General features: G+C 35.8%; 2 long non-coding RNA genes across 2 annotated transcripts; one reads left to right on the top strand and one right to left on the bottom strand.

The window, feature by feature from the left end:
* The first annotated feature begins 17,535 nt into the window (after positions 1 to 17,535).
* LOC113117288 (uncharacterized) lies at positions 17,536 to 19,869 on the top strand. The gene is made up of 3 exons (XR_003294147.1): positions 17,536 to 18,178; positions 18,269 to 18,580; positions 19,763 to 19,869. It is a non-coding gene; the product is annotated as an uncharacterized LOC113117288 (long non-coding RNA).
* On the bottom strand, positions 19,554 to 22,374 carry LOC113117287 (uncharacterized). Its single transcript, XR_003294146.1, has 3 exons — positions 21,888 to 22,374; positions 21,635 to 21,754; positions 19,554 to 20,217 (listed from the first exon to the last, which is right to left on the bottom strand). It is a non-coding gene; the product is annotated as an uncharacterized LOC113117287 (long non-coding RNA).
* Between the last annotated feature and the right edge of the window lie 49,715 nt (positions 22,375 to 72,089).

The following is a 72,089-nucleotide window of genomic DNA, read 5'->3' on the forward strand; positions in this document are numbered from 1 at the left end:
CAGTAAAAGGTTTCTGTCAGTTAGAATAGAAACTGTTTGTTCATGAATAATACATGTACTGTATAAGAATACAGAGTCTAAGCATACAAAAGCATCCGTGTACTGTAGTTAGTCGATCTTTTCGGTTTAACATCAAAACTCGTAGGCCTACATCGGGATGAAGATACATATTGCCCTTTAAATTCTCTACGGACTCGAAAGAGCAGATAAATATCAACTGCAAAAAAAAAAAAAAACACATGCAGTGTCTTTTGCATTATATATATGTTTCCCAACTTGACCTGAAAAAACAAATGCAAAAAGGCTGTTCTTAGGGTGTACATTATAGAAATTTTAGCCCCACTGTCTGACAATGAGCATTGGCTCCCCAGCATTCAGGCACTGTAGTTATCGTCACCGTTTTTATCAGACACAGGCCAAACTGTGACAGCAACACAAAAATAATCTTTGAAAATGGCAGTGAAGCACTCCAGGGCCTGATGAATAAATAACCTGCGTTCCTGACGCCGGCAGCTGTTCTGTTGTATATGTTGAGGCAGCAAAAGTAGGGAAAATAAATACATTAAGGAAATGCTGAGAGACACGCACCCCATCGCTCCTCGCTTTTCCCCTGTGCTCCAAACACTAAAGGACAAAGCATGTAGTGTATAGAATGCATTTCTCAAGGCAACATTATATAGGTTATATATGTGCCGAATGTTTCAGCAGGACTTAGCTTCTCTATAGTTTATGTAGATCAAACGTAGCTGACATATTATCACCAGTTCAGTAGTTCAATCAAACGTTTGTTATGAGTGGAAGCATTAACAGAAATATTCTGAAAGGTCTGAAAAAAAGTCTAACAAAAAAAATTACAATGATATTAACAGAAGGTTTTTTTCTTGATATTACAGCAATATATGGTGGCGAGTGTCCCTGTTATTGCTACTTTTAATATGTTTTTTCTTCAGTGGCTGTGAACTGTATCGTCAGCTATTTTAAATCACCAGGTCTGTTTTCACAATTATAAGTGCAAGAAATAAGACAAAATAGCCGAATGGATATCTATGAAATGCAAGTTAAAAAAAAAAAAAAAAACAATCCTCCTCACATTTGAGATTAAAGCAGGCCAAATAATAATCAGTAATAATAATAATAAAAGTCAATTAATGTTTCATCTCTGAATGGATCACTGTTTAAGCAAACCAGTTTAGTTAATAATTTAGTGACTCACTAATATAAATATATAACTACTTGTTTTGTTCCTGAATGTTTTTTAATGAAATGGTTGAAATAATTCAATTACTCACTAAAGAGTGTCACTTGTTGCCATCTACTGGTCACTGAAAAATCCTTGCCTCTAATGCAGAGATTGACAGATTGTCTGGAACAAGCAAGCACAAAAAAGTGAACTGATAGAGTGAAAAACCTCAGTTATGTTGGACTAAATATTAGCACTTTGGAGGAAGGTAAAAACAAGTTCAACGCATGAGTAACTACTCTGTACCTCAGATGTCTGAAAATGGACCGTGGGCTCAGCCCAAGGCTCTTGCTTCAACAAAAAAGTCTTCTTTTTTATATTTTTCTGCATTTCACCTTTGCTCTTGATGTTTCCTAATCTTATGTTCCTCATTTGTAAGTCACTTTGGATAAAGGTGTCTGCTAAATGAACAAATGTTAATGCTAAGATCACATGATAAACCTTTTTTTTTTTTTTTTAACTGTATTATTCTTTGGGTTTTTGGAATACAAGCAATATTTGACAAAGTTCCATGTAGTGTAAAGTATATGATGCTGAAAACACCACTGAGTGAGTAATGATGTATAAACCTGGGATTTGATGCTAAACCCTATCAAATATTTGTTGGCTTTAATTGCAGTCGAGTATGGAGTGCAGGCTTCAGGCCGACAATTGATAGTAGCCATTAGCAAATGATTAGGTCGACAGTGATAAACTATATTTCATCGATTTGTCCCAACTACATTTCCGACTTCTGCTAAAGGGAAGGAATAAATTCACCCCGGCATCTGTAATGCATGACTTTATATTCATAATTTCCACGAGAGGAGCCTCAGGCTCTAGAGCTCTCTGTCATGTCTGGATGGAGCTGGCAGCTTGTCAATGTCTTACATTCTCATGCGCAATGGTTTGTGCCAAATCTTAAATGACTGTTTTTCATTCAAATAAGGGTCTAAGGATTTGCAATAAGGAGCGAGAAAGAGAGACAGTATGGTGAAGAAAGACTGGATCTTAGTTATAGGTGCCGAGTCTGGAATAATTTCTGCATTTCAAATAGCATAATAAAAAAGGTCACCTGAGACAACAGAACTATTTTGCACATTTATCTGACAACTCTGTTAGTTTCTGACTTTATGCATTCACCAGAACCCATAATTTGCACCAGCAATATTTTTCAGAAATATATATTTTTAATGTCTGATAAACAAACACCCAGGTACAAATGCAAATTTTTTATTTGTGCAAAACCCAGACGAAGGTCCATGCAAGTAAAAGTACTTTGCAGAAGAGAGAAGTTCATGGTTACTTGGGACTGCAAAAGCAACTAAATTGGGTTCTACACACAACATATGGAACCTGATCAACCAGACAAGACCTTTGAGGTCAGGATCTCAAGCCTAATTCTGAAGCTTGCAGTGTTGCACTCTGACCTTTGGCATTCCTGTCAAACTGGATGGGCTTATGTTCAAAGATTGGCTTTGCAGTTTGCCAACTGGACAAAAGGTGGTCTGTTGCTGTAGGAATGTCCAACAAAAACAGCACAAAATCCTTAAAATAATTTAGCATAATTCAGATCATTTTAAATAACATGAATACCAATGAAACACCTGATAAATGTCATTTTGTCCATTTATGTGATGTCTATTATAGAATTTCATCTCTACCAACCTGATAGCAATAAGAAAACGCAACTATTTAATGAAGTGTTGACCAAAATCGACCAACTCGGGCTCAAAACATACTACATTTCTGCAAGATATCACATTGCTTTTTGCACATTTTATGACGCTTTCAAAATTAAATGTCCAGTATGTGGTACTAAAAGCATGACCAGTTAAATCCAAAATTGTTGAACATGAATGGCAAAGTTTTATTACGCTGGTTGGTACTAAAATGTGAATGTTCTAGTGTGTCTGAAAGCAATGTACCACCTAAACCCTAACCAAAAACAAATGTAAGATGAAAATGCATTTGCTGATGCAACCATGCTATTGTAGCTTGCTTCTACAGTAGAAGTCATTGATCTCTTTTATAGTGATTTACGGGACTTGTACCTGAATGCTCTGCTTTTCAATTGCAGTGCTGTACCAGGTGCACTACTGAGCAAGTTTACCATGGCAAAAAAAAAAAAAAAAAAAAAAAAACATGCATATGGAGTTGACTATGTGATACAAACATCAAAATATACAGTATTAGTTTAAAAATCATGCACAATAGTTAAAAGTGTTTTGAGGTCAGAGCATGGAACTGTATCAAAAATGAAAGTACAGTATATGAACTGTACATTTTTGGAGCAGGTAGAGGGATATTTTCTTTTGAGTCTTTTGTGTGTGTGTGTGTGTGTGTGTGTGTGTGTGTGTGTGTGTGTGTGTGTGTGTGTGTGTGTGTGTGTGGTTGTGTGTGTGTGTGTGCGTGTGTGTGTGTGTGGCTATGATGCCTTAAAATGCCCCTTCTGTCGGAAGCTCACTAGGTTTTGGAGCAGACGATCTGTTGGCTTATGCAACAGCATAATCATAATTTCTTGTATATTTAACAAATACTGTATATACAAACTGACAGCCCTTCCGAGTCAAACATGCTTGCAAGACGAATACTTTGGTTGCATCATGTGCAAATGATTCAAAGTCTACATACGTATCATGGTTGCACAGATATGTAGGCCACATTTACATCAAGCATGAGGGTTTCATTGTGTTTTTTAGAGTCAAACAGTGAACAAAGAGCAAGATGTGCAGTGTGTAATTTGCTAAGTGATGTCAACTGACAGTCACATGGGCTCTGTTCCAAAATCCAGTGAGCGGCCTATGTACAGTAGACAACATTTTAAGGCAAGAAAAGTAGGTAATATACTTGTGTTACTAAAACAGTTCAGTGTCAGATTTATCAATGTTTGCTTGTTATTTTAATGTTGATAACTCATGCTTACGTCAAACTACTGAAATCAACACTACAAAAACAAAAGATTGTGGTCACCCAAACATCTCTGTGAATTTTGAATATTTTATTTCAAATTGCACTTTATTTTTGATCAGCTCTTCTGGGAATCATTTCATCTAGATGTTGGATTTGCTCCAATTCGTGCATAAAAGCATCAGTGAGGTCAGGTACTGATGTTGGGTGATGGGGTCTGGTTTTCACTCTGTGTTCCAAATCATCTCAAACGTGTTCAGTGGGGTTCTGCTATGGCTTTTGTGCAGGCCTGTCAAGTTATTCCATATCAGACTCGCCAAATCTTTCCTTTATGGACTGTGCTTGGTGCTCAGGGAGGAATCTTCATTCTGAAATAGAAAAGGCTCTGCGAAATGTTTCAAAAACACTGGAAGCGTTTCTCTAAAATGTCATTGTATACAGTAGATTTGTCTCCACTGGAAATATACAAATGGCAAAAACTGTTAATTACAGATTGTTCCCATAATGCAGACCTTGTAGTTTTGCTGACTACTGTAGGTTTTGTAACAGAATACAGACAAATATTATGACATTAAAAAGACATGAGACAAGACATCATGTCCATATGCTCCAAAATAAAATCTACAAGATAACATAATTATTCAAACATCACACAATAATGTATTTATTTAATAAAAAATGAGAAATAATACCAAAATTAAATGGATTTTTAACCCAGAAATTAAAAATAATTTACCCACCCTCAAATTGTTCCAAACCCAAAATACTTTTTCATCTTCAACATACAAATAAATATATTTTAATGAAACCTGAGAACGTTCTATGCTTCCTATGTTTTAAAAGTCTGATGTTGGAAAATGTTCATAAACACATTGTAAACAATCCATATGAACCAATTGATTTAAATCAAATATGATCTTCTTAAGCTCAACAATGATCCTCTGATTGCCATCTTTGATGTGCTCTATGTATGAGCGTTGCCGTTGATCAATCATTATATCGGAATAAATGTTCAGATAAAGTAATCATGTCTTTTCAGAAGACTTAAAAATGCTAAATTCTTGTGGATTGTCTTTTCATGCACTTTTGAAGTTTCAAAGAGGGTAAAGTAAATAACGAGAGAATTTTCATTTGGTAAACTTAAAACAAAAATTGCCTCACTGACAGAAATATTAGCTGGAGACCAGGACTTGTCGAGCTTAAAAAAAAAAAAAGCACAGCTAAAGCATGATAAAAGTGCACTGCATCACAATTCATCTGAAGCCATATGTTTGGTGTAAGAAACAGACCACTGTTATCCAGTGAACATAGTGCTTAACAGTTTTCAGTGTACGCTTTTTCTGCATGGAAAACAACAGTCTGGACAATCTGCTATAAATATTTCTTTTTGGGTGTTCAAAGAAAGAAAGCAAGCCATTCAAGATTCAAAAAGACATGAGGTTACATTGTTTTCTGGGGGGGGGGTTATTTTTTTGCATAGTAGAATTTCTTTAACCCATTCTGTATTTAACCTATTAGTTTGATATGACACCAAATCTTTTCATTTCGAAGTTTCCTTTATAGGTTTTCTTACCACATATCATTCCACTTGCCAGAGGCAGATAAACAGACAGCAGACCAGTTTAAAACTATTTCTCTACTGAAAACTTGCAAAAATGATGAAATCTACTTGCCCAATCCATCTAAATCTGGACACACCAGTTACAGAGTGTTCCATATCTACTTGAACTCTAAAACACAAACCTCACAGCTGAAATCAGTCTCAGGGGATGATATTTTACTGGAGTTTTGGGTTTCTGAAAATCTGTCATTTCAATTTTGTTCTTCCTCTGCCTGTAGCAGGCAGGTTCTGCTCTCCACATTAAACAATTGTTTATTTCCCATCAGGCCTCTGGATCTTCCTATAGAATATATAAAAAATGTATCAAGTATGTATCTCTCAGTCTTTTGAGCCATGTCAAATGCTAACATTACGATCCGAAAATCGCTCCCATGGAAAAGTTTCTCTTTCGTCTTGTAACCAATACAATTCTCATTTGCAGTCACTTCCTTCTAAAAACAGTCCGAAGTTTAAGAGGGATGCTTGGGAAAACAACAAAACACCAGTTGGCGGTCAGAACTTCTCAATTTGAGTCAAAGTACTGAATGATTTATGTAAGCTGACAAAGGAATATGTTACAATGGTAACAAAAGTGAATAAGCTCGGCTAACTGATATCAGATGTTGTTCTACAGACACCACCAAGTCTAGAAGATATAGAAGGTTCAATTATAAAACCCAATCCATTATAAAATAACCTTTAAAGGACTTCAACCTCATCCAATATACTCTTTCTCTGAAAAAAAAGAGTGCAGAGAGTTGCTGATGCAGAGAAACAGGAAGGTAAAGGAGGGGGAGAGGGACAGATCCGTCACCTCATTATTTTTCAGACTGGAAGAAGAAGGTTATAAAACAATAGTTTTACTATTCACCACACTGACAGGGAGGGGGCAAGTTAAACAAGTCAGAAGCGCAACTGCTGCTTAGAGCAAGGTTTAGGTTGATCGGTACGGAGGCTCCTGAGGGGGGAAGGTGTATGGAAGGGAAGGAGAAGCGGAGCCGCCAACAGGATGTTGTGAGCGGAGGAGCCCCACTGAGCTCAGAGACAGCAGCTGTCAATCAAAGGCTCATTAGACTCCGAGAAGGCGGCACAGGGGCACTCACATAACAAATAAGAGCAAGACAGGCCACTGCCAGAGCCAGCCTGAGTGATGTGTGTGTGAATCGACATGACACGCATTCACAATCTCAAGCACAGTTCATTTCACTCCCAGCCACAGACCACCAAAATTCATGTGATCCCCCCCGCTGCCCCCTCATTTAATTTGAAATAGAGATGAATAGATAATGAGAACACCAACTCTCTTGGCTGAAATTGCATGCATTTTCAATAATTTTTAGATGTCAGGCCTGAAAAATTAGATCCATTTACACTATACAGTATATATATACCTAAAAGTCTAAATAAAGGGTTAGTTCACCCAAAAATGAAAATTATCAACCTCATTTTGTTCCAAACCCATAAGACCTTCGCTTTTATTACACAAACTGAAATATTTTTAATGAAATCCAAAAGCTTTCTGACTCTGCACAACTGACACATTCAAGGCTCAGAAATGTTGTCATCATTAAATTAGTCCATGTGACGTCAAGCTCTCGGAATTCATCAGAAATTATGTTCCAAAGATGAATGAAGGTCTTATGGGTTTGGAACCACAGGGTGAGTGATTAATCAAAGAATTGTCTTTTTTTGGGTAAACTATCCCTACAATGCATATTCATAGTATTTCATCTAAATGTAATAATATACTAAAACAACTTTCCTTTTCAGCTAATGTCATTATTTTTTAACTCCTCAAATTAACTGTAATATAAAGATGATCATTTAAATAATGCTGTTTCACGTTAGTATAAAGTGCTTTTTAATGTCATATGACTATAAATAGTTCACACAAGAATATAAATAAACATGCAAAAAAAAAAAAAAAATGAAATCATTAATATTTATAAATTGCAAAAAACAGACAGAATACAGTATATTATAATGTTAAAGTACATTATAACATTGTAATAATAATATAATAACATTAAACCAGTATTATATTATATTGTATTGTATTTTATTACACTACATTACAAGGTTCCAAATTAATACTTAGCTGGCAAACTCTGTAGGTTATAAAAAAAATTAAAAAAAAAGCAGCATCTCGCTCATACTGTCTAGCTTTAATCAGGGGCAATTCATGCATGGAAAAATGTATTCCCACCTGTCTGTGAAGAGTAATGTGCATTTAAGCAGGGTCCTGCTCAGCCATCGCTCGGAACACACTAACCGTTGGCCAATCGTTTGCCACTTAACCTGCCCACTTGTTGTTTGTTTTCATTAAGAGATGACTGTTTATCATACATAATGTATTGCTTAATGAGAGGGGTTTCATTAATTCATCATGGGTGGAAGTGCATAATTCAATTTTGAATTATGCATCTTTAAGGGGGATATATAAATATATAGTCTCCAGTCTTGGTATGGCAAAAGGTATTTCTGTTGCACATGACTGGTTTCTTAATCACAGTGATGATGAGTGGCTAACCGTTGGAATCTGAGGCGTAAACAAATGCGAATGCTAACCTCAAGGCAGCACTTTCACATGCGGAGGTCTCTCACTTTCATTTAATTATTCACCTCCGCATTTATGCGTTCATTAATTTAAGGCCAATTCTGAATGGCTGCTTATTGCCGTCTTATGAGTGTGAGGCACAATTACGAAACTTGTAATTGAAGACAGTTGTTTTTGCATGTAATTATGTCAAGACATGCAACTCTTCGTACTTATGAGGATTGCGTTTTATTGTACACTTGTTAGGTTGTTAAAAATGCATAGTAGGATTAGTAGTAGAAAGGTTCATTACAGAATATTGTGTGGATTCCCATGTTTACATGTTATCTAAATAATGGCATACTGTAATGTTAAAGAAACCACAATACATACATGATTCATGCTCAAATTATTGAAATATATATATATATATATATATATATATATATATATATATATATATATATATATATATATATATATATTTAAAATAGAGGTGATTTCCGTTAGCATGGCTTAAACTTTTAAAATGCATTTTTTTTATGTGATAATAATATATTTTACATAATAATAAAATATAACTTTTATTCAAAAAACTTTTTATTAAACAATGAGCACTAACATACACAATACCACAATACCATTTTCACAAAATGAGTTTAGTTCACTTTAGTAGCACTTACACCAAACATCACATTTTTTTTTCTTATCTATATTCTAAAAGTTTGTTCATATCTTTTTCCTGACTTTACATTACCTTTTTTTTTTTTTTATAAAAACCTAGTGATATTTTTATGGCTGTTGAAAGTATTTTCAGATTTATGGGATGATAAAAAGCTAAATCCAAAATCCTGTGAGTAAAATGAAACAATATTGAACAAACATTCAGATTTTTGTTCTGGAAATGTATGCAAAAGTATTATTCAACAAAGACAAGCTATAAATCATTGTATAATATGACCAGCACAATATTAGATAGATTAAACATAAATGTTCTTTTTTCCAGGCCTATGTTTTAATGAAATTATGCATGAATTGATATGAATGACATTTATTTAAATACTAAAATCGCATTAGTATACTGACTGATTTGTTAAACTTCCAACCTTGTAAGCATGTAACAATTATGACAACATAAAGCACTGACAAATAAGCCTGGTGTAAACATTAAAATGAAAGTCAGTAACAAATCACAAAACTAAAGTAGGTAATTCAAAGTCACTGTGATAAACCTATGTAATTATGTGGAATGCACTTTTTAAACACTGTCTGTTAACTTTAGACAGAATAAATAAATAAGAATATCTATCTATCATATACATATGTGTTGAATATCTCTTAAGGTCAAAGTCTTCAGTAATGAAATGCACCGTGACACTATTACGGAGTAATTTCCATGTGCTGTTTTAAAGTACGCTCATATATGTTTTCAAACAGTTCCGTATGTAAAGTGCCAAAGTTGCCAGGTTATCACAACAAAACCCACCTAACTGATCCCCAAAACTAGCACAATTGTGTTTCAAGGGGGGTCCACCAGTAAAAATTGCATTCCAGGGGGTAAAATAATTTATTGGAGGGGTTCCCCAAACTGCAGACAAGGCAACACTGTAGCGTGCCAACTTGATGCTTCCTCTGAAGACTGCTTAGATATGTTTGACTTGAAGCAGCGCTGACTGGACCGACCACATGTCATTAAAGTGAGAGCTACTGCATGAGATCTCCTTACGCTTTCTCTCGCCATACTTTTGTGTCATACACCAATAGATCTACAAGTTGAACAGACCTCTTTACTTTTGCATGTCACATGACCAAGTGTTTTTTCATATCGCAATATTATCATAAATGCAATTAATCGTTCAGCCCTAGATATAAACCAAGAGGACACTGGTTTTCCTTTGCTGTAAACAGAACTTGTTATCGGCAAGACTAGCATATTCTCACCGGAGCTTATGCGATGCCTACATCCTATATCATGCACTGGATGCCAATCTCTCGTGAACAAGCATATGACAGTTAGCGGAGTCTAGTATTATGCATTGCTAAGAACTTCATTTGGAAAAGGCGATAGTTTAGGTGACTTTAAAGGCGATTTTTTAAAAATCTTGGCAAAATATTGTTCTATCCTAGCAAGCCATAAATCAATCGCAAGCTTATTTATTCAGATAATGTATAAATCTCAATTTAAAAAAATAAAATTGCCGCTTATGACTGGTTTTTGGGGCAAGAGTCACATATTTAATCAGAACTAATTTGCATATTAAAACAACATTTCCAAAAATAGATCTTCAAAAAAAATTGCAACCTCATCACCTGCAGTGTCTTGCCTTACAATTATAAGAACATTTCACTTATATAGTTGTTTGGATAAAATGATTAAATCCTCTAAAGGACGTAAGCCTCTATATCTGTTATTCCACACGGTTACGGTTTTGTTTTTTTCTGCCTGTGGGAAATGGAGGGAAAAAACTGAAAAATCACACTGTCTTGGAAATCTATTGCATTATTGAAGGGAGAACTTAAACCGAAATCTATGCTCTCTGTGCTGTCTTATTGTCTTGACAGTTGTGACAAATTACAGTGCTCTGGAGAGACAATGAGAAATTCTCCTAAAGTTGGAGTACATTAGAGAGACTCATAAACTGCAATATATTTTCCTCCCTCTTTGTGGCTCTGAGGAATTTGTCACGAGAAGAACAGAGAAGTTGAGGATGATGATGGCGACTACAAATGAGAGCTGAAATCATGTCTTTTTGAGCCGGTGATGTGTCACAAACGGTGATGTGGAGCAGAGGAATCTTTTCATCTCAAGTTCTTAAGTACCCAAACATGGGGTTTGCATCAAAGAGAAATCTCATAAATGTTGAAATGTGCTCTCTCAAATCTGTGGAAACACATCCATTAAGAGTGACCTTTGTGAAATCCGGCTTCGCCAAGTGCCAGACTTTTATCCTCCTTATAAAACTCAGTGATGGTCCGTAGACCATCGCCAAATCCTAGCCTCAGTGAAATAATTAAGTCAAGCCTTTTATCGCACCCTTTTGTGAAATACAGACGGAGAAGAACAGAGATGACTTAGTTTTGAAATGAAACATTTTGTACATAAAAAAATAAAGCTAAAGCTGTACATGACTAACATTTGTGATTTAAACTTTCCTTCTGGCTGGCGGATGTGCCTCTGAGACTTTGACAAGTCTCACTGCAAGACCTTAAAAGGATGTTTTTGGCTTTTTGTTATGATCTTGACCTGCACTTCTTAGAACATATAAAGGCTCTCTGTATTTCACGTGTTCTGGGCCTTCTCTTGTTCATGAAACAGTATAAAAACTTACAGTTTTGTGTCGTGACCTTAAATTTACATTGGACATCAAATGACAACCCAAATATTGTACCAAGTAAAAAAGTACACAATATCATCAAACACATTGCAATATGGAAGCATTATCAAGAAGCATTTTATAGATCAAAAAATATGAAAAATGATTAAAATATTAACTGGCTATATAGGAAAAGTCTTGTTTTTTTTAAATGCATGAACAAGCCTTAAGGTGCGGTCACATTTACGATGGTTCAAAAATGTTGGGAATTTCGTGTGAGAGAGCGAAAGATTTCCCACAAGTTTTAGCAATGGGTTCAAGTTGGTCATGTGAATTCACACTAACCAACAGAAAGCTGCATGATGAGAAATTTTGCTGATGTGACTGCACTTTTGAAGGGAACCATCACTGGACCAAAATTGAAGTTGCATCAACTCCATGTCCATGTTGCGCGACCAACAATAAAATCATCTCTTTTTTTGACACTGCAATTTGACAAAAGCAAACAGTGGCTGAGCTTCTGAAAAAGTAAGAAACAAATTACAAATAATAGGTCAAAAAAAAGAAAGAAACTACTACCACAGAACAAATAAATAAGAACTGCTATACATGCATTGTATAAAGTAATCAAATGTATAAAAACACTGCATATTCTTCATTGTCTAAATTAAAAATACATTACTTCTTATTAAAGTTACAAAAATGATTTAGTCAAGAGCAGTGAGAAATTTTCTCTCTTTTGTTGTTTGATTGACATGAATTAACAGACAGCAGGAATAAATACTGATCTTACTTTAAGAGCTGCCCCGATCCAATATACTGTTAAGCCACCTTTCCACCATCTCCAACGAACAGGCGAAAGACAGGAAGTAATTCAATTCGAATGTAGAGTAATGCGGGAGCTGCATGGAGTTCTGATCATGTGTGTATATGTGCACAATTCAGATGCGATTAGAGCAGCAAATGCGTTCAAATATTTGAACTTATGCACCTGACCATATGCTACTGCGCGACCAGATGTGATGTATTCCATTAAAAACTATAAGCATAAGGTTAGAATTACCAATATTTTCTCAGGGGTGAAATGCGACAGTCGTGTCCGAATGTCATGTGCAGTGGAAAAGTGGCTTTACACGTTTTCTTTCTCAGGTGTTCACTTTCAATAATTGTCCTAAATTACTGTGTTCACAATGAAACTTGAAAAGACGGGCATTTTGACATAGAAGTGTCTGTATATAACCATTCAGTGCCTATGAAGCGTCAAAAATTATAAATCACAGACAGTGCACGCACATAGCGAAATGAGTTCTCTTCCGCTGCTGTTTGGGCAACATGAAATCACTTGTATTTAACCCAGAATGTTTAAAAACACATGCAAATGATCATTTTTGGTGACCACGTACTACAGCAATGTCAAGTGAGTGGGCAACCGCGATAGAGATCAGTCAAAACTATCTACCAGTTGACAAATTTCTACCGCTTAATCGTGTCTACCGGTATCGCCCACCCCTATCAAATTATATTAATCAAAATATTGTATTATGTATTATGCTGCACAGAAGTTTCGTATGGACATTTTTATGATAATATCACCTAAATCCCCAACCATTCAAATAGATTAAAATCGTGAGCATTTCCCGACAGCGGTTGAGCCATAATGAGCAGATGATCTTTATTAGTCGACTGGTCATCAGCGCATTGGAATGTTCAGTAAACACGTCCGGTACAGGGCGACAACTTTAAACACAGGCTGATTTTCACGCCATCCTAGTTTAAGTCACAAAATAATTGCAGTGTGTTTAATTTCAAGCTCCTAGACACCAAAGCACTGCTCCTCGGTTTATTAAACCCAGACCATATCCGCGTAATCCTTTTATTGTTTTTTTTTTCCTTTTTGTTTTTCTTCATCTCTCTTTCTTGCACAACTGGACTTGCCACTGTTTATTGCGATAAGTCCTGCTAATGAACAAATGACCTGTCACCTGAAGCACTTAGAGCAGGGTGTTAAACTCTGGTTATAAAAACCTCTTCCAGCTCTATTGATTTACTGCCAGGGTTTGATTGTACCCTAGGGGTAGGAGGCCTGCACGGGCCAACACTGCTCTTACTGTTTTACAGTCCATACAGCAAACAAATAAATCTTCCACTCATTAATTCACTCCCGCTCCTCTCTGCCCACTGATAATGGTATAGGAAAAATTGGGAGCAGATTCATATTGGGTTCCTGTAGCTTGATGCATCGTGTCTTGCAATGCCCTCTCACATTAAATTATCCGGAACAGACAACTTCCACCTCTCTCTGAAGATTTCATTAGTGCTCCAGCGGATGCATAAGGAAGTGATTTGGAGTGGGCTTCTACTGTTTTCGCAAGCGACAGTCATTACTTTTGAAGGCCTGCTAGGCACTTTTACAAGGTCTCCGCACTACTAACTGGATGCGTCCTCGACATTTAGGGAGATATTACACCTCATTCTTAGCATTACCAAAACCAAAGGAACGGGCTGTCCAGCAATCAGCTGACTTTTACGAGGATGAAGATATGATAAACGTTCATAAAGCAGGACGAATCACCAAGAGCACCGCCTCAAGAGATACAAAGGCTAGCCCAATGTTATGACAGTGCAGAAGGAAATTGGACAAACTTCCATATATAATTGATTCGTCTGATAATGACTGACCTTAGACACAATTCCAGACTGCTTTGCTCTGTTGAGAATAGCATCAAGAATGGTGTGACAAACAGTAGGTTTTACAGTGGAACTTGTGCTGCAGAAGAGCAATTCATTCTACTTAATGTAACTAAGGGACGCAAAAACTTAGTTCTAAACTAACCACTTACTGCTTTAGGATAATCAGGTCTTGAGTTTCTCTGAAGTTCTTCCTCAATGCTTCTCAGAGGTTTGTGTAATACGAACAATCGTGATGCCAGTTGTGATTAAACAGTCCTTCTAGATAAGATGTGAATGTGTTTTCCACCATTCTCCTTAGCATCTCGTTATCCTTATATATATATATATATATATATATATATATATATATACACACACAATTTAGGAAAAGTTTAAATTTAATTACCGTACAGACCCTAATCTCTTTTGTTTCTTTTTTTTATTTTTTATTTACGATTATTATGAATTCAGTCGCACTGCATGAAATTTCACAACCAGAAAACAACCTTGTCTTGTCATGAAAAGGTCAAATTATCTGATATTAAAAGAGACTTGTTACTTTTCACACAATCATGAGGATGATGACGACCACTTGACTTTACAAGTCTTTCAAATATTAATAATTATTTTCTATCATTAGGGGGGGGGGGTCAAAATAATTAAGGGTTTCCTTTAAAGAATGTATTTCTTTCTCATTTCTGCCAGGTCAAAAAACAGATTCAGCTGACTGCACATGTCTAAGAACTGCTTTCTGCTTCCCTTATTAGCACGGAAGCTAAAACAGCAGTACATTAGGAACAAAATTAACCTAAAGCCCAAGCCACTCTTAGACTGAGGCTCTTCTTCACTGAATTATGTATATGCAACAGTAATTGTGTTTGAAAACAGTAAAAATTAAGTTTGCATAATGACCCCAAACCCCATAGAGGATTACAATAACATTAATTATTTCCAATGCATACTAGTGTAGGATAGGAACTTAAAGCCTCTGCTGTGGGATGTCTCCTTCTCTCACATTTATCTTCATCATCTAGTTAATGGCCTCTCAATTCTACACCCATTATCCATTCTTTTTATTCCTGCCATCCTAAAGGGTCACATAATGCTACATTAAGTACCATTCATTTAATCTAATTGCAGTATCAGAATTTTTTACCTTTCAGGAAATCCCTGGCGAGTACAAAAATGCAAAAAAAAAAAAAAAAATTGAATGAGGATTTGAAATTTCTTATGCACTGGCTCAATTAAAATGCAGTTCTTTCTATTGGTATTCACATTGCATTATGAGAAAATGCTTTCAAGTGTTGCTTCATTCACTTCAGCATTACATTAATAAAGCTTCTACATTGAACTGATCTAATTATAGCCTACAAGATTCAACACTGAATTAATCTAATCATGCAGCATTAAAGAACAAATCTTATTGGCTATGTATTTAAATAGAAATAAAACCCTTCTAATACTGTAAAATATTTTTCCTGTTTCGGACGTCAGGAGGAATAAAATGAAAGAATGGGGGGGGGGAACACAATGCAACTGTAAATATTAAAAAGAATACATAAAAAAAAAAACATATAATACCAAATAGCTTTGCCTACTGTTGGATCTATGTGAACTTAATGTAAGATGTTAATTTTTTACTTTTTTTTTTTCAGACAGCAGGAGGAAAAATGAAATAAGCTAAAATTTTATTAAATGAAATAATTAAATTAAATAATTAAAACAATGCAAATTATGTGATGTGATGTGCTGTGATGTTTATTGCATATGGTTGGGTCTAAGTGCAATTTTGGTAATATTAATTAATCTATATGGGTTTAAGAACATTTTAGTTTGCATTCTTTGTCCAAATCTAAAATGTTGGTGAACATCAGTGCACTACAACAACTGTGTATGAATATTAGCCCAAGTAAATGCATGCAACAAAACGGCAGAGCAGCTAGTCCTTTTTCCTTCAGATATGAAGCATATATTTGCCTTCACAAGAGCAGTAATGTATATTCTTTCCATGATGTTTAACCTAATACACCCTTTAGCTCTTGTGTAATACAGTACATGTTTAAAAGCAAAAAGCAATGTCAGACGAACAAAAGACCTCCTTGATATTCATAGCAAACATTTATCTTGTCGGTCTCTCCTTTCCAGAGGGACAGATGTGACAGAGAGCACATGCTACCCGTCACAGAATATGGTGAACTCCCGGAGTGTGGCCTGAGAGCCATGTGACATCTCACGGTGTCTCCCAGTCCCAGCACATCAGGCAGCAGAGATGTGAGGGTGACAGCGAACTTGACACACCGTGTACAGCTGCTAGGGGCAAATCACTACACTGTCGAGATCCTTCTTCCTCCAGCTTCCTGCAAGAGGTCTCTGACCTGTACTCGAAACACTAAACTCACTGTCCATTCTCCATCTGATAGTCTGAGGAGGCTCGAACCACAGTGAAGCAATTATAATTCTACAGGGAATGAAATACGAATGCACTGCTGTTGCTTTCTAGCTCTGCATAACTAGCACCATGTGTGTACATGCTGAGCAATTCCTTAAAACATCAGCCTGGGCTCTGTTTAGCTCTTTGAGTCAGCAGGGTGGTGGCCTCCCCTGGCTCGGGAATATGACCATAACAGCCTTTTGTAATCATTTAGTCATGAGGTAGTGTCAGTCAAACAGAATCACCTCCACAAGCCAAGATGCTTTTCATGTAGAAACCATACTAAAGCGTTTGAAGAGCTTGGACACTCATCAGAGCTGAAATTTCAAAGCTCAAACACACATCTGCTGGTGGAAAGAGGATCTAATAAAGCAGCTTGCAGTAACACGATCAAATCATGTCTTCTGCAAATGTATTTATCTCCACTCCTAGCATTGGGATGCATATTTAGGTGATTAATGACATGATGCTTATGATGATCCATGCAATGCATACTGTACATGCAATAGAGCATTTTGTAGCTCAAACGGTATAGCACAGCGTTAACAATGGCAACGTCATAGGTTCAGATCCCAAAAGTTCTGTTAATATCATAAAAGTAGCTTGACAATGGTTTATTGTTTTTCTTTATAAAAAAAAAAAAAATCATCAAATCAAAATCATTCCATCTAACAGGGAATGTTCTAAGAACTTTGGCTAATGCTCTGGCAAGGTTCTCTCAAAGTCATAAACAAGCATTTCTCAAGTAATGTTAACAGAATGTTTGTTCAAAGTCATCTGTTCTTTACGGTGGCCGATAAGTGCAAAACAACATTACAAAGTGTGAAACACTTGTACGAAGCTCGAGACAAATTTACATTTTGGAAAACATTTTTACTTACTATAAAACACAATTACATGGGGAAAACACATTTACCAAGGACGAAACAAATTTACATTTTAGAAAACAAATTGACAAGAGGCAAAACACTTTTACCAGTCCCGAAACAAATTTACAATGACAGATTTTTCACGGAAAGGGAAAGTACCACACACCGGAAGTGACGCGGTGAAAGGTGTTGTTGTTGTTGTTGTTGTTGGTGGTGAGCGCGGTAAATTCGTGTGGTTGTGGAGTAAATGGCATTAATGAAGTTGCGGCCGAGGGAGGTTTTGTGGCAAACACATGAACAGCTTAACGCGGTTTTTCTTCACTTGTCATCGATGTTTGGAGTTTCTAAACGACGCGGACCAGACGGAAACACAAGACATACTCTGCATCAATGTGTTCAATATTTTAACGAGGTCCACTCGTACCCTGTAATCATCGACATGATGTCAAGTCTACACGGTGTAAACATCAGCTTGAGGGCTCTTAAAAGTAAACTGAACGAAGCGTTGTACCGCAGAAGAAAGGATACTTGGATGAGTGTGTGAGACTGTGGAACAGTCACAGCATTCGCCCTTCCAGAACAGCAGCATGTTCGGGAGTGCCCAATGAACTCTACTACTTACCACACAGGTGATACATTGGTAATGAACAGATGAAAGTATCATTCTAGTGTTTTAGCTTAAATGAAAAGAAAAGCTTATGTTTTCTATTTAACGATAGGTTTGCCTCCAGAGACTGCAGATTTCAAATTGGATAGGCTGAACTGGATGCCCTTACTGAGGCAGCCTGTCATTGACTCCTTGTGGGGACCCAAACAAGCAGGAGTACTTGGACTTTGCCATGGAACACAATCAGTTACAGAAACCAGAGAACTGGGACTCTGCACCAGAACTGTACATGAAACTAATCTAATATGTCTCAACTATGAAATTATAAAAAAAAGGGAGTTTTTTGTAGTGGTGGAATACTGCTGTCTGTCTGAACACAATGTTTATGAATCTGTCCCCCACAGCTTAATTGTTTTTGTGTAAGGTAAATTAATCAAAAATACTAATAATTATTTAATAAATTTTTGTAGTATAGAAAACAAAACTTCTTGAACTACTTGTTTCTTTATCTAAAACAGTGATTCACAAAGGGATCCCAGTTTGAGAGTCACAAATCTAAAACATTTTCAAAATGTTAACGGTGAGGGGAAAAAACATGCTCACATACTGTTACATTATAAAAACAATTTTGGCAACTGCACTTTAAAGTGAACCTTTAATGACAATGTTTTCAGAGTCTTAACTCATCCATCATTTAGCATAAAAACAGCCAAATCCAGGACTATTTTGAATTCCAAAGTCCATTTGTGACTTAAAGTGTATAAGTCTAGGAGTGCTAATTTTAAGGAGTTTGAAATAGTGATGCACTGATCATGATTTTGCCGATTCAGATACAGATTTCAGTTTTTTTTTTCTTTAAGCAACAAACAAGAAAGAAGGAAAGTATGCATAAATAAGATGTTTATTTGGTATTAAATGGGCCAAACTGGCTTTTGGCTATTGAAAAAAATAACCGTAACCATCTGAAATTAACAGCAGTAACTGCGCAGTAAGTAGACTACATTCAATACAAACATAGATGGTACAGACATCAGCATTTAGCTTCTGTTTCTGAATTTGGTTAAAACTACATAGAACTGGCCTTAAATGAAAAGATTAACTGTAACCATGTGAAATTAAATGCAATAACTGCATAGTTCTAGATTCCAAACAACACAATCAACACACATTCAATAAGATGTTTCTTAATCAGCATTCAGTATTTTAGTTTTTAAATTTGGTTTAAAATTAAAAAAAGGTATTTACCAGTGAAACTAAATAAAAGTATGTTGGTGGGAATAAAACAAAGATGCAAAGTGTTTCATTCATCCAATTAAAAAATAAAAAATTAGGGTAATGATTCACATCTATATTTTTTTTACTTGAGCCAATGAAAAATAAATAAGTTTTGTCTCAAGTTAAAAAAAAAATACAGATGTGAATCTGAATTTTTTAATTGGATGAATGAAACACTTTTTTCAGTGTGCTACAGCAGGTGATTTTTAAATCAAATTAAGTCGATGTAATTTTAAGGTAAAATAAAATCATCCTATACGAACTGACATTTACTTCTGTCTTTTCAAATGTGTATGTCACTGTTTAGTCTGTTTCGTTTCTCATCCAACAGGCGAGAAGTTGAGCTGAAGATCTCTTCACTGTCTCCGCTTGTGCGCTCGCGCAGCTTCAGTGTGCAGGAAAGGCTTTTATTTGTGAACCAGTACACCAACAGCTGCTTGCTTCCTGTGCCTCAGACATGTATCGATGCCCTTCCAGAGCTGAACAGCTGCCCTTGTCCTGCGCAGAGATTTCGAAAATACTTCCACACAAATGACATGATAGCAAATGATTACAATGTATGCGGGCACACTTCCAGAAAAAACAGACGAAAAAAGACTGATCGCGTATTTTAAGCAAAAACCGTCCGGTTCCGATTTATGGCCGGTCAAACTGTATTTGCTATTGGGAACGTAGAGTCATCCAGGAACTCTATTTGTGGCAGTGGTTCCAATCCAGATGGCAGAAGTGAAGACAGCCCAGTAGCAAACATCAAAACATCTTCCACAGACAAAGCAGCCTGGCCTTCTGCAAAGAGAAACAATTCAGATACATAATTAGGGGTTCAAGCTTGAAAAGCTGAAAGCCTATTGTAATTGTACTGATTTTTATTATTAAGGTTTTTTTTTTTTTTTATAAGTTTTACGGCTCTGTAATCATGTGATGCACGTGATCATTTAATAGATATCCTCATAATGAACAACTTCTCCTCAAGAACTACAGCTGTCAATCAAATTGTTCATCAAAAATGCGCTATCATCTTAAAAACGTACTTGCGGGAACTGGTCCTAGATTTTTCACCCAATTGCAACCAAACAAGTGCAGTACAATTCTCTGGACTCTAGACCAATAATTATCTAAAAAAGGTTTAATGTTACCATTTGGGTAGCCATAACAGGGTCATTTAGAACATGGGAGTGGCAAAACACTCAAAAGCCTATAAATCCTAAACGAAAACTCAGAACTTCACAAAAATTGGTGAGCATATGAGACATAACATTCTAAAGATGCTTGCAAAATTTCATGGAGATCGGACCATAGATGGCACAGTCTATTACTTTCAAAATGCTTTGAAAACTATATAATTCCTATGGTAAATTGACTGTAATGGTCTTTTCCTTCTGTAATTTAGGTGGTTACATTATTGCTAAATTAAAAAAAAATATTTTGATGCTATTGTGCTTAAAGGCCGGAAATGCTTGAACCCTGATAAATGCTGCTTACAGCTTTAATTGCCATGTGATTTCTCAACTAACTAACAAACCTTCACAAATCAAAAAGATTGTCTGCCCAGTAGCCCATGGCTTGACTTTCTTTAAGCCTTTGATTACTCCCCGAAGGACTGAGGTCAGGTTTGGAGAGTCTCTCAAGGTCAAAAGCAGTGAGTTGCTTTTCATAGTGGCACAGGGCAGGGGCCAGCAATTTAATGTGTTGCTGTAGTGCAGTCTACTGCAGGGTTAAAAGACCCTCCCTGAATCTACAGAGTGAACACAAACATTGTTTCACTGCTGTGTAATGGCAATTGAATTAAATGAAGGAAAACTATTAAATAAATATTTTCTCTGCAATTACTATCCACCTTAACAAACGTACATGGGGGGGGGGGGGGTGTTTAAATTTGATTTAAAGAACTCTATTTTCACATTGCACATTAAAAGTTAATTGTTACAAATTAAGTATTACACACAGAAACTGGAATGACACAGATGGCTGAGTGGCTTGAGCACTTACACGCCCCATGCACTTTCTCAAAACTTTGTTGTGTTATAGATTAAATTTAAAATAGTATTATTAATATTTTTCCTTATCAGTATACGCACAATACGTAAATGACAAATAACAAAAGATATATAATTAATGTATAAATAGGTAAAATAAATATACACATACACACAAATACATATAAAGCATCACAACATTGTATAGGACCATCAGTACAACTTACCTGGACGTGTTTTCTTTCTTTAGGCGTAAATCTTCCTTTTGGCCCATAGTTAAAAGACTTCTTTTGTCTTTGAGCTTCTTTACTCCATGAACTGTTTGTATGATGGGCATGGTTGTTCTGCTGAAATGGACAGAGATCCGTTTCAAAACAGAAAGTTATGAGCCGTTTCATCAGTAATTATTACCATTACTGATTTGTATTCACATGGCCTCAGATAGCTAGCGTTTTGCTACACTAAAAAATAACAACTTACTTTGATTAGCACTGTCCGGCTGTCGAGACATCTCCTGTGTTTCCGTCTGGTCCGCGTCGTTTAGAAACTCCAGACAACGATCGCACGTGAAGCAAAACCGCGTTAAGCTGTTCATGTGTTTGCCGCAAAACCTCCCTTGGCCGCAGTCCATGTTCTGACACCATAAACTTCATTTATGCCATTTACTCCACAACCACACGAATTTACCGCGCTCACCAACAACAACAACACCTTTCACCGCGTCACTTCCGGTGTGTGGTACATTCCCTTTCCGTGAAAAATCTGTCATTGTAAATTTGTTTCGGGCTGGTAAAAGTTTTTTGCCTCTTGTTAATTTGTTTTCTAAAATGTAAATTTGTTTCGTTCTTGGTAAAAGTGTTTTCCCCATGTAATTGTGTTTTATGATAAGTAAAAATGTTTTCCAAAATGTAAATTTGTCTCGAGCTTCGTAAAAGGTGTTTATACTTTGTAATATTGTTTTGCACTTCCCGGCCACCGTAGTTCTTCAATAATATTCTTAGAACATTAGCACAAAAAAAATTGTTTTTATTAGATACATAAAGGAACAGTTTTTCCTGAAACGTCTTAGTTGGAGATTCGACAAATGCTACTACTTGTTTCAAAGTGTTTACAAAAATGATGTTCCAATAATGCTTGCGATACGGTAAAATGGAATGTTCGTTTAACATTCACACGACCAAAAGAAAAATTCTCAAAACATAAAAAAAAAGATGGACAGTTTGAAAGATGATGAATATTGTTATCATAACTTAACGGGAGTGTTTCCAAAATATTTGTAACACTTTAGAATACCGTTCTGTCATTAATGAATAACTAAGCAGGAACAAATGAGTAATGCACTATTCCAGTAAATTAATTATTAACTAACAAGAAACTCTAATTAAATAACTAGCAAGTGCTTAGTCCAATGCAGTAGTTCACTATCAGCTAATCAATAAGCACTATTATTCATACCTCCCAGAGAACTACTAAGAATAAAAAAAGAAAGACAGAAATGAAAGAACTATGTTGTAAAATGTGGTGAGACTCCTGTATATATATATATTTCTTTATATCTGTTTTTTTTTTTTTTTAGATCACACAATAATTAGGAATTTATAATTTATGATATTGGTAAAAAGAAAACTTTAAAATATACATTTTAAATATATTACTCAAATATTCATAATCATGCTAACATGCTAAAAGTGTAACAAACTATAATTTTTTCAATAGATTAATTTGGAGGGCGTTTTTGCATTTGGTTGCACCACATGTCTTTTTTTCAGTAAATTTGTCTTTGAATATTTCCAAAGTACATAAATGAAACCAACATGAATGCATAGCTTAAATGCAACAAACTCATATACATTGCATGTGCAGACTCTGGCAAAATAATATGAACATGCCTGGTAGATGCATATTTACAGGCACAGGATGAATATCCATGCAGGGCTCATGGTGTAGAAACCCCCTGGCCTAAAGCTTATTGGGGGGGCCTATAGCCAAAATCATGTTTTAGGCTGTCTATAATCTGTAGGGCAAACGATAAGGTTTTCAGGCTTGGCTTTGCATAGCCTAGTTTGCATTTAAAGGCCCTTAAGTAATCTGCAGGCTTATTCAAACCTCAATAAGACACAAGGCGAGAAAAAAAAAACAGATCCACTTCCAGAGTTTTCCCATGGTAGCACAAATCCCTCCCTCTGATCAGCTGGTGCACGCTGTGCCCTGGCACACGCAGCGCTTCTGTATTATCAATGTCTTTTAATTGACTGAGAATTATTTTTCCACAGCATTCAAACAAAACCTCAGCACTGGGATGAGAAGCTGCAGCCCAATAACTTTCCAAGCATAAACATACACAAGTTATGCATTTTAAAGACAAAGGCCAAACGAGACACTGCGCTGATTTAATAAATCAAAGGCTTAGAAGACGGATTTTAACACTGGCATCACTGATGTTTGGTTGCAGTGCTGCTTTTCACACATACAAATGCATCTGGTGACAACAGCACAACAGAATATGTTATCAGGTCATTGAAAAGCATTTTCTCTGGTGACTATGATCCACACAATAGAATAAATCATTTCATAAAGCTTTTCAAAAGAGCCCCATGCATCTTCACACTTGCCATTTTAAACATTTCATTTTTTTTTTTTCACTCTCACACAATGTAACTAATCAATGAACACCATTCTACTGCAACACATGCATACAGATGATATCGTCTCGGTTTGTCTGCTCAGCTAGTTCTGCTTCCCATCGTGAAGATATTTTCAGACAGCTCCTGTATGTTGCTTCCTATGTGTCCAGGAGGTATCTGCAATCCCACCGTTCCGTCTGAATGTATGTAATTTCGTCTGACAAACACCAGCCCTTCAGGGACATTCCCTTCATTAATACTTGACAATGTTCCTGACGTTCCAGAGACCTAGAAGAGCATTGTGCAAGTGGTGGAAAGTGACCCAGATTCAATCTTTACTGATGCTTTTAACACAGGGCAACACCTGTGATGCAATATTAAAGCCTGAGCATTACAAGGACAGCATGTCCAGACGTAACAATTGGATGCACAGAATCCAAATGGCGAATTTTATCAAAAAGCATCACAGGGAATGTTTTAAAAGGACAGTGTTCTGGGGGAAGTTCTTTACATGTTTCTTCAAACGTAAACTGCTCTGTGGTGGAATCAAATGGAATTTCACATCCATTCTCTTGAGTAATACGTCTGATACGTGCACCGCATATCAATCCGTCGCAGGCACATCACATACTAGCTTACTGTGGCTGTGTACTTTTACAGTGCCCCACCTATTCCAGTATATTCTGAGGCAGGGATTTTCAAACTAGTGAGCCCATTTAAATAAAATAAAAAATGTAAAAAAAAAAAAAAAAAAAAAAAAAAGACATGTTTTTGTAGATTTGCCAAACTTAATGTGAAAATGCTTTCTGCTCTCTAAGCACTCTGATATTTTTTATAATCATTATTGTATTTCTTATAGGAAGAAAAAAGCCTTTTCACTTTTGTCAAATCAAAGTCATTTGGTGCAACCAAAATAAAATAAGAAATTATATCACAGACAGGACACCTGCAGACCCAAATGACTCTGTATTGAAGAAAAATCTCTTGAAATACCAAGGGAATTATTGCATAAGGCCTTTTCTAAAACACTTTAGCATGAAAAATATATTAAATATTTTATTGATATTATTTAGATAATATAATATAATGTTATGATGGCTAATAGGCTAATAATATTACCATTTACATTTTATTATGCTTTCTAAAAGATGAGATTGGTTGTTCTATTGAGAGATTATTCGTTTTACATATTTATTTTATTCATAGCACTAGTTGTAAACATGTGTATTCATTTTGATAAAAATATACACATGATTATTGTACAGTAAGTGTTAATAACAGTTGAAAAATAAGTATTTTCCTGACAATATTTTAATCATTTGCTTTAACAATGACAACATAAAATCCCATTATTTAGTTTTTGAAACAGCATGTAATATTTGGGGTTGTTTGCTATGAAATAGTTTGAAAACCTCGGGGTAATGTGAGATGAAAGGTCACTGCAGGGCCATAAAAGAGGATGTATCTGGTTTAAATTCAATCTATACAATTTGTTGAATCAATACAAGATTTGAAAATGAAACTGAAATGGATAATTATAAGCAGTGACTGTCAGGCAAAATTAAAAGAAAAACTAAATCAATCTGACCTACTTTGAATTACAATTGCAAGACTGTCGTATTAGTTGTGGTAGCTCAGCCAAGCATCACTACATTGCTCACAGCTTTTATGGGTTAGGGATTTCAACAACCTAATCCTCTTAAACTTTTCAAAGTAATCAGACTTACAATTTTCACCTGGCAGACAGTAAAGAGTGTGAAAAATACTGCAAATTACACTGAAGGTGGGATCTTAGCCATATCAGAGAGATCAAAATGTCAGAGACTGTTTTCTTGTGAATGTGTCCAGTAAGTAACCACTTAGCGACCATTTAGAAATGCACCAGCAACCACTTAAAACAAGAAAATCAAATGTTTTCATTTAACAAATACATCTTAACACACACACACAGCATTTCTGGTTCTCCGTCTTGGTTAATACCTACTTTGTTTGGGCAGAATTACTAGACTGCCAATCTGAATTAAAAAAAAAAAAAAAAAAAAAAAAAAATTCTCAAGCGCACACACACACACACACACACACACACACAGAGAGAGAATCTGGCAGAGCTTCTAGTTGCACTTAAGTATTTTCTTGCTCACTCTTCCATGCTATAAGCTCTGTACGCACTAAACAACCATTTGGAGCATCTAAATGGCTGACTGCTCCACAGAACTCTGCCCACAGGGGTACAGACAGGTGACACTTGACGAGAACGTAATTGCTGCAGTTGTGTTGCTGGCTGACAAGGTGGACTACTTCACAGAGGCAATAAAATATGCTTGAGATACCAAAGGCAATACTTTAGTGACACTGTGTGGCTCTCTTTTTTTGTGGGACATTTAGTTCCCTATTGAAAGACAGATTGATAAATGCACACACTGCTATGTAGCTACAGTTCTGGAATCCTTTTGTTTGTTTGTTTGTTGCAAGGTTTGCACTTGTGCTTTATTAGCCATATGGTGGGTGAGAAAAACAGGGAAGAGTTTTGTTGCATGCAGGACTCAAACCTGCATTACCTTAATGAGCACCAAGGCTCAACTTATTAATAAAATGTGCATCTAGCATCACACAGCTTATGGAATACTTTCAGAAATGGGTTTTGAGGCAATTCAATTATTTCAATATATATATATATATATATATATATATATATATATATATATATATATATACAAAAATATTAGCCAGCACAAATGTTTTCAACACTGAAAATAATAAATGTTTCTTAAAAAAAAAAAATGAGTCTAAGTGTTTTACAGTTTCAAATTTCATCATGTTATTTTAAATGTATTATGCATCAAATAAATGCTTCTTAACAACACACTTTTGAACAGTAGTGTATACAATCATAAATAAAAAATGTACTTTAGAAAAAAAAATCTTAACATTTTTATGTTTTCTGCAAAGATACAAATTCTAATGAATAAGAAAAAAAATCTAATATCTTAGAAAACTACATGTAAGGCTTTCAAACTCTTCAAGGTATTTTGGTTTGGGATTTGTACCGTTGCGCGCCAAAAGAATTCGAGATTTCCCTTTGAGGTCACACCAGGTGAACAAGCTCAGTGTATTCTGTGCTCTGCACCATGTGCAAAGCACAACTCTGCGTTTTCATCTCATCAGGTGTGCGATTTGGGATTCAGGTCATGGCGCGCCGTCCCAGATGTGTGCTCTGAGTGACAGATCAGAACAGCGACATTCAGTGAAACATGCGTTTAAACATACACGCCACGCTCTCTAACTCTGCTGATTAAAGAAAAACTGATTGTGTCGGAAGGCTGTCGGAATAACACAACAGAAATATTTTGGGAAGAGGTTCTCCTCCCCTACCAAAACTAGTAACGCAAGGTTGATCTTGCCTGCAATTGCTTTGGCAAACAATATCGCTCGGGAATACAGTGGAATTTGGTGCGAGAATGCAAAAGCACAGGATGATTTTCATCTCTGCATTTTAAATTGCCACGTTATGGTGATATCAGTGATAACGTAGCAATATAGCTGCCTCCCGAGAAGCTAAAAAAACAGCTTTTACAATGGGTGGGAAGGGGGGTATTTTCACTTGTAATTGGGGTAGCTTTCATCTTGGCTGACAAGGGGAGCAGCAAGAAAGGGAGAGAACCAAGTGGGAGCTATCACTTCCCCTATTTCCTGGCCCCAGACAAAGCCAGCCAACCCACTGAAGATGATGTATTTCTGATCAAAGAGCTAGAGAGTTGTCAGCAGCCCCGGCTAGCTCAGCAACCTGATTGCTCCTGGATAGATTTGTCCCTTTGATCAGAGAATATTCTGACTGCAGGCACTGTTTATGCACTGAGATGAGAGGAGGAGGCAAGAGAAGAATCCAACATTACGTGGCGAGAGGAACAGATAGTATGTGAGAGAGTGAATGCACACTTAAGGGTACTTTGCCTAGGGACTGTGTCTGGCTTATATTTGTTATAATTAGTTGCAGCTAATTAGATAATGCTATCTAACACATCCTCACTCCTGAGCACAGCGCTCTGTTATTTCTTGTCCTTCAGCACTTTCGAGCCTGGTCAGCATTTTGCTGGTGTAAAACACAGAGTACTGCAAGTCATACAAGTTTGAACCATGTGATCAGAACATAAGCTGTGGAGATTCATTTAAGTAATGACAGATAAGAGGAAATAAACTACTTAAAACAACTATGAACAGATAATTATTGGCCAATGTTGGAAATAAGGATGTAAATAAAGTGCTTAACTAGTTACATAGACGAGAAACAAGATAATAACAGAGTTGCCGATAACAGCTCTTCTTAGGCCTTGCCAATAGATTATGCACAAATATTGAATGGATTCGAGTATATTAAGTGATGAAATGTGTTAAAAGAAATTCCATGCAAGGCTGCAGAGAAACAATAATACTATAAAATATTATTTCAATTTAAAATATTTACTTTTGTTTAAATAGATTTTAAAATGTAATTTATTGCTTTGATGTCAAAGCTGGATTTTCAGCAGCCATTACTCCAGTGTTGAATGTCAGATAATCTTTCAGAAATCAATATAATATGCTGATCTGGTGCTAAAGAAACATTTCTTATTATCAATAATGAAAACGCTTGTGCTGCTTACAGCACTGAATGCATCTTTGCTGAAAAAAAAAAAAAAAAACTAAACTTATAATGTTATAGTGTGGTTATATTTCCTATCACATTTCCTATGTATTACATTAAAATCACATTAAAATCAAGTGTATTTTGGTCATACTTAACTTTAAGGTCCAGTTCTCGTTATTAACAAACCTTTAACTATGACTATATAGTACAGTATGCTAGTTGTTAAATTTAGGTATTGGGCAGGATTATTGATGTAGAATATTGTTATGCAGAATATGTGCTTATAAATACTAATAAACAGCCAATATGTTTATAATAGGCATGCAAATAAGGAACTAGTTTGTAGTGAGAATTGGTCCCTATACTAACATATTTTTATTTATTTATATTGTCCCTTTCTTACATACTGTATATAGCCACTCTTCTCACAGTTATTGGTATCATCATTACTGGTCAACTGCTACAACAGCTAGATTTGGTTCTTGCATGTGAAATTACCTGGCAAATTGGGCGAAGGGTTAACCAGTTTTGCATTTTGAAAACATGACACTTTGTCTTCACTGATCAGGTAAGCCGTTGTAGCAGCAACATTCATCTCTTCTCAGAGCCCATGAAGGAAGAGATTACTGATTATGCACATTAATTAGCCAAGAGTCTTGTTAACACTTTCTCAGTGTTCATGTTATTCTAAACTGACATGGGCAGAATGGCTAACCAGTGTAACCACAGTAAGACAGCTTTACATGGACACTCAATCCTTGTGGTTGCATCGGTCTGCATGGGCCAAACATACACAGTCGCTTTAGCATAACAATTTGCATAGACAATATTAATCCAACTTTGGCATAATCACTGTCCCCAGAGGCAGCACTGCTGCAACAGCTACTTTTAAAGGAAAAAAGGCAACAAAAAAGTTAGCATTTGCTAAAGAGAATACGAGTACTTTATTTTTTCGCAAAGTTTTTTTGTAAAAATCATACTTTGAAGATAATTTAATTATACTTTATACACACACATGCATACATAAGCATTTTTATAGTACTCGTATTCCCTTCAGGAAATGCTAACTTTTTTTGTCTAGCATGTAAAATAACAAAACGTAGATATGCTGCCGCCTATACAGTCTCAAGAAACAATGTCAAGATAATAATATAATAATATTTTTTATTTGTCTACCTTCATAACTGGTAGCTTTACACTATTTTTAGCATTATGCCATGCTAACAATAAGGACAATGATTATGTAAGTCCTGCTTAGCATATGTGACGGCTGGATTTGGGTCAAACAGAGATGCAGAATCCAGGTCATTTCTGACAGCTGATGAAACCCGAACTCATAGGTGCTCTTGTAATGATGTATTTATGAGTAGGAAGGGATCTCTGGGTAGAGGGGGCCGTGCAGAACGCTCTCAGTAATGACAGATTGCTTCCTCTAGCGTGTGTTAGCATGTTTTCCAATCCTCTCGGCCTCTGTTGGTTCTTTTCTGCTTTACCTGCCAGCCAAACCTTACATATCCCTGTGCAGGAAGGGTTAAATGATGCATTATTAATATATGAATCACTCCTTAGAAAAAAAAAACATGTATGATTTACCCACAGGGCAGTTCTCAGACAGCTGGTCTGTGTATCAAAAGACTACACGGTCTTCGATCCAGGGCCATTTTGTACTGAGATTTATAGACTTTTTTTGTGATTGATATGTTGAGACTTTCATAAATATACCATCTGATGAGAGCCTGTTTCCCACAATACACAGGGTTAAAGCTGACATATGACTTATATATAGGGGTCAATAAAAAAAAAAATTAAAAAAAAGAGTGCCCATGATTAAAACTAAAATAATAATGCATGAGGTGAAAGACAAATAAGCATGGTTGCAAGCGCAAGGTTGGGGTTCGTATCCCAGGGAACAAATGTTAGGAAAAATTGTTAGCCTGAATGCAATGTAAGTCGCTTTGGATAAAAGCATCTGCTAAATGCATACATTTAATTTAATTTAATTTTAAAAATAAAAGCAACAATAGTAATAACAATAAAAAATTTTAAAAGACTAAATATACCGTTTGTACTCACATTAGTTGTATATGGTTTGGAACGACCGTTTTCAAGAAATGTTTAAATTTAATGACTCTGAAAAAGTTTGGTGCACACAGCTTGTGGCCATTATGGACCTTAATACAACTTAGTATGGAAAGTTTTGAAAAATGATTTGAATTTCTAATGAACTTTGAGTGCTGTTTACTCAAAATAGAGAAATGCCTATTTCCCTACATTAGTAGGCAAAAAAACTGTGTGTGAAACTAAAAATAAATAAATAACGACACTCATACTACATAAATTCAGACTATAGAACATGCTTTTTTGTACCGTTATTTTGGACACACCTTGAAAGGTTTGGAATAGTTTGCATATATCCAAATGTAAATGTGTTAATCCAGTTCATATTTATAATATTTATAATGTTTTTAAAAAGTGCATGATGAAGGTTTTTCGAGGCAAACATTAGTATATTTCAGCCAAAAACACATTCGTTTGGACATGGTCTGAGTGAAAGTTTTAAAATGGACCATTCCTTTAATAGTAAATCGGTTCATATTGGTAACATTTGCCCAGACAGAAGCCTTTGGAAGTATTTCATGCCTTGGGAAACTCTATATCGCTGCTGTGGCTTCACCCTTCAGTGCATTCGTTTTGCCCATAAACGAACATCTTTGGTGAGGATTGACTTGGCTGGAGGGGGTGGGTGGGGGGGCATCTTTTCCATCTTCCAGCTTATATTGGAAGCGACGTGGTGACACAATCGACCATAATGTGGAGCCTTTAACTTTTCTCCTCCCCCCTCAGGCTTTTAATTTCACCAGTCCATCAATGCGCCTCCTGTCCTTTCTCAAGACACATGCGGCATGTATTCTTTAAAGTGGGGTAATGTATACATTATTCATGTCCTGCCACAAAAGGTGCTCATTAAACTTTACACGGCACACACAGAAGACAGGGCGGTATTAAATGTGCTTCTTCACCAAGAAATGTCAGGTTTCACAGACAGATCTGGTGCCGTACAACTTTTGAGTGGCTTTGATTAGCTGGAGCGGAGTGGGATGCCTTCGGTAACATTTCCCTTGTTTGGTTGACACTTGCGAACAAAAGCCATATGTGACATGATGGGTCTTGGCCATTCTGTTGCGGATATTGCATGTAAATTATAACGCTAAAATGAACTGCCTCGGTGTAAATGCCAAAGAGGAAATCATTTGTCAGAAAGGACACATGGATTTGAGGCCTAGGTGCATGATAAAAATAAAAGTGTTGACACTGCAAGCTTGTGTTAAATAATGCACGGTGATGTTTGCTGAGAATGACAGCAGCTATAGCTAATATTTGAGGGGATGGGGAAGCTAACATTATAACGCTCTAAAATACAACAGCTCTAATATTGTTATGAAAACATTCATATGAAAATGATTAATAAACCATTGACGTTATGACATGATGCTGTCAATGTCAACAATATTTTGAGCTTCAACATCTATTTATATTATTAATATTTGGAAAAAATAACTACATATACAAAAATAAAGTCAGGTGTTGTGACTAAAAGTAAGTCACTTACTTTAACAACTACAAACAAAAACAAAAAATACAAAATAAATTTACGATGTTTATACACTCACAAAATATTTCTGCTTGAAGGTTTGTTTACAACAGTAGAAGCCATAATACCAGCCATTTCAGACAAAACAAGAAGGTAAGTAACTTTATTAAGATTGGAGTTTGAGACAGATAGACAGATGATAGACAGAATGAAGTGACGATTATTTAACTCTGCAAGAAGATGCTGTTCTGTATCCAGAAATATTATATAAAATAAGTCACTTTAGAGAAGAGAAAATACACTGGGAAATTGCTTATGTAATACATGTGACCTAATGACAATATGTGACCTAGATTTTCTAAAAGCCACGGTATATATATTTCCTGTAAGGTAATATGCTGATGTTTTCTTTTATGACCTTCAAAAAAGCAAAGATAAATAACAACGATAACTTCACAACACAGTCATCTCTCTCCTTCCATTTTTATCCAGCAAACCTGCGCCATATGCGACAACCCCTCACGCCTTTGATCATGTATAAGTGCAGCACTTCCCCCTTCCAATACATCCCTCCCTCGCACACATGGCTCACCTAAGCCGTCTGTCATCCAGCCCTGTAACCGCCTGCTCTGCTCACTAAATTAGATATCTCCTGAGCAGGTCTGCTGCTCGACTGAGCCTCATTGAGGAGATTGGTGGGCCTCTATCTTCTGAAAGATCTTCCACTGTTGAATAAGCAATGCAGCGTCCTTCTGGCCTGCCCAGGGCAACCCTCATCCACACTCTCCTGCGCTCCCCACCCCCAAAAGATTGTCTTCCCAGCTACTCTCAGTCAACGCGGTCACGCTGATGCACAAAGAGTAGATGGGCTTAGCCGCTGGGTGATGGATGCATTTTCACGGCCATCTCCGTTATCTCTCACAAACAGGTCCCTGGCTTGATTCTCTTCCTTTTTCTGCCCCTTCTACCCTCTCCGCCCCCAAGCCTTTTCTTTCGCCCCATTTCTGAAGGTCAATCATTAATACAACTGTGCATTAGTGCCGACCTCACGACCCCTCAACCTGAAAGCCTCAAACTTATTATATTGAGCGCTCGGACCCCTGTTTCAGACTAGGCTATATGCAGGGGGCAAGTTTTCAAGGTCAAGGACCCCAAATAATGTGGAAGGCCCCTACTATTCAACGTCTCCATGGACACAGTTCAGCGAGGCCTTCTGTGCTGATTGGCTATACAGAGCATCTTCAAGTTAATCAATGAGCTTCACATGGAAAAAAACATGGAAATCTATTAGTAACCAAAACCTTGGGTCCCACTGCTATTGCATCTAGGCAAAAATGAATAAAACTAAAATGTGCATATTTTCTATGAAAATATAAAATTTAAAAAATACATTTCAGTATTGACAGGTTATAAAAAGAAACAGAACAATGTCTCTATGTATAAAACAATGTTACTGAATGTTCACAGTAAAGAAAAGGAAACCGTGTTTTAAGTAAGTTTAAAACACATTTTACAACCTGAACTAACCTTACCTTGACAAATGCATCTGAAATATCATAAATCTAAAATTAAGGTATTTATTGATGTTGTTGGTCACATCACATGACTTTGCACATGTGAGGTTTTGAGCAAACCTAACAAGCAGTTTTGTTAAATATATTTTGCCTAAGAAACCAAAAATTATGCCAAACTATTTAATAAGGTGTACTTTTTAACCATGATTTTTCTTTAATGTTATACCAGAACAGTTGTATAGCCCTGACATTACGCCCCACAAAAATATCGAAATCGATTTTAATTGGGTTTACCCAAGTCATTGTATGCATGTACTGCATAGGGATGTTCTTTTTAACCAGTTAAACAGTTCACTGACCGCTAAGAAATTTGACCGATTAATACAATCGGTTAAACGGTTTAAAAAGTAATTTATTTATTTATTTTCAATAATTGATAAAAAATATTTTAAAAGGTTTGCTGCATGGTTAAAATGCACTGTGTGTATATAAAATACATTTGTTTTTTAGAGAAAAAACATACGTCACGTAGCCTTATTATTTCATTCAGAAATAGGCCTAATGCCGGCTCAAAATGTTTACAAACATTATAATAAACACTGTAAACATGGCTATGCTATTTTAGTTCCCCTCGCTGAAATTGTAAACAGAGTGCCTTTATTTGTGTACATTCTCAATAAAAACAAATCTTTGTGCGTAAAATAAACCTAAAGAAAAATAGGATGCCGCTTTCTGCCATCTGGTTTCTTTTCACGCAGCACAAAAGTTAACCAAAACTCTGCGTTTTTCATTCATTTTCATAATTCATTATTCAAGTTAAAATATATGTCTCCGCTCACAGAAGCGCTACAGGGCCGTGATGTGATATGAAAACCATGTGAATCCTCATGTTCTATTGTTTGCTGCTTTTTGCACATTTAAATGTAATCCCCGGAAAACAAATGTTTGTATTTTTAACGGGTCACAGACACTTATCCTTTCTAATTTAAATTCTAATTTAAAATAATCTTGTCGTTATCTGTTAATAATTGGTTAACGAGTGTCGGTTGTAGATTAAGAAAAATAACTAAAACGAACATCCCTAGTACTGCATTTTCCATGCATTTTTGAATGAATTCATTAAGCCACAGAACAGCTGAATGAAGGGACCTCACAGCTGAATCTTGGCAACATACTAAACAGAATAAATAAGGTGGGAAAAAAAACACTACAAAAGATGTAACCAAGGTTGAATGTAGGTTCAAATAAAAATTCTCAATGATCTTACAGTTTAGAATACATTAGGCCAGACATAACTCTTTTCACAGCATTGGCAACATTTTGTTTTATGCGTCCTCATTCATTATTAATAAAAAAATAAACTGGTTTCCTAATTAGTCAAACAAAAGAGACCCCACAGTGTTATATTGTGTCCTGAAACAAAGAAATATAGACCTGGGGTCTTTCATTGTTTCAGCATTTTCAAAATGAAGAGCGCATTGAGAAGTGCCATCACAACGAAGACTCAGAAACATACCAGAGCACATTCATTCTGAACAAGCTTCTTCATCACATCAATGGTGTTTAGCCCCAAACAAAATCCTCCTTCATTCCTGCAAACTCGGCATTTCGGGCCTCCCTCTCACAGCTCTGGAGTTTCACCAGAGCCTTGATATATCACATATCTCTGTGTTTTTCCTGCATGGCCGTGTCTGGGAGCCAAGGGTCAAAGGGTGAAATAAAGCAGAAGCTATTTAGAGTCTGACAGGACCTTGAAAGTCAGAACTCATGGACTGTTGTCCCTGCAGCCATATTTCTACTGAGGCCCTGCTCCAACAAAGGTGTGGTTTGTTACCAAAAAAAAAAAGATATATGAGAGAGGATTATTGGGGGTTCTCTTGACCCTTTAAGCCCCTGGAGAAGAAAATGTTTTCAGTTTTTAGCAGATGGACAGGTCTTGTACACACATAAGGGAGTAAGTGTGAGTGGTGGTCATGCTCTAAAAATACAGGAATAACACACGAGTATTACTGCAGTGTGGCCATCGACATGCTTTATAACATACAGAACATAAATCACTTATTTGGATTACACGCCATTTATGAGCCAATATCAGCAGAACACAGAATCCCCCGACACCATGCATGCATGCATACAGACACTGACCTTAACCAGATTAAATCTATATGCCATGTTAAATCATTTACAATTGAGTCCAAAGCAAGATTCTCGATATTGCTTGAAACAGCATTTTTTTTTTCCTATTGAAAGATAGGCTATTTTTCATTTACAGCAGGAGATCGAGAAATGTGGGCTGTGCACTGTTTGCTAAACATATCATCAAATCTTGTAAAGCCTGCTTAATATTTAAAGTCCTGGCTATCCGGGCTAATGGCACACGGCAAGAATAAGCTATTATAAAGTCAATAGTTTTATTAAGACGAATGATGGCATGGAGAAGAGGTTATTCTGATTAGTCTGGTTCATGCTTTTTAAAGGGGCAGATGTATAATAAGCTAAGAAGAACATCAGAAGTGTGCATTTCATCAGATTTCTAACTTTTAGTGATGTTCAGTTGACAAACAAATATCTTTAAAATCAGATCTTCTAAACATTGGAATGTCAAGTCAGATGCAATGCATTGCAGGATAATGTTTTGATTGGTCTTCTGGGAATTATATACTGTAACTATGAAAAAAATAGTTTGAACTGATTCAAAAAGCATTTATAAACCAATTGATGTTTGGGATGAATTAAAATAATACTATAGCAATAAACATTACTGATCTTTCATAATCATTCAGATCTATATCTTTTGGCGAAATATAGTTTAAAATACTTTATGGTTAAATTTGCTCAAATCTGAATGCTGATTGACAGCCCAAATAAATCAGTGAATCATTTTAAAATAGTTCAATAAAAAACAAACGGTCTGAACAAAAGGCTATGTTTGCAATGGAATACTAGCTTACTATATTCTGGATACTGCAACAGTACTGCATATACTGTATACTGCATACTATTTATACTTTTTGACAAAAAAAAGTAAAAACTCAAAGAATAATGCAATGTTTAATTTGTCTCAATGGAAATGGATTGTCAAATCAGATGCATTGCATTATGGAACACAAAACTTCCACTGTCATCTGGAAATTCCAAGCACAAGTATACAAGTCATGCATTGTAGAAGCAGTAAGACTGATATGACAGTACACTATTTCGAATACTGCTGGTTTTCCCAAACTTTAAAACACTTATGCTGCTGGCAAAGTTGTATGCAAAAAAAGTGCAGACAGAGTCGCGCAGACACTTTGGCAGCAATAAAACTGCATTCAGATGTTCAATGTGGTTTTTAAATACAGTAAATTAGTATTTTGACTATGTTTCATGAGTCCAACCAAACTACTGAGACTAAAAGAGCATGAATCACCCAGCTGTCTCCTACAGTGAGCAAGCTCGATACAGCATGTAGCCAAAGCTGTAGACCAAACAGCACATTAGCATCTCCAAAAGCTTATGATGATGTAGGTGTTAATTGCTTTGACGCCCTAAATCTGGCAATAATCCTTATTAACTCAACTTGCATGTGATTTAAAGAGCACACAAGCACATCTGGCTCCCATCAGAGGTCATCATCTGCTAGAAACGCAACGGGCTGCTAAAACATGGAGCGTTGCTTGAGAATTTCAACACGGCAATCTACAACAAGATCAATATGCATTTTTCCAAAATGTATTATTATTTTTCAGTACATTTTAATCAGTGGTTAACTGATTGATTTAATCCAGAAGTATGATTTTTGGAAGTTATCTATAAAGAGAAAGATGTCACATGACAACACTATCCAGAGAGACGACCTCCACTGGACCATCTACTCGTCTTTCTTCACTTTATTTTTGCTGCTTTCCACTACTATCTTTATGCAGAGAGAGTCTCGGAGGCCCATTGCAAATCTTCAAAACAAAACAGCCCTTTTTATGTCTTCCTACTTTGGTCTTTTTCCTCTAAAACACGCTCGCATGCACTCTGACACATTGACGGGCGGCAGGAGTCAATGCTGTGGTTGACCTCATGGCCGGTGGTTTGGTTCACTGAGCGTGAAGCTCCACAACAAAGAGTGGTGAACTCGGCAGCCCTGACCTTCCATACCTCTCCTCCTAACATCTGGCCAGCCAAGCAGTCAACACCAAAACACTGCAAATAGACAATGCACTTCAAAATACTTTAAAGACAGAGGTTTTCAAACTGACGGAACCAGAGTCTATGGAGCAGTGAAGATACTATGAAATGTAATTATTTAAGAATGAACAGAAATCAATTCAAAAAGAATGTCAAAAAAAATGCTTCAAGGTTCAAAGATACAAAAAAAAAAACTGATTAAAGCTGCAGTAGGTAACTTTTGTTAAAATATATTTTTTACATATTTGTTAAACCTGTCCTGACAGTAGAATATGAGACAAATGATCTGCGAAAAAATCAAGCTCCTCTGGCTCCTCCCAGTGTCCTATTGCCATTTGCAGAAAGCCATCCGCTCCCGGTAAGAAACAACCAATCAGAGCTGCGGTCCGTAACTTTGTTTGTGTTCAAAATGTAGAAAAATGTATATAATAAGCGAGTACACCATGAATCCATTTTCCAAACCATGTTTTTAGCTTGTCCTGAATCACTAGGGTACACCTATAATAAGTGTTTATATTCGGACTATTTTAGATTGCTTCAGGGGTACCGCGGCGGAGTAACCCAGTACCTTTGTGATTCTTCATAGACATAAACAGAGAGAAGTAGTTCCGGCTACGATGTTCTTCCGCAAGACGCAAGCAGTTCTGTTTATTAACCGCTAGAGCGTCAAAAGTTACCGCAGCTTTAAGGATGAGCATTTTATTAATTGGTCTTCTCAGGTACTCGACTGATAAGTCAAAAACATAATCAAATCCGAATTACATTAGCTTTCTTATGCCATCACCAATCCTCAAAGTAGGCATGGTAATAATATAGAATCATCAACTAGTATAGCTAATGCTAACATCCTTGAAGTGGAAAGCAATGTTTGAAATGACCTATAGGCTCTAGCGAAAAAACTATTTTGACAGTTTTTAAGCATGTGTTGACACTATAGAAGCGTCGACAGAAGTGTGCAGGAATTCCTTCTCGACCTTAAAGTGGATCTTTTCTGACCAGCAAAGAAGTACGAGGCACTCAAGGAAGGCCCATAGGGTAAAACTTGAAAACGTTTGAAAAAGAGCCATCAAAGAAATGGTCAAATGAATCGAGAGGATACGTTCTGTGGAATTTAAATACAGAGAAACCTTGGTGCCTTTAACTCTACTCTGCATGTCTTACTGTTGTTTTATGTATAAATAAAATATATATCTGCCATAGTGCACTAAAGTAGACATTGTAACTTTGCCAAATGTAAAATAACAATACGGCTAAGTGGGTCTGTGATGGATTTGCACCCATCAGAAAATGAAACAATCCCCCTATAGGCACCGGGCCTAATTTAAAAAATTTTAAATGACACACTTCACATTATATATTCAACAAGTATATTCAGGGCCCATATTTTCAAATAATTACTTACAGTGATGAAAAACAGCATCATTAAGCCTTAAAAAATACATTAAGATAATGCTTATGCTACAACAAAATGATACAACAAATAATAATAATAATGATGATGATGACTGCATTATTCATAAGTGTTTTTAAATGCATCTTAGGCCATGTTCTGTATTTCTGGATGCATTGATGGCCCACATCTGCATGGCCCGTCAGTTCTCTGACGGTCTGTGTGAGGTGGATGAAAGCCATGACCAAATAAACTGACGGAGCCAAACCTTTACCTCCATTCACCTGCTCTCCTCTCAGCCTGAACCTACAGACTCTCTCCGGTGTGCCTCTGTTTCGGTGCAAGAGCATTTGTATCAAATCACCCAATACACGCATTGAGAAAGACTAGACACCGCAGACAAAATCTCTTGTACTGTCATTTGCTTGGATTCAGACCAGTGCCCGTATGACTGGGTAGAATGTGGGAAGAAAATGAAATCAGCACCCATATCCCATACATTTATATAACTTCTGCATTGTTTCTGGCCAACTGGGAACATAACTTCTAGGTACACTTGCACAATTTTTTTTTCCAAAAGCTGTCACTCATGCAGTAGCTTTTCAAAATGTATTCTTATACCCCTAAAAAGTAAGAACTGGTACTTCATAGGTGCCTATTAGTAGCCTTTGAAAAGATACCACTTCATTGACAGCTTTTGTAACTTGTTTTTCTGAGTTAAGTTACAGTTAAATATAATAAAACCATAATTACGCTATGGCTTAGTGCAATTACCCGATCGCAAAGGCTGTGATTAAAGATAAAGTTTAAATTAGTGGTTATTTTTGTGAAGCACAGCATTGGCACCCCACGATTTTCAGACCAAATCAAGGCTTGATGCAAGCTACTCTATCCATATTATTTTTGCATCCTTTTTTTCCTAGGAATTTTACATACAATAAACAAAAACATTACATCAGAACATAAGCAAGAACTCAGCGCTCTGTAAAGATCTCCTACAAGCTATGAAAGAGCCTCTTCTAAACAATACAATTTCAAGGTTGTCATATCCTCTGTAAAGCAAGGAAAGACAGAATGAGATTATCGATGTTTGCATTCTTAAGTTTAAAGCAGCTCTTCAATTATACCAACTTAATGTGTGTAGCATATGCGGCGACATGCCTTGATACCTCTCTGCGACGTAAAAAGTCGCCTAGTGCCATTACAGGGGATTCAACTGCATGCGACCCAGTTTACTGCTCAGCCTGCTGTTTTGTAGCATTACAATCATTCAATTATGCTAATGCAAAGGTGTTAGTGCACAATGCTGAGAACATATCATTATTTAAGCCAACTTGGGTAAAGAGCACTACTCCTGGATCAGAGATGTGAATGTCATTTCTCTGACGTAATGAAGAAAAAAAATGCTCAGGAACACAGGGTACTTAGTTTGAAGTAGTTTGAAAGCCTCTTGTACACCAAGTGCACGCATTCACTGTGGGGTTTTATAATGAGTTCCTCTCCTTTTTTGCTCATTCTGAAGGCACTGATAGGCACTGAATGCGGGCGAAATTGCTCTGGCAGGAGCCGATCCAGCTCTTGCCTTTCGTTCGTTATTTGTTTCAGATCAGAGAGAGATGTGGAGAGTCTATAGATCACAGTGTAAGCTCTACATATGCGTCCCTCTATCTCCAAGGCACACAGACACAGAGAGATCGCAATTTACTAAGGCTGCTCTGAAGGATCAACATGACTTCAAAGAGGCCCTGGTTGAGTGCGGTGCCGCGTACGCCAGTGTGGGGCTTGTAAGTGTGGGTAAACACGAGGAGATCACAAGCCCTCTAATAGCAGCCTGAATCTGAAGAGGTCCCCACCTTCTGCCTGCCTTTTAAATGTCTTACGAGCTCGAGACACAGAAAGCCTCCGCTCTCAAGTACTTATGGGCGCCATTACTGAGAGTGTGGGCAAAATGCACGTGCAAACACATAAGAATCATTGATGATACATTTTGCTTAACATACAGTGTGACTTAGATGAGTAGAGCTCCATTTTCACATACAGATAAATATGTACAGAAATACACAATTCAAAATGGGGTCAGATTTTTCTTCTTTTTTTAAGGCATCAATATTTTTATTCAGCAATGATGAATTAAACTGATTAATGGTAACAGTGTGAGACTTTTAGAATTTGAAAATAATGAAATACAACTATTATCAAAACTGACAATAACAAATATTTTGTAAAAAAAAAAAAAAAAAAAAAATCTTATTAATTATTTCAAAAACATTAAAACATACCAAACTTTTGAACAGTAGTGTCCAGCATTTCATGTGGTGAACATCCCAGACATCCCAGTTTCTACAGTATAATAATCTACAGACTAAATAAATGTACTATCATAGTACAGTACACTTTTCACTTGTTTTTAGTGCCAGTTCACTTGTTTTTTTTATGTTTTACTTTTCTGCATGTCTACAGAGGCTAACCCCTGGTCTACAGGCCTTCTTAAAATGTCTATTTACAACAAAATTAGTATAACTGTAATGTTTTCAAATCTGTTTAGGCAAGTCTACCTATCACAAGTGATTTCCTCACAAACAGTGGCTTAGATGCATATGTTGTGAGAAACACAACCCTTGCTTGGATTGATGGCTGTGGATGTGATGTTTTTGCATGGCATGCCACCTGATACACTTAAAACATCCCTGAGAGGAAGTGCAGTAAATGAACCTCCAATGTACAGCCAAATACTCTGTATACAACCCTGAAGTTGAGAGATTGAAGTACATCCAGAAAAACAACGATCTCATAACACTTGCCTTTTGTTTCTTGTGTTATCCTAAGGAGCATTTGGGAATCCTGACAGGTTGATGCTCTCAGTTGCACTATAACCTTGTAAGAATCCAAAATGAGATGAACAGGCCTCAGAATGTGTTGCAAAACAATCCTCCATTACACACATCAAGCTTCTCAACACCTAAAGACTCAAGAACACTGACATCTATTGGTTTAGAGGTTTAACAGCATGTGCTTAGGAAAAACACAATAATCACATTAGGGGACTTAAAAAAAAGAATAATAATAAAATAATAATAATTTTAAAAAAACACAGACACTTCTTTAGATCTTATTGTTTGTAGGAGCTATTATTATTATCCACCACCCATATGAATAACAACATATAAACTAAAATCTAAAATGCATATACTGTGCATTAGTGTTCAGAATGTTTTGTTTGTGTGTGTGTGTGTGTGTTCTTATGTTGAGTATATTTTGCTTATTGAGTAGGAATGCATTCAACTGATCACATTTGACAGTTAGGCACCTATAATGTTATTTTAAAGTTATTTATAAAGTTATTTTATATTACTATAATACAACAGTACAGCTGTTTAACTGTGTTTTTGACTAAATAAATGCAGCGTTCATAACCATAACAGACTTTTGTTTAAAACATGGAATAATCTTACATCCCCAGACTTTGGAACGGTGTAACTATATATCATATTATAATGTTTTTTGTTACATTTTTGTTTTCTGTTTTTTAGTTAAAATGGAGCCTCAATAATCTGCCATACAATTTTACATTCAAAGAAAAATGCTAGGACTTGATTTTATTTAAAAATCTAGATTGTAAAAAATAAAAAATAAAAAAAAATAAAGGAGCCAGCTGGTGGGACAATAAGTGTGAATTTTCAGGTCAGAAAAAGAATGCTAGAAGTAGAGGCTAACGAGAAATACACCAAGGACAACTGATATGCATATTCAGATGCATCCTCAGGTAAAATAAACCAATAAAAACACTGCAGATTGGAAATTCGGGCCCATTCAGAGTGAGAAAAAGGAGAACTGACAGTAAAGGGTTTGTCAGAAGTTTGCTTCCTTGACATTGATCTCCATCTGTGGGCTTTTTACTCCAGTGGCTAGAAGTGAAGCACTAAAGCCATGGTCGTTCTTGAACATGACACCATCTATCCCTCCCTCCCAGCTGTGAGTGCCCCTCAGTGAGGGTACTGTGGCTCTGGCAAAAGCCCCACCAGATGTTCCAGCTCTCCAGGGACTGATGGCAGGGCCTCCGATGAGGATAAGCAAATTGTCATTAGAGTCATTATGGCAAACAGGGCTTCATTTCCAAAGGCAGGTCACAAAGTTTGTGCTAAGCTTTGTCTCACATGCCCAGAGTGGGCGTTGATGGATCTGTTGCCCGTGAAAACAGAAGGCCAAAATGTCCTCCACTGCTGTGCTTGACTCACCGTGATACTGTATAGGGCTCTGAACATAAAGCATTGACGGCCTAGCATAGGAAAATCTGTCAATGCATGTAGCACTTTCCCTTTCTCTTTCACTTACAGTACCTTGCTGGTCTTTTTCTAGTTATAGATTAGTCCTTTGCATATTAGCCTACCTTACACAGTCAATAACTTATACTCTAGCATTTGTGAAGTTAGCATGAAATAAAAAATGCACCTCGTCTATTTTTATTTATATTCTTTGTTGTGAATAATTTGTCCCTGGTTCTTTTAAAATGTATATACTGTATATATATATATATATATATATATATATATATATATATATATATATATATATATATATATATATATATATATATATATATATATATATATATATAATGATTTTAAATGTATATACGTAATTCAGAATTTGGTTATTATAGGACGTTATTATAGGACCTACCTTAGGGTTAGGGTTAGTTAAGGTCGCCCTGTTCCTACTCAAATTTCTGAGTAAAGGTGTCATGCAGAATGAAGTCAGACCTAATTATGCCTGCTCTGACCCCCCTTAGTCCCTAGTATTAAAGTATACAGTAGTAATTTTTGTGTAAATGCATAAATGCCACCTCTGAGCAGCATTAAACAGTCTGTCTAAAGACACCTAAATGCCACTTCAGGAGCACCTTCCTTGCAGTGTAAATTTGTCTATATGCTGCAGTCTAGAATCTGGAGCCAGATTTGACCACAAAGATGCCACAGAAGGGGTTTTGAAGTGGCATTTAGTTGCATTTATGCAGACTGTTTAATGCTGCAAGAATGAATTTACACAGCAGTTGTAAATGTCAACTTTGATACCAGATATGAAGTGAGTCAGAGCAGGCATAATTACATCATCTTCATAATGCAGCATTGCATCCTTACACTGAACTTTGAGTAGACTCTTTAACTTGACTGTGTAAAGATGCCTTATGATGTCTTACAGGAGAACTGACTCACCTCTGAACCCTGCTCAACACCTAAACCACACACTTTCTTTCTCAGACTACTTTAATCTCTTTTTAAGCAGTTTGTTGTTGGTTGACAATAGGTTTTTGTTTGTATGTGTGTGTGTTGGGGGGTGGGAAGCATAAATCTCAACTTTGTTAGGTGTTATCAGCACAACTCCTCTTTTGTACTCCCCTGCTCCATCACTCTGCAATCTCTGCATTTATTATCAAGGCACAGCAGATAAGAACAAACACAGAGCAGTTTGTCGCCACCTGACATGGTTTCCATTGGAGGAGATGAGAGGAATACTTATCTTGTGGGCTAGATGAGATAAAAAGAGAATATTCCTAGAAAAGATCAATAATGGTTATTCAGTCCAGAGTTCTACCATTGAAAGCAATGACACTGTCCCAAGCCACTGCTGGGATATTGATTTCAATTTATTTTTAACTTAGTGATGGATATGGGACAAGCTGATAGAAAGGTATTGGTTGGATAATTACTAACATCTATTAATTGGAGGATGAGATGGAGCACTCCGTTTTGATTTAGCATAACAGCAAATCCAGATGGCCCAGTCAATATGATCCAATTTAGTTGCTCTCATAGATGTTTGTTGGATTAAAGAAAAATGTGCTTAAGAAATTTACATTTTAAAGGAGATCAGAAGTAAAAAAATAAATAAATAAATAAATAAAATATTATGACATACTATTGTTTAAGCGTTCATCTTTTAATGGTTGTGAAATTTCTAATGCTCACCAAAGCTGTAATTATTTGACCAAAAATACAGCAAAAAAGTAATATTGTGAAACATTATTTCAATTTAAAGAAATTTTATTTCTGTTTTATTTATTTCAAATTTAAGTTATAGAAAAAATTATAAGTTATAGCAAAGCTGAATTTTTCAGCAACCGATATTCCAATTTTCAGTGTCACATGATCCTTCAGAAATCAAATTTGGTGTTCAAGAAACATTTCTTATTATTATTATCATTGATGATTTTTTTTTTTCCTTTTTTTTTTTATTATTATTATTTAAGGATTTGATGTGCCCATCCTAAATAAATAAAAAATAATAATTATAATTATAAATTAAAATAAAACCCGTGTAAATTACCATCTAATTACCATCCGTGTAAATTTAAAGATTCATGATATTCTTGTTTACAGATTTATTTTAGGATAAATCATATCCCATGCACCTACACCAAAATTCACAATTGCGTGCTCGGTGGATTAACTATTTGTTTGTTCTTTTTGTGATGTATTTGGGCAGGTGAGTAGAGGAGCAGCAACAGATGGTGTTTATGAAGATAATCACCGACAGCCTCATCTAAATGCGAGTCAGAACAACACTTGCTTTTTGTGGAGAGAGAAACAGGTAACCATGACTGCTTTGACTGCAGTACATCAGGGACTTGGATAATCACTCCACCCCCAGCATCATTTTGCATCAGTCAGATAGACGGAGTGAAGCAATTGAGGAGCGATTGGTTCTTGAATGCGAGCATACAGCCGCACCTTTAAAATAGAAGGTAAAGATCTGCCCTTCAGGAGTGCAACTATCAAACACCTGCCTGTCAAGCAGCTAATCTCCTCGCCTCATTGGCTTTGCTCAGCTGTTAATAATTCAGTAACTGAAAGATTAATTGTTGCTCATTCAATTAACTTAGCTTCTTTTTAGTAGTTTTATCATTCTAGTGAATGCAAATGCACTCCATGACTGAGGAGCAAAATGTGCTGCATGCTGAGTTCAATGCAGTCTGTCACAAACACACGAAAAGTTCCTTGGAGTACTGGTGACAGAACAATGAGTTCATGAATTTGTTTTGTCTGGAATTTGAAGAATTCGTTATATCTTAAATGCATTTGTTAGCATTGTTTTTACTCATTCATTCTAAAAAGTGTCTCTCAACATATCATAATTTTTTAACTATAGGCGACAGCATGAAGATCTAACATACAATATTTGGGTTGATATTCAGTCAAGTTTATATGTTAAATTTTGGGGTTTATTCATAACCTGTTGTTGGAAACTGTTCAATTTTCTAAAGATTCTCATATACATAGAATCTGTTACTCTATGATAAATCTATACATCCTTCAGAACACAATTAAATTCTGACATGAATGTCTCGTGAAAACATGCCACGGTCACATTTAACTCCAAAATCAAAAAAATATAAATGCATAATTATAATTGCAGAAGCAGAGACTAACAGAGATTTTATTTTTCATTGTGAAATTATTTGCATGACAATTAGCATGATTTCTCCCCTCAAATTCCCAATACTGTAATGTTAGCAGACATTTTATTTCTGCATTTTTTTTATTAATGAATGTCTTTATTATAATTATCATTATTTTTTAAATGTGATTCATATTAGATAGAATTTACTGTAAATTTTTGTATTATATTTGGCACGATTGAATCTGCATAAATGTTCAAGCCAACAAATAATAACATTAAATAATTAAATAATATGTATATAATTTTTTTTTTTTTTTTTTTTTTTTTTTTTTTTTGACGTCAAGATATATTCTGGACATATTAATGTCCTCAATAATTCTAAAGATTTTGTGATGGTATAATTGCAGTAACTCTGAATACATCTAGATTAATAAAGGCTGATTGTAATGCATGTTTTTTATTTATATATATAATTCCATGAGGTGATTTTCATTAGATTTAATTTACTCCAATACAATTATTTTTATATTACATTTGATTGATTGAGTCAGCATAAATTGTCAGTACAGCAAAAAGCATGGTATTTAAATATTTACATCATTTCTTATTTTGTGCTTGGGGTGGAATACAGCATGTTCCTTACATATTAATGTTCCCATTAATTCTTCTTATTGTACATATTCCTAAGAATGTTAAGGGTTTAATTGCAATAAAACTCTCAAAACACATAATTTAAAAAAAAAGAAAGAAAGAAAGAAAAGAAGCTTTACAAAAAAGCTAATTGTTGTGCATGTTTTTATTTATTTGTATGATTCCCATCATTCTTAATGGTTATTCTCATTAGATTCAATTTACTATAATACAATTATGTTCATATTATATTTGATTTGATTAAAAGTGCATAAATTGGCATTACAGAAAATACTACAATGATGTTTATATGCATTGAAAAAGACACATTGAAAATTATGGGAACATTGTAATATGAAAACTCACGCTGTGTGCAGTATGTTTTAGCATGCCTTGCTCGTCTTCAGTGCTGTAGGAATAAAGTATGCATGTTTACGATGACCTGTCAACAACACATCAGTGGCCTTTTCTGCTACCAGACAACACCCTGGGATTTTCAAGAGCAAACTTCATTTTCTTACACAGTTTGACAGCGTAATCACTTGATTGAAGAAAATCTCACTTCACTGTGGGAGATGCATAAAATAAGGCACCACGTCTCTCTTTCCTCCCCCTCACCCATATTCAGCAGACCCAGTGCAGCCTGAGCACCGAGGTTTTTTAGGTTTTGGCTTATTCGCTTTGGGTATTAAGTTCCAAATTCTATCCAGCTGGAGAAGGGAAACCAACTCATCTACCTCCCTTGGTTCCCCCTAAATAACATTAAAAATATCCCACACCACTCCCTGCCTCCACTCCACACACTATTCAGGGCTTAAGAAATCGTCCATCCTGGAAGGTAGAAAAGATTTGGAGGTCATACGGCTTGTACGGCTCTCATACAGACTGAAAGCGCCAATGAAAGAATGAAAGAAAGAGATGAGGGGGAACGAGAAAGCATGGAAAAACAAGGGGATAGATTGCAGGCAGGCAGGTGCAATCCACACGCATACAAGGTGGCGATTAGGGAGCGTGGGGCCCTGTGTGGGGCGAGGGGAACATCTGTGCCTATACAGCCCACACAAAAGAGGCGGAGGGCCTCTCCACTCACTCCGTTCCCAAAGACCAGCCAGGCCTTCTCCAAATAGGCCAGTCTCAATCACACAGACTAATTTAGAGCACTCAGCCCCACAGCTCATTAGCATCTGAAAAACTGCAAGACAGAGTGCATCATGGGTAGCTCAACAAGACGCTACATTTGACTATATATGCTGTGTCAAGTCCTCTTTTCTCAGTCTGTGGTTTATTTCATTATGAAGAAAGAACTACTTTGCAGAAACTGGTCATTACACGGACGTACGTTACAGCACGCTTCCACAATTATTACAATATATATATATATATATATATATATATATATATATATATATATATATATATATATATATATATATACGTACCTTTTTTATGAAATAAACATTTACTACACTTTACTTTGAGTAATATTACCTTGGCATTCAATTACAGAAAACTGGTTAACACTCATCCTTGAGTGTTTCAAATACAAAAGTTGAGGGCGTGATGGCATATTTGACATCTTCCTCTCTTTTGACCAATGCAATTAAATTGACAATTTCCATTTACCACTATAGAGGTTTAACTATGAAAACTTCCACTTCGGGGTAGGGCTGGATGATATTGCCAAATATCAATATGAACACATCATAAAAACTGGCAAGAATGGTCACAACAGATGTCTATACCCAGGGATGGGCAGTATTTCCAAAATACTATTTTGTATTTAAATACCTTTGGAAAAAAAAAAATCGAATGTATTTTGTATTTAAACATTCATTCAAGGTATCAACTCCTTATTAGACTGCTGATTCCCTGCAGGAATAGACAGTATTTAAAATACATGTATTTGAAATACTATGATGTATTTTGTATTTTAAAATCCTTTGGACAAAGTCAAATGTATTTTGTATTTAAACAAATATTTTTTTTTGTTTTTAGTATTTTTGTATACTTGTTGATACAGGAAAATCAGCAGTCTAATAAAGAGTTTTGACAAAAAGTATGTTATGTATTTTTAAATGACAAAATTACTAAGATTAAATATATTTAAATACAAAATAGTAATTTGTATATCAAATACATGTATTTCAAATACTGCCCATCCCTGTCTGTACCTACAAACTTAAAAAAAAAAACTTGCCAAGTCTATGAAACCTACTTCTATAAAACTATATAATATTTTAGGGGGGAGGGGAATGGCACAAATGAATAAATGTTCACCTTTAATTATTTTTTAGCTTTCATACAAAGAAGAAATCTGAAATCACTGTTATTACTGCCACAGGACTGTTATTAATATTATTTTATTGCTGGAAACAGGCTTATTATTGAAAATGCAAACTGACCCTTTGCCACCAGGAGGTGCTGTGAGAGGGTTAGAACTAGCAGTTTCTTTGCTCATGAACTCTACTTTATCAGATAAAAGGAAAACGCCATCAAAACTTTTCTGAAGACAGTTCTTTCCTTTCAGAGATGCATTCATTTAAAACACCCACGCCGCATTTTGATTTTGAAACGCACAGTGCTCATATTTATTCAACGAAGTCAAATGCTACAAATAAATCAATGTATGGGAAACACTGGAAATGTATATCGAAATATCGGAAATGTGTTTAAAAAAATATTGCGATACATATTGATATTGAATTGATATTGTCCAGCCCTGCTTCAGGGGAAATGTGAAAAGAGTCCATGATTTAGTTAGTTATAATGAAATTATACAAATAATTGTAAAATAGTAATACAAACAAAGTTTTCGTCAAAGGCTATGTCCCTGGCGGCCTGACAAAGTTTGATGTTTCCCCTTTAAACAGGCAAGCAATATCCGATCTGCCCTAAACTTCACACGTTTGATAGGTGTTCTGTTCTGAACACATACCCATGCCATTTTTCCGTTTATTCATAGTGCCACCTCCTGCCAACAGCAAGAGTCATGGTTAACACTGTAATGGACTCCTAGGAATGTATTAAAAAGCATCAACAAGTGTTAAATAGGCTGGCAACATGCTGGAAACATACCAAACATGCTAGCAACACTTAGCTAAGTGCTCAAGCATGTTATTAATGCAGTGAAACAGGAAGTTGTTGTAACTCAGGCATGCCTGAGTTACAAGGCATACAGTGGCATGCAGTTTCCAATCTGCTCCAAACATCCTAAATCCCATATGTGAGACTGTACTCCCAGGGACATGGAAATAAAAATCCTACATGGTACCATACTGCTTAGCAGGTTAAACATGCATTGTCTGATCTGCCTTGACCTTCACATGTCTGATAAGTGAGCAAGATGAGTCCTGGCCTGAACACATCTTAAGGCCAATATTCAATTGTCATAGCGCCACCTGCTACCAAGATATCAACACATCAAAATAAAGTTATAATTATAACCCCACCTGTTGGCAACAGGATATGCCCTGCTTTACACTAAAGGCCCTGATATACTTCCCACGAAGTTCGTTTTCATTCTATGTTTGGGGGCAAAAAGAAGTTCGAAAAGGCTCAGCGACTGTTTCCTGTTTCTGAACTTCACAACAACCCCGCGCTGCTGGAGGTGTGGTGTAGATTAATGTAAACATAAAAAAACTAAATAGCACATCAAAGAAGAACTGCCACGGACCAATTGAAGCTCAAAGGTGTTTAGGAGCCAAAAGGAACTCCCCCAGAAAATTTGCTATGGTCAGCTGTTTCGATCTGCTGAAACGAACTCAAAACAAGTTTTGTTTTCGGCCTGATTTTGTTCAAAATGACATTGTATCAGTTTGTTCTTCGATTTCATTTGAAGTATATCAGGGCCTTAACTCAAACATACCATGTTCAATCTGCAACAGACTTCACATGTTTGAAAAAGTCCTGGCCTGAAGACATCTACATGCCAACATTCACTTATAATCATAGCGCCACCAGCTGGCAGCAGGTAGTTTTTCACATATAAATGACTTATAAATAGTCCTCCTATATTTTCCACTTTAAATGCATGTTGCCCACTGTTTTCCCAAAGCCACCAGGTGGCGGTGAGTCCGGGTGCGACGGCCCCGTCATCGCTGCTCGCAGCTTTAATTCTTCTTGTATTTAAGGTGTGTTGTGGGATTCTGCTGTGTATCACATTTAAAACCAGGGTCCCTTGTAGAAAACTCTAGGAAATAGATAGATCTGATAATCAGTACTGATATATGATGAGAAACACTCAACATATAACCAGTGCAGTCCACTCGGTTTTTGACATTGAGGTAGATATGTGCAGACATAACAATGCATTATGCATATAACTATGGTAATGTGTTCCAAGGGAGAAAGGTTTATGTGAATAAAGGATTAATTCTCTTCTATATATGTGACCCTTAACAGTAATTAAAACATTAAAAAGCTCTTTCAAGCTACTGACACCACAGCACAAAACAAACACACGTCCTTTATCATAAAACAAACATATACATAATTTATGTAACACAATGTTACACTATGTATAAACTAACATAATATTTGAACGAGAGCCAGTAAGACAGTGTATATATGTAATGATGGGACACACTAAAAGCTAAAGCTAAATTAAATGACTTAGATCTCACAGTATTGACATTTCCGCTTTTCTTTGTCTGTTGGCATGATGAAAACATACCTCACAAAACACACTGTCATGACCTTAGATCTCCCCGATCATATTCATGGTGGGTTTCTGTGTCTGTCTTTTATTTTCTCTCGCTCGCTCCCAAAATGTGTGCATGTGTGTGTGTTCTCCAAAATATCGATATAAGCTGAGCCTAATCCTTCCACTCTGATGGCTTCAATGACAGAGGCACAGCATCAGATAAGAGGTCATTGAACTGAAGCCGCCATCCCTTCATTCTGAATGAATGGGGTGCAGAGAGAGTGCACCTTCAGCATGAGCCACACTGCTCTGCTCATAATGAAAACCTAATGCATTTTGGATCCTACGGCTGACTCTTATGGGAATATTGAGCTATGATATTGTCTAGTGACAGACACTGCTATAATTCGTACATCAATTGGAAACTGGCGGAAAAATGAAAACATTTTCAGTGCCCATATAAACCCCCACAATGCAACATATTTTTTATTATTATAGACTACAGGAGAAATTATTTTATTATCTGTGTCTTGCGTAGATAAATGGAAATTTCTGGAGACTGAAGCTTTGTTCTGATTCAATTTCATTGCTCGTTTGAAGTGCCATCATCAAACACAGATAATAATTAATAATAATTAATATTTTTTTGTATGTATTCTGTAATTATATATTTTGTATGTAGTACAATATAATACAGAAGTACAATTAGCGCCAGGGCCAAATTTATTACAACACTAGTAATTTCACCAGCTAAAAAATTGTTTTTAGTCAGTTATTTCTATCTTTTGCTGTAGTGTGTCAGTAGCAAATATCAGTTTACATTTCCAAACATTCATTTTGCCATTAATTGTATTAAGTGAAAAGAAGGAGTCTGACAACAGCCAGTGCTCCACACAGAGATCTGATCTCATCATCGTTATCATCATCCAGTCTGTCTGGGATGACATGAAGAAACAGAACAAACTGTAACAGACTAAATCCAGAAGAACTGTGGCAATGTCTCCAAGATGCTTCAAGAGACCTACCTGCAAAGCTACCTGAAAAACTATTCGCAAGTGCACCAAGGACAAAACCTGGTTTAAACGCAAAGAATGGTCACAACCAATATTGAGTTAATTCAGTTAATAGGAGTTTAGTGATAAAGAAAATGTATGGCAGCATCCTAATTTTACAGCATTTCTTGCAAAATTGCCTCAAACTTTTAACAGTACTATAGCATTGCAGGTAGGTACATTGAAGCATCTTGGAGACGTTTATATATATATATATATATATATATATATATATATATATATATATATATATATATATATATATATATATATATATATATAATTGTGATTAGGTAAATTTATTACATGAATCTTGAAACTGTGATACATCTGATGTGCTGTAAACTTGTTTAAAACTGCCTAATAACCTCTCATAGGGAATTTAATGAAATAAAAATGATATAATACTTGGATGGTGGACAATGGCTGGTAGGTAAATCTGGTCAAATACCATACAAAATCAACTTTACAGAGTACTATGGGACAACAGGAATGCATTGTAAGCATGAAAAGAATGTGTAAAAATGCACATATCAATTCAAAATCTCAATGCTTTTGTAAATCAGCTCTACGAGACATGGCATCTTTCATCAGTTTTAAAACAGCAGGAGATCATGATTTTCCGTAACAAGCGCTGGAAAACCTACTGAGTTTAAGGGAAACAAGTGAGGGGTATGTCTTTAGAAATCTGATGAAAGAGTCTCTTTTTTGGCATTTCCTGCAGCTAATTCCACTGGGATGACATCAAAAGTTTAGTCATAACATTATGGATGTGGCATGAGGCATAGCTGAAATATGCAGATGATATCATTTGGTTGTGGTTGCGAGAACCCTTACTGGGAAACATCATTTGATTTACTCATGCATGGTGTCACTCGGTATGGAGTATCACAACAACACGGAACACGGTCATGCGCTCCTTGAATGAGCGTCTGTTGCTAGGCAATTACTGGAATCAAGAGACAGGATTTGTAAGGGGAATGCATGTTTACCTTGGTATAGAACTTTTAAACAAAGCATGCCGCTTTGAACATTCCACTCATTATTGTTTATAAAAGTTCATCTGGATCAGCTTCAGACTGATTTGTAGTGCATCTGAATTACATCAACATCCAACTGAACCAAAAAAAAGAGGAGTACAGGAACTTGAATGCAACATTTTGTCACAATTAGAGAGCATTACAACAAGTAATTCAATAAATTAATAAATAAATAACAGAGGTACTGTACTGCATAATATTAATGTAGACAACATTTAATGGTATACACTTAAAGGGTTAGTTCTTCCTAAAATAAAAATTATGTCATTGATTACTCACCCTCATTTAGTTCCAAACTCGTAAGACCTTCATTTATCTTCGGAACACAAATTAGGATATTTGGGATGGAATCTGAGAGCTCTCTGACCCTGCATAGACAGCAATACAACTGAAATGTTCCCAGGTCCAGAAACATAATAAGGACATCGGTAAAAAGTCCATGTGACATCAGTAGCTCAACTTCAATTTAACAAATTTTGTGTGCAAAGAAAACAAAAATAATGACTTTATTCGACAAGACAAGTTATGGTCTTTTGCGTTTTTGTAAAGTGTCACAGTACATATGCATGCTTTACCCTTAGCGTAAACAGCACTGATTACGCTGATTATGTTCATGCGCGCATTTCCCCCCGAACGTAAACAAAGCTTAAAACGTTGATTACGTTCTTGGGTACTCTCCAAAATAGTGGCAGACATAACTCAGAGGAGAAGAATTGTTAAATAAATTATGTTATTTTTGTTTTCTTTGCGCACAAAAAGTATTCTCGTAGCTTCTCAAAATTGAAGTTGAGCCATTGATGTCAAATGAACTGTTTAACTGATGTCTTGCTACATTTCTGGACCTGATAAGAATACACTTGCATTGCTTTCTATAGGAGGGTCAGAGAGCTCTTAGATTCCATCAAAAATATCTTAAATTTTATTCCGAAGATGAATAAAGGTCTTATGGGTTTGGAACAGCATGAGAGTGAGTGATTCATGACAGAATTTTCATTATGGGGTGAACTAACCCTTTAATTTGGACTTATCACTTTTTTTTTCTTTCCCACAAGAACACGCTTAAGATCCTTGCACACTGAGTCCGACATTTTCGTATGTCTTTTTTTTTTTTTATTCATCATCCTTTCCTATCAAAATGCTTGCTATGGAAAGGATATTTTCCGTGCAAAAATTGCGGATGAAAATTTCGGACTCAGTGTGCAATTACCTTTAATGTCATCTTAAAATCTATGTTCTCTAAATCTCAAAATCTGTGTTCCATAAAAAATATTATAGTATATAAAGAAATATTGTATTGAAAATGGAGTGAGAATGTGGGCATTTGTACAACACTTTGGTAAATACATTTTTCACCGACCCATTAAGATCATTCAAAATGCAGTTGGTGAGCCAACCCACATGGAAAGAACCTATATGTGGATATATGCGCATATATGAAACCTATATGCAGTGTATATGCACATATATGCTGCATATATGCACATATATGATAATATATATATGCTGCATATATGCGTATATATACTGCATATATGCTGCATATATGCATATATATGCCACATATAGGCAAAATTGAGGTGCATATATGTGCATATACAGGAAATATAGGTCTCCTGTATTGCTTCTTCATATCCACATATAAGCCCTATACATACAATATATGTCTTCTACATAGCTAATGGTAGTATCTGGTCATTTTCTAGCTCATATCTCATTTTTTACTGTCATACATGATGCCTAGCTCATATTTTTGTTTTGTACTATTTGATTGATCTTGAGTACATAAATAATGTACATTTCTACATTTTGGACTTTTATTTATGTTGCCTCGCAGCTATGGATTTTATTTTACTATTATAGGTGAACATATAGGTGCATATATATGTGCATATATGTACCTATATAGGTATATGTTTGCACATATATATATATATATATATATATATATATATATATATATATATATATATGTGCATATATGTACATAAATGTGTGTGTGTGTGTATATATATATATATATATATATATATATATATATATATATATATATATCTACATATATGTGTAGGAAACCGGCCAATTTTATGTATGTCCAACGCTATCTCATGGCCAATTCGTACGTATTTTACGAGGTGGCTTATTCGTACGATTTTATGCGATTTGTCTAAACCCCAGTGACGGTTAGGTTTAGAGGCGGGGTTAAGTGTAGGTCATTCGTACAAATTCATACGAATTGTGCAACTCGTTAAATGCGTACGATTTGGAAACAATCGTATGAATTTGGACGAGTGTGGTCGTACAAATTCGTACGAATAAGCCACCTTGTGAAAAATGTACGAATTGCCGTGAGATAGGGTTGATATGTCACATATATTAAAAACCTATATCAAAACCTATATTGAAACATATATGTTTATATAGGTTTTTGGGAAACTTTTAAATGAAACTTTTATATCCCCTTTATCTTTTTAGTTCAAGTAAATGGGTGAATGTTGTTTGACTATTTGTGCTGATAGAGGCAATCAGAAGCAGCTAGCTTGAGTGAGATGGATGTTTTGGTTTGGGCAACAGTACAAGGCACAAAAAAGGCAATCACTCAGCCAAGACTTTACTTACAGATCAATACATTCAAGCTGGAGGTCATCAGAGGTATTGCTGTTAGCCTGACCACAAATGCAACACAGTCGAAGGGAGGTAACAACAAGTAGTCTATCCACCCCCCTTTCAGGTGATCTACAGTCCAATTTCTTTTTCCTCTCACAGTATTTCATCATATGGGTGGTATCATAGAATGTGGCACTCATTTCAAGAGCAGCCTTTTAGTTTGCTAAATGTGTGCTCAGTAATTCCCTGTGAGTTTTAAATGGTTTAAACATAAAAGATGAAAAATATGCACACTCATGTGAGGTGAAGAATCCAGTCATATCAGTAGACTACTTATACTATTTGTCATAAAACGGGTCGCCACATGGCTGCAGTCTTGTTGAGATCACATGACCAGCTGAATACTTCTTGTTTTCGCCATATCCAATTATTAAACACTTTATTTCACTGAATAAATGAATTATGGCTGATGGTGAATGGTACATTTCTAGGCAACATCGGTAACTGAAAATATTTGCTTTTGCATCTGCATCCGAACCATAAGGTGTCAGTATAAGTTCGCAAGTGCAACTTTAAACTATTTGCTTATAAGTCTTAAAACCTGGGAATGAGATAGATTTTTTAAACTCCATTTTCATTGTCCAAAACTCAGTGGGTTTTTTTGAATGGGTTTTTCTTGTTAAATGCCTTAAATAATGTCTGTGGTTTACACAAGCTCAAGAGATTTTTAAGTTTTATTCTACAAAATAAAATATATCATTAAATGTCTTGACGGCCAGCAGATAAATTACACTCATATGGGTTGAGCTTCATTTTTCTCTTGTTCCCAGACATGTTCCTGGCCGAGATTTCTAAATTGCCTAAAATAACCACAGTTTAGCTTTGTTTTTCTATTGTTTTCATACTTGCTGAAGGTAATGACAGAAAATAGCATGCAGGCATTGAACATAATTAAACAACTGTGGAATGCAAGATGGTGGAATCTACAAAGAACAGTCAAAGCAATGCAATTGCACATACATTTAATGTATGACCACCATAGAGAGTGCGGTAATGGCTGTAAACAAAGCAGCTCAGCTAATAAATTATACTTTATAAGGTAAATTGAAAATGCGATCAAAACTTTTCTGAAGACAATCAGTTCCCTTCAGAGGCTCATTCATATTAAAACTTGAATTAGTGAGAATGAGAAAAGATATAGCCTATATTGACAAGGAAAGTCCACTGATGAGTTACCAGGCGAAGCCTACATTTTATTTTTAGTCATTTTAATTTAGGGCTGTCAATCAATTAAAATATATAATTGCGATTTATCGCATGATTGTCATGAGTTAACTTGTGAATAATCGCAATTTAATTGCACATTTTTATCTGTTCTAAATGTACCTTAAATGAATACTTTTCCCCATGGTTTCACAGACTAGGCTTAAGCTAGTCCCAGACTAAAATACTGTACATGTTTGAGCTGCCTCAACTGAAAATATCTTGCTCTGAAAATATCTCAGTGTCATTGTTCTGTGTCAAGATGCAAACCTGTAACATTTTCTTCAAAGGCATTTTTGTAAAAGTTGCTTAAATATCTTAATTTAACTAAGGCCTAGTCCTGGCTTAAGCTAAGCAACATTTGTGAATCCGGGCTTTCAAGTTTTTAGCCTAATCAACATGGGCATGGACAAATATGGATGCTTTATGTAATATATGCTTATTAGTAGTGAAACCATAGTTAACAGAGCATGAAGATTAGACAAGTTTCATAGGTCATAGATGTTTTTCAAAGAACTTGTTCATTTCTATTAGACATAAAAAAGAAATACTATGTTTCTATTACTTTTCTTTCTTTGCACTGACCAATTTATTTACACAAACCTGTTTGCATTTTCGCAAGACAGGTAGCTCACTTGTTCTAAACATGCAAAATGTACTTATTATTTATTATTACATTTGTTTACCTCTCTGTAAATATACTGCACATACTGTATTTTGATGCAGCTAAATTCTAAAAACAGTTTTCGTTGATATATTTGACTTTTTCTGTTGTCAGACAATGGGATGAACATGAAATATAGTGACTGAAACGCGACCCATTGAGACTAACCAGCTGTCCTTTCCTAGATGTTAATCTACACAAAAATCCTGATTTATAATCGTGCTGTCGTCTGATAAAGCCAAATAATTTACACACAAGATAAAGATAACAGCTGTGCTGTGATTTTGGCTATACTTGCATGTAAAATTAGAGGAGCAACAAATCTGTGTTTTAACTGAAAGTTCAGCTCCTTTCAGCCGCTCACTGCAGATGCAGACAGAGAAGTGCGCGCGCGGCAGTCAGCTTCAGATGCATAATATTTTCATTTGCTACAAGCAGGATTCGCAAGAAGCACATTCAACTTGACACGCGGACAGTTGTCATGGTAATAAACACTGTAACCAGCAACCGTTCGTGTGTCCGCACTTAATGCACATCTCGTATATGAAAAGCATTTTAGGGGGCCCTTGGCTTTTGGGGGCCCAAGACAGTCGCCTACCTTTGCCCAATGGGTAAGTCCGCTCCTGCACCCTACTTATAATGGGGTAGTTCATTTATAGCTTTTCACTTTTGCTGGTTGTATTTAGGCTTCAAAATGCATAGAATTTGTATTTTTTTTATTATTATTATTAAAGAAGAAAGAACAGATAATCCTGAGGCCCTGCAAAAGACATGCAGTTTGTGAAATAGATAGAGAACAAATAATAAATAATAATAAAATACGAAAATAATAAAAACGTAGCTAAAGTTGTTTTTTCCTTAAAAACACTGTCTATGGTATACAGAAATTAACTACACATGTAAACATGAGGGGAAGTCCTCCGTTTTTTCTTATTGTTATTTTTATCTTGTATTCAGCACAATAACAGCCTGATATTGCTTTTGGCAGCATTTTCGTTTCCCTTTCCTACTCTACATCCACTGTGCAGTTTTGTTAGCTTGGAGATATAACACCGACAGCATGGCCCGCCTGCACCTCATTCTGCATATTTTCTAGCTTCACTAATTAATAGGAAAGCCTGGGATTACAGGAATGATAGATGACACAGTTTTGCAGCAGAACTCCTGTTGTAAATAGAAGTGGTTCCAAAACCCTCGGGGAAGATGGAAAAGTAGGGTAACATCCAATTTGATCTTTCCAAAAAATCCTCCTGTTTCCAAGGAGGAAAGTGATACAAGAGAATGATTCCAAAACACATATTCACAGAGTCAAAATAACACATGATAACTCAAAGTCTAACACTGTTTTATGTATATACATAATTTCATGTAGCATGACCGGAAACCCAGTGTGCATTCAAATAAATCTATCTGATAACACCTATGTCACAGAAGTGCATTTCTCTCTTTGTTTCAAGCTGTTCAGATGAGGGAACCAGAAATTCCCTTTCTTTTATTCTGGGCACAAACCTTTCTTTCATGATCCAGGCGGCAGTGGAAGGTCTTGACCCCACTTCCACAGCCCTCATCTCCTCAATACCTGACGCTTGGCTTGCCTCCGCGTGGATTATTGCAACACTCCATGCAGGCACTTTGATGTAATAACTATGTGCAACTTGAAGGCAGAATGAAATCTCATCTGATTGAACACAGAATAGACAGACAGACGCGTGGAACATTTCAGCATCACCACAATACCTGCAACCATAATGCAATAGCCGCTTGCTTTGTTTACAGAAAATATCGTGCAAAACATCATTTTCATTTATTTCTGTCTTTGTTTGGACAGCTCTCAAAACAACAAAGTAACTGTGTGTAGTTTTTAATCATACAGTTAAAAAAAATCCTGGATGAATCTAATCATTACAGACCGTATTTCTAACTATCAGGATGTGCAACCAATGTGAGCTGCATAGTAACTGATTGGGTGTAAACTGGATTATGTAACCAGATTCTAAAAATCAAGAACTCGTAATTAGATTATATTACATTTTATAATGCTCAAAATTAGATTACAGTTACATTTCTATGGATTACACGATAACATATTATTCACACATTAGAATAATTTATTAAGTCTCCCTAATTCTTCTTTTTCCTTTCTAAAATCTTAATTGTTTGTCATACCATTAATTTTGACTTTATTCAAAATACTGAATGGTCATGTAAATGCCATACAAATTATTTTGCAATCTGTGCTTCTGAACCATGAATGAAAGCAATTAGAAATGAATTGCCCAGCTCTGGTTATGGGTTAGTAGTAGTTCCAGCATTGTGTAAGCAATAAACACTATGAGTGAAATGACCAATGGAATCTTTTGAATCAGCTGTAGGGCGGGGTTTGTTTTTAACTGGTTTGACTCAGGACTTTCAGTATTGTTGCTTTACCTTCAACTTTTTAAGCATGTACATAATAGCATCCAGCCACCAGGACTTTTGCCATCTTATGATTTTACAATTATTCAAGAAAGTAGTGGGTTTACTGAAAAGAAAAGATGACCAGATGAAGAAGGCAAAAAAGAAAGCAAAGCTTTCCTCTTGATGAAACATTGCGTTCTCAACATTTCTCCTGAAGCACTCGATCTACTCTGAGATCAGTGTTTTCTCTTGTCTATAAAAAACCACATCACAGGTGACACAGAGCAAGTCCATATATGTTTGTGTGCCTTTGGAGGTTTCCTTTACTAAATAATATTTTACCTTTCTTCTGAGGAATCTTCTAATAGAGGTAATTCTTCAGTCATCCTCATTTGAGTCAAGAATAAACCCTGGTTTTGGTTTATTGATCCCTTACAACTATCAATAGAGTAAATGAGGTAATTTTGTTCGGAAATTCACAAAGAGGGTTGTGTTGTCTTTAACAACTTCATCTTTACAGCAGGCAATTAATGTTAGCAGTCCTAGCAGGCTACACCTACACACCCTGATCTGTTGTGAATGTCTAAGTGTCACTTACTGATGAACCAGATTTAGCTGATGGCGGCTACAAAACAAATGGATGAACACGTGTCTGAATATGATTGGTAAGTGATTAAGAATGGATTGTGATGACTGATAGAGACATTAATTTGCACCAAATCCACTAAAAGAATGGACCCCAATGCAAATCACCCCAATATGTTGTGCTAAACATAATTTGCATAGTTTCCAATCTTGCTGATCACTTCTGAGCACTCATGATGAGCATGATCTGGTATAGTTTATTAAGGCCAGGGAATCACCATATGTTGATTCCAAACAGCTGAATGGCACTTTAAATGCTTAAAATGTGCTCAACCAGGGATTGTATTTGAATAGTCTGGTCATTATGCTCTACTTAATTCGTTGATTAATTAGGATTTTAATAATAACAATAATAATAATGATGATGATAATAATAATAAATAACAACAATAATAATACACTATGTAACATTTAATAGTTCAGGATCTGTAGTTTTGTATTTTTATGTTTGTGAAAGAAGCCTTTTATGCTCACCAAGGCTGCATTTAATTGATTAAAAATACAGTACTTTTCAATTAATGGATTAATGTAATATTCTGAGAGATTTCTGAGAGAAATCATTCTAATGTGCAGATTATAAATAATTAAATAAACAACCATTTATTATATTTATCAATATTGAAGATATTTTTGCAAACCACACACATTAATAACATTTTAAATATTATTTTAATATTTATTATATATTATTAATATATTAATTGTAATTATAATAGTTTTATCTAAGTAAAGAAACAGTTAGATGTTGTGTGATTTTTTTTTATACTTCACAGCTGTAGATTTAAAGATCAATAAAATTAATTTGAAGCTTTATAAAATATGACTTGCTCTTGCCAACTGCCATCACAGCAACTGCATTAGAAAGTTGAACTTATTGAAGTGCAGATATCTTTGCTATAACGATGAGAAAAGAACCCATAAACACCTTTGAAATCAGTTGTCTTGAAAATGATGCAGGCGGAGTATTAGGGCTCATTAAATGGAGTCCAGAAAGAGTCCTGAACAGCCAAATACCACTTGGGAAATAAACATCTTGAAATAGGCATCGGGCCAGGAAATGGATTTCACTGCAGAACTAATCAACACGGGCCATTTTAGAAGGGAACAATTTAGATTTGGATTGGAGCTTTACTGACATTGGAGTTATCAATGTGTCTCATGCCAGCTAGTGTAATTTGATCCTCGATGTCCACACCAAAGCCTGACAGATGTCAGCAGCTCCAGCTAAGACTTGTGCTGTGAGTTTGGCACTGTATAAAGCGGACTAACCAGAGTTAGTCATCACGTCTTTCCACTGATGTGGTTTGATTGGAATTCAGATGATCTTTCACTAGGATCATAGGCAATCTGTCAGCACATACTCACGCTACAATCCCATGTCTTGTGTGAAGTTGAATTCTGTTTAGGATTCTTCACAATGTACAAACTTAAGCCATTTATTCCACTGGAAGATAAAGAAAAGAAAACGATGCATCTTGCTGCAAGCCCCAATGAGAGTGTATCCATAAGTATGTATCCATAAGTATCCATAAGTGTATCCAATTTGGCAAGATCTGAATACTTGGGAATATACATGTCTTGCTAATATACAGTGCCTTGCAAAAGTATTCATTTTTTTTCTATGTTATGTTCCTGCCTTATGTTAAACTGCTTTAAATAACTTTTTTTCCACATAAATCTACACTGCATACACCATAATGGTAAAGCAAAAGAGAAAAAAAGTTTTTTAGCATATTTGCAAACTTATTAAATAAAAAAAAAAAAAAAACCATAGTATTCATACCCTTATCTGGGACAGTTGAAATTCAGCTCAGGAGCATTCATATTGCTTGCAGATGTTACTACACTTTGATTGAAGTTAACCTGCGGCAAATACAATTGAATGGGTGTGATTTGGAAAGGCACACATGTCTTAATAAAAAGTCTAACAGCTGATCATGCATATCAGAACAAATACCAACCCCTGAGGTCAAAAGAACCGCCTGTAGAGCTCAAAAACAGGTTTGTATCAAGCCACACGTCTGGTGAAGAATTCAGGAAAAAAACAAATTCTGCTTGATTAAAGGGTCATAGAAAAATCAAGTATCTGTTACCCTTAAAAAGTTAGTTCACCCCAAAATTCTAATTTGTCCATATTCTACTCACCCTCGAAGCATCCTACTGTAGGTGTAAGTGACTTTCTTCTTTCAGAATAATCAAAGTTATGTAAAAAAAATAATAATAATTGTCCTTGCTCTTCCAAGCCTTTCAATGGGATAAGCAGGTGTTTGTTGTCAACAGTTCAGAAGATATGAAATAAAGTATGCGCATCTGTAATAAAACACACGGCTCCGGGGGGTGAATAAAGGCCCCCTTGTAGCAAATCCATTCAATTAAATTTAGTTCATTTAAAACTACTGAACATTGTTTAAACAGTACATAACATACACAGTTGCACCTAATCTAATGTTAATCTTGAGTACCTATAGTGTTGTACTGCATCCTTCATATATCCAAAAAGTCTTTAGTTTTATCATAATTATAAGAGAAAAATACTCCGGGAAAAGCCGAGCTCCTGGATGTGTGCCGTGAGTGGAGCTATAATACTGATGTGTTGTGTTGTTTCCATTAACATATATTCACTTATGTGCTGATTTCCAACAAAATACAGATATCTGATGCAATTGTACTTACATGAGTGGGGTGTTTTATCATAGGGACAGCTCCATGTTTTAATAGCAAACGATGTGCAAATCCAGCGTCGACTTGGGCCTCGTTTATAAAACATTAGTCACTCAAATGACCAGAACACACAAACTGTATCCACTGTTCATGTAACGCTGAGTTCTTGGGTAAGATGAACACGGTAAATTTTCATATAAGAAATGCTCATATAAGGACTTCTGTTCTCGTCTACGTCATTAGATCCACGATCGAAAAAAAACAGCTGAAACTTGTTTCAACCCGCAAGTAAGATTTTCGGCACAGAAATTCTCAGTCATTCTTCTAAATTATTTTTTACAACTTTGGCCATGTTTAGCATGAGAATCCATCTCTTTAACACTATGAACAACTATGAACACTCGAAACACCATTGTACCCCCCTTTAACATTGTTCGGTACAAAAACAATGTTGTGTTCAGTGAACTATTGTGTCCACATTAAACATGAACAGACACATTAAACATAATAGGCTAACCATAAATAGACTACTAAAAACTGGAATAACCATGATTTATATAACCAATTTTAAAACATGGCAATGGACAGCAATTTGACTAAATATTCCTATATAACAAAAACCAACATACAGGATCTAACCAGCACATATGGATCATGTGCTTTATTTCTCCATTCAGAGTTTTTTTGGCTGATCTCTCATTCACTTGTCTGCTTTATTTCAGCAATCACACATAATGAAAGAGTTTCATTGCATTCAGCATCTGGTCTTTTGGCAGCAAAAGTCAAACCTGAACCTCATGTTGGACTTTTCTCAAGTTGGCGTGAAAAGTGTCAGCGTTTACTGTTATCATGGCTTACACAGTTACTTTAAGCTCGTAATAATATTGATCATTCACAGACTTGGATTCAAAGACTCATTCAGACGGAACAGCACGATATTCTCATTATTCACACATTTCCGTACGTCTAAAGGAAAACTAATGTTTTTAATAGATTATTTGAGAGAAAGGGGTCATGTGCGCACTGAAACTCCTCATGTTTTATGCTGGCTTGACAAAAAAAAATTAGCCCGAATATCCCGTTGTACTGAGATCAAGCGCAATACTTTTTAACGTGCCACATTCTAATCTTATTTATGCAGCGGCCAAGATATCCTGATGCCAAATACCATCAAAACCAGCTCCTTTGATGCTTGAGCCAAAGCATTAAAAATACTGGAATGTGGTAGTGCCTGCAAGTGCCAGGTGTATATCACCCTGTAATTAGGCCTGAAATGAATTAAATCAGGGTATAAAATACTGTGTGAATATGAAACTAATATTTGTAATGCCAGCATCACAGGTTTCATAATGTACCAGAGCTGTCCAACCAGAGCAACTACACGAAAAACAACATTTTATGGACAGGTGTAAATCATGATTCTCAGATGATTTTTCTCCACCTCAAAAAAAAGCACTTCAAACCTCTTACCCTCGCAGGCAATCCCTGAAAGAAAAAAGACACACTTTTATCATCCGCACATGTTTTGGTGTGTCAAAGCATCCCATTTTCTTCCACCGTGTAATAAGTTGACAGTATGTTTGGCACTCAGCAGGAACAACTCTGAGGAACATGAAAATGACCTTATTATTTTCTCTCCAATGACATCATTGCTCATCTGCAAGGTGTTAATTTGAATTTGTGGAAGTTTGTGCGACTGTGCAATTTCCTTAGAGTTAGTTTCACCGTTCTTATGCTTGTTTCCTCTGTTATAACAGGCTTTATCTTGAAAACAGACGATCCATCTTAACTAGAAGGAAAAAGAAAATATAATTGCAAATTGGCGTCATGTCAGTATGACAATGGAAAAACAAAATATTCATCTTTGAAGTGATGAAACGCAGATAATTACAACCTTTGTGTTGTGAAAATGTAATTGCGACATTCAACATTAAAAGCTCTCATTAATGACAACATTTGATATATTGATAGTGTGCAATTACAATACTGAACAGCCGAAAGAAAGAAAGAAAGAAAGAAAGAAAGAAAGAAAGAAAGAAAGAAAGAAAGAAAGAAAGAAAGAAAGAAAGAAAAAGTCTTGCCTACTTTACATGCCATGAAATAATCATTGTTTGCAGCAGTAAGGAGGGCTGTCAGAATAAAACCCTTTAGAGAATCATGCTTCATCTTATGCTTACAAGTAATTCAGAGCTTTGCAGAACACAAGAAGAGAAGATCCATAAGGCACACAAAAAAGCCTAATATTCATTCTGCATTATTAAGGTGGATTTATATTAAATATTAAAAGGATCATATGCTGTTTTAATATTCATAGAACTGAACTTTTACTGAAATATTGGTGAAATGCTTTTATGTGCGCTTGGCTGGAGAGCTGATCTGATTAAATTTCATTGTTTGATCACCTTCTCGTGCTCTGAGGGTGAATGAAGCTGAACTGAGTCCAGGACTCTGATTCCAAACAAGCTGGCATTTGACCATTAATCTAAAAATGCTTTTTTTATATATTATACTATGGTTTATTGTGCATACAATCTTGTGTTAAATCATGATTTAGACTAATTACGCAATATGGACACGTGTTCATATTGTGATACAAAACATATATATATATAGGTAATGATTAAATATCAGCACAGTACACAGTAATAGTAGGCCTTAGGTTGATAATAACTTTATTTTATATGGCTCCTTTAATAGTTGCTCTCTCAGGCACAGCACAGGCAAAAGGCTTGCTTATCTCAAGAAGTCTTTTCTGTCAGTGTGTTCACAAAGTAACTTTTGCATTCAGAAAGAGTGGACCTCTGTTTTTGGGTCTTGAGAAAGTGCTCTAATTGGATTAAAGCCGGGGCTGAATCCTGCTTTATTGCCTCTTTTGTGGGTCCTTTAGAGCCGAATGAAGCTTAGGACTCACCGCTGGGCTACAGCTCTGACTCGATTACTGTGAAACACCTTGACCAATTAGAACAAGGGCAGGAATCATGCTGGTTCTTTTCCAAAAAAAAAAATGGGCCTGCTCTTGGCATCTGACTAATACGACCTCATTAACTGACAGTGACTCTCATTTGCCACAGAGCAAACTCTTTTGTTCTTTATTCCCTCCTAAAGGTAACGTGATCTGCCTTACCTTGACCTCTCCTCCACTGAGAGCTAATCAGGCTCACCTGTGTGCTCTCCCCAGCGGCTGAGAGTGCTAACTCAGCAACACCCGATAAGGTTCGATCCCTCAGGTAAATACCAGAGGCCAAGGACCCTCCTCAAGATAGTCTTGCAGGCTGAATGAAGCTTGTGGGACGCAGCGAGAAGAGCTGTTGTTCTGCTCTCTTGCTCATGAACAACCCAGGGGAAAAAAACATTAGATATGCTGTCTAACATACATACTGTTGTCTACAGAAACTGAAAGGAACTAGTATGGGTTACTGTGGAGTCTAGTTCATAACAGGCCTTAAACTAACATATTTGACACATACGTTAATATAAATTAAGAGTGTCCAAGATAATGAAATAGGATAGATTTTAGAAATCTATTTAAAATGCTTAGCCTACTGCTATATAATTTTTTCATTTTTTTATTTCCCCAAATATATATTTTAATCAATGAAAGTTAGTGTTTGGAAAATTCACAAGAAAACTTAAAATGTTTGTTATTTTATACCAACTGATGTCCCAAGATGGACAATGCTATCTTGGAGAAATTTGTAATTAAATATGAATAAATATATGTATATGTATATATATATACATATACATATATATATATACATATACATATAACGCGTTATATATATATATATATATATATATATAAACAATTATGTAAATGTTATGTTTGCTTATATAAAATTAATAATAAAGGTCTTCTGTTTGTTTTAATATTTCATTAGCCAGTGAAACTAAAAACAAATAGCAAGGGACTAACAAAAGATCATTTTTACTACTTGGAAAAACAAAAGCTTAGGACTACATACATTATAGTTCTTATTTTTAGGTGTTCATTGCACAAGTTGTCATTTAAAGCTGGCCAGACTGCATGATTCATATGCATATTCAACTATAGCATTTTGTTTAAATACTTTGTCATGCAGAGAAAACTAAAACATATTCACTGGCTGGTTTGCCAACCAATGGTGTGAGTTTGGGGGTGGGACTACCAGTTTGTTCAAACAATTGACTCTTCACAAAACCCCGCCTCCTTTGTTACTGTTGTAATGTCTAACAAGCCATGCCGCTCTCACACCACATTATAGCACAAAATAAACTTTAATGAACATCAGATGTTATTTTATTTCAACCAAAGCAAGACATCAATACACACAGTGTTCAAGTCCACTGACGTTAATCTACCCTCTGTCTGCTTGTTTGTCAGACAAAAATGGCAAATTTGGCATTATGATTGGTCAGGTCACCTGTCAGTCAAACTTGAACACGAATTGTATACGGGGGTGTGTTTTATTAAATTGTTTGGGAGTCAAGGACTGAAATCAACATTGCATACTATTTCTGTCATATCTTACTATGGCTGAAAAAGTAAGAATAGTAGTGTGCTATTCTGAATTCAACCAATATTTTGTAACTTTGATCTGCTGCTGCTAGAGCACATAAATCACGCGCTTCACCTTTATGAGTCAGGGGAGACCGGACTGACAAGGACAATTTGAAATACTGTACATTACCAGTACAATATTCTCCTGTGAGCAGTTTCTTGGCCTATTTTTCACAAAACAATAATGGTAATGACTTTCTTCTGATTTTGAGATGTTAAATAATTATGATTTTGCCAAAGGTCAATAATGACACAGCTGCTGACATTCTCATTTGGTATAATATAAATTGTTAAACATTGATCTATGGTTTAATATTTGCCATCCAATAGGCATGACATGACATGGCATGACATTTTTTTTTTTTTTTTTTTTTGACAGAGAACCATAATGTGTTCTGACATGCAAGTGATTATTTAAATAATGAGTGACAGTAAATGCCCGTATGTGCATAGAAAATGGGGCTTAGCCAGTTGAGATGAATTGCTAGATTAGGAGTCACAATGGGAACGAACGAGCGAGAACATGAATAATATCAATGCAGAATTAGGGAGATGCACCCATTAAAGTAGTTATGAGGTTACATAAGAAATCTAATTTACAATATGGCTGCCAGAGAAATTGAATACAGGGGAACTGTAAATTATGATGCCAAGAGACGCCCAAAGGTGAATGCATTTACTCGGTGAAAGAAATGAAACAACTTCATCCTGCTGTTTAATATGAGAACATATCCACAATATATACAGATAAGAAAGCTAACGGGGAATGTGTCATACATTTAAAAAGATGCTAATCGCACTGCATTATAAAACTCAATGTCTTTGTCTCTGCTTGACTCATTTTCAATGTTGCAAATTCTGGAAAGTGCAGTTTTTCTCAACAATTAAAAATGTAAGTGTATTAAGCGTAATGGATTTCCCATAATGCATTGCCAAAGGAATGAGAGGTCAGAGCAGGGGAACTCTGAGTCACTTTCTATTAAGATGAAAGAGAAGACATGCTTTGGCCATAGTACCCACAATCCCACCTGCTTCTCTGCTCAGAAGCTGTTATTTTGTCACCGAGCCATGGTATCCCAGCATTCCCTAATGAGATTAGGTGGCCACTAATGAGCGCTACACTGGGTAAAATCAACTGTGTTGTGAAGGTCAAAAATTTCACCAGATTGTGCTGTTGGACTTCAAGAATCATTAACTAATAACAAACAAATGATTTATGAGAGAAGCGGAATTTTTGTTGGCCTTTAGGCAGGGTTTCCCTTTCTTCTTCCTATTTTTAATGAGCATGAAAACATGGAAGTGATACTAAGACCTGGTACAAAAACATGCAGTGAGCTGAATTGAAGAAATGTGCTATTTTTTTGGCTTATGTTCACATGGCATACATTCAGATTCAGACTTGTTCAGGTCTGGATTCACCTTGAGTAAGTAAATGTTTAACTTTATAAGGCAAACACGTTACCTGTTAGAATAAAGAACTTCTATTATCCTGTTTTTTTATGGTGGGACATATAATATTTGCTTTTCCTGGCTGATCCTTTCAGTTTGGCGACTGGTCTGTAGTGACTGTGTGTACATTGTCGATGTGAGGTCATACCATTTATACCATGGGATGGAAATGCAATGAACCATTGACCTATATTGGATTCAAGACAAGAATTCATCTTGTATTTTTCCCTGCTCAAACATTCATGTTTAACCCACACTGACCTTTCATAAATGTTTTTTTTCTTTATTTGTCACAGGGAAAATGTTGCATTTCTGGTAAAATGTTTAAACAAGCATCAGCATTTTCTTATATTGACATGCATTTGTGATTCGGAAAGAGTCTTGCATTATATCTAATCCCCTGTTAACCAGTAACCTCACAGTGCAATTTCAGTGAGATATAATCGACATGCAATTTGCTAAGTGGACAGAACTATCATTTTTGTTAAGTGTGCATATTAGCAAGGCAAATACTGCTTGGTGCAGTGTTTCGACCAAAAGCGTCCAATACATCCTCCTACCAGAGCTGAATGATACTCGTCATAGCAACTGTTGCTTAAGTGAACCCATAAAAATATTAGGTAAAACCCAAGAGTGTGCAATTTCAGCAGTCTTTTATATCAAACTGTTTGGTCTTAGATAAAACAGCTGACAAAGATGCTGGAAGAAGGAATATTGTTATGTTCTGACATCCATATTGCACTCAAAATTGAAATGGTTACCATACAAACTCAATCAGACCCTTGCATTAATATTAACAATGTTTTGCCTTGGAGAAGAAAAAAAAAGTTTAATTGCAACATATTTATAGTGTTCACCGTCTGTTTGATTATGTGTAATCTGTGACTAACTGGATGACTCTTGCTGTACATATCTGCTATAGTCAGCAATAATAACCTACTCCTAAATGTAACGTAGAAACTTAATATTTTCTGTAAAGCTGCTTTGCAATGATTGGTATCGTGAAAAGCACTTTACAAATAAACCTGAATTGAACTGAATTGAAAGTGTCTTCACATCACAATAGCAATCGCTAAGTTAAGTGGACTAAATATAGTTCTAAACACTGGGTGGGTAAGGTGAATAGAAAAGAAAAGACCAAAACAGATTTCACAATGTTTACAAAAAGTCACTTTAAAGAGATTTTCTTTTTTTTTCTTATCAGTAATCACAAATTCAACCAACAGCATCAGCATCAGCAACATCCCACATCCAGATCAGCCTTGCTGCATTTTTTAAGGTGCACATTTCCAGTCTTGGCCAACCATGGGGCACGTATGGTGGGGTAAGAGTGGTTATGAACGAATGCATAAAATGCATTTGTACATGTTTCACCATCAATTAAAATCATAGAACCAGGTTATAACAAAGAATGTATGAAACAAAACTAAAATCAAATAACTGAGACAAGTGCCAACCAAACTAAAAACTAACTCCAAATGACACAACAGAACCACATTTATACAATTGGACTAGTCCACATTACACAAAACAGGGGGGAAACAAAAATTACAAACTACAAAGTACATCAACAAAACACAAACTACTTCAATGCTTGAAATACAAATTAAATACAAATCTTAAATGAAACCTAACAAAATACCATTAAAGAAATAAAGCATCCTAAGTTCAACCATCTCTGCTCTCTCCGCCATTTATCTGTCTGTTGGTGCCGGCGAGCAGAACTAAAGAACTGTGTAGGCAGCGCAATGGTCCTTTAGATGACCGGACCCGGCACCGGAAGCTCAGGAGCCGC

Source organism: Carassius auratus, chromosome 17 (assembly GCF_003368295.1).
Source record: "Carassius auratus strain Wakin chromosome 17, ASM336829v1, whole genome shotgun sequence".
NCBI lineage: Eukaryota > Metazoa > Chordata > Actinopteri > Cypriniformes > Cyprinidae > Carassius > Carassius auratus.